Source organism: Thunnus albacares, chromosome 9 (assembly GCF_914725855.1).
Source record: "Thunnus albacares chromosome 9, fThuAlb1.1, whole genome shotgun sequence".
NCBI lineage: Eukaryota > Metazoa > Chordata > Actinopteri > Scombriformes > Scombridae > Thunnus > Thunnus albacares.
The window spans coordinates 32,600,982-32,673,070 of NC_058114.1; the positions used below are offsets into that span (position 1 = coordinate 32,600,982).

The 72,089-nt window shown below is 38.2% G+C and overlaps 1 protein-coding gene and 2 long non-coding RNA genes across 11 annotated transcripts in view; 1 reads left to right on the forward strand and 2 right to left on the reverse strand.

The window, feature by feature from the left end:
- Positions 1–788: 788 nt before the first annotated feature.
- On the reverse strand, positions 789–16,827 carry LOC122989435 (desmoglein-2-like). Its single transcript, XM_044362316.1, has 14 exons — positions 16,543–16,827; positions 10,893–11,015; positions 10,330–10,485; positions 9,960–10,101; positions 9,231–9,391; positions 8,080–8,214; positions 7,683–7,868; positions 6,544–6,869; positions 6,292–6,434; positions 5,620–5,841; positions 4,969–5,211; positions 3,959–4,089; positions 3,363–3,629; positions 789–2,978 (listed from the first exon to the last, which is right to left on the reverse strand). Exons 1-14 carry the CDS (start codon positions 16,588–16,590, stop codon positions 1,887–1,889), a joined length of 3,375 nt encoding a protein of 1,124 aa, XP_044218251.1. The 5' UTR covers positions 16,591–16,827; the 3' UTR covers positions 789–1,886.
- A 17,375-nt stretch (positions 16,828–34,202) lies between these two features.
- On the forward strand, positions 34,203–39,395 carry LOC122989100. Its single transcript, XR_006404940.1, has 5 exons — positions 34,203–34,344; positions 36,283–36,408; positions 36,660–36,771; positions 38,032–38,246; positions 38,805–39,395. It is a non-coding gene; the product is annotated as an uncharacterized LOC122989100 (long non-coding RNA).
- Positions 39,396–62,500: 23,105 nt separating this feature from the next.
- LOC122989425 overlaps positions 62,501–72,089 on the reverse strand; it is a 15,467-nt gene continuing 5,878 nt past the window's right edge. For 2 of the 9 annotated variants that reach the window (XR_006405062.1, XR_006405064.1), the window contains exons 2-5: positions 69,197–70,368; positions 68,593–69,093; positions 68,201–68,445; positions 62,501–62,764 (exon numbers count right to left, since the gene is read on the reverse strand). This is a non-coding gene — a long non-coding RNA (uncharacterized LOC122989425). Of the gene's footprint in view, positions 62,765–66,676; positions 67,587–68,200; positions 68,446–68,592; positions 69,094–69,196; positions 70,748–70,991; positions 71,024–72,089 lie in introns of those variants that run through there. The other 7 variants (XR_006405063.1, XR_006405067.1, XR_006405060.1 and 4 more) reach the window with 7 other exon arrangements.

Genomic DNA, 72,089 nt, shown 5'->3' on the forward strand with positions numbered 1-72,089 from the left:
TTGAACCCACCTGTCAGGTTAATCACAACTGTCTTACTGTACATAGAGTAGGAGGGTAAATTCTAATTTCTAGAAATTCTTAAAACATTTTACTGTAACACTCCTTTACAGATCATAGCATCATATCATACATACTGTATACGCAGTCCTGTTCAATTCTGTCTTCTGTGGAAGTTGAAATTGCCAGTTGGGTTTTGGTTGCGCTTACATTTATTTGGTGTAATTTCCCCACACAATCATTCAGTTTTCATCATATCTCACCAAATTAGGAATAAAAACACATCATCTGGGTCACCATAATTAACTTGTATAGTTTCTTGGGTCACTAAACCCCACTGTCAGATTAATCATCTTATTGTATATAGGGTATTTTTGTTTAACCTTTATTTAACCAGGTACGTTAGCTGAGCAAGCTTTTTTTGTTTTGCTTCAGAGATCCAACCAGTAACCCCTGCAGTCACAGATGTAGTTCACTCAGCATCTCACCCACTATCAGTGGTAGCTTTAGTATTAGAAACAGTTGTGGGTGTTGCAGTGGTACTGCTACTCTGTTGGGAAATCCTGTCTCAAGCACTAAAAAATACGTTATTGTGAGAATTCTTTAAAATATAATTCAACTTTTTACAACTTGAATATTACTTTCATAGGTTTGTGTCAGTATCTATAACAGCAATTTTCCTTTAGAGCTGTTTTTCAACATTTTCAACTTGCTCAGAGTGCATCCAGATAGGGTTCAGGTTGGGATGTATGATAGAATTGTCATTTAAGTTTTATAAAAACCTAAAGAGTCAAGATTTATATTTTTTCTTTTTTATTGGTGCAAAACAACAGACAACAGACAGCATATAACCATGTAAGACAGGAGACAACATAACAAGTTAGAGATAACATAAAACATAACATGAAGATATAACTTTGCTGAAGTCAGCAGAGGAGTTGCATAGTAACTATGTATAAAACATGATTCTGTGTGTACATTCTGTGCTGTGTCAGTGTAAAGAGAAGAAAGAGAGGGCAAAAGTAAAAAAAAAGAAAATTAAAAAAGTGCAAGGGAAAAAAGTAAGAGATTAAAAAAAAATGGGAAAGGGGGGGGGTCTCTCTGGAGATGGCTGCAGTGCTTGATGCTAAAGCCAAGATTGCAGCAGTAGAGACAGCAGGCAGGGTCACTAGATAGGTTAGCTGAGATAGGTTAAGAAGGTCTCACCATTGCTATTATTTTTATTTCATTTGATTGTTTATATCAATTGTCACCCTGTTTGAAATAGTGAACAGGTAGTTTGAAGGGAACCTGTTCATTTGTAATTGACAAACTTTATTTCAGAATTGCATTGTCACATTTAAAGTAGGGCTGGGTGATTAATCGAATTTTAATTTCAATTACGATTCTTTTGTCTTGTGTTATAAATCCATTGCAGCGTGTGTCGGAGCAGCCGCAAAGCGCAGTGACAGACAGACACTCTTCCTCACAGAGCAGATGTGTCTGAATTTAACAAACAGTCAAATGTTCAGCGGTAGAAACTGACTTATTTAGATATTTTCAGGCAACTTTGTTTAGATATAAGGATGCTTGGTTCCATGTAATGATCTCTCCTTTTTTTTCTTTTTTAAAAAAAAATTCAATAAATGCATGATGTTTCCAAAGTCAGTGAGTAATTATGTTAAATAACTGTGATCTCAATATTGACCAAAATAATTGTGATTATGATTTTTGTCATAATTGAACAGTCCTAATTTAAAGGGGAGAGTGCAGGAATCCTGCCTCTCTCTATTAGCTGTCTTGCATTAACTGAGTCCCCCAAGCATCCCACCACCACTTGAACAAGGCCAGAGGAACAGTCTTATTGGCTTTACTGAAAAGGCCCACTTTTATTCTGACAATCAATCATTCAGTGAATTTCTCTTGTCTCTTGTACCACCACCTTGCGGTATGTGGGGGCTGTGCTCACTGTGGTGGCAGAAGAAGCCACCACACCACTCTGAGAACCAGTGGACATGTTGTCCTGGCTATGGAGGACTCTTTTAGAGCCAAGGACATTGCTCTTCTGGGACAGACCTCCTGCCTCGTGGACCAGCTGCCCTCCACTGCTTGTTTGCCCTCCGACCACCAGCACTCTCTGAGATCCTGAAAGCCCTCCTGACTGTAGAGTGCCCCCTTGCACAAGGCGGGTTTGGCTACCCGAAAGCACTTGCATTGATCCTGCTGGGACCTTGCCCTCCATGACCATCATGGTCTGTGAGCCAGAAAGGTTGCCAGCGTGGATCAGGTTGGCACCACCACCTTGGACCCCACTCCTCTCAACCAGCACCATGCCAGGGCCCTGGCCTTGTCCACTGGACATCGCTGTCTGCCCCTGAACTACCATGCCTTGGGCGGGTCCAGTCTGGGTGCCATTAACCAGAACCATGCCCTGCAGGTTGGTAGCTGGTGCCTCAGCCAGCACCATGGTGTTTTGAACTTGTGGCTGGACTACGTAGTGCATCGGCTGTAGCATAGGGGTGGTGGTGTAGTAGACAGGCTGCTGTTGCTGTAGAAGGAGCATCTGGCCCTGATTTGCCATCCCTTGCTTCACTGTGGTCATTCCTTCTCTCGATGTGGCCGTGCTTTTCTTCACCATCTTAGCACACTCAGATGTCTCCGTGACCACAGTCTGCTCTGTTCTGGGGACAGTCGGCTGCAGCTTGGATGGGGGGGTCAGCTGTTGGGCAGTCGTCAAACTTGATACTGAGGTTTGAGTTTTGATGGAGGCACTGGGCAGAGGAGTGAGCATTTGTTTGACTTCAGTTGGGATCTTTTTGCCCCCACACACCTCTGCCAGGGTCTTGAACTTTGGCCCGAGGTCATCAAGGAACTGCAGGTCGTTGTCAGACTCCAGGAGGCTGCAGCAGCCCACTGAACCAACAGAGGATCCCTGGCCCTCAAATTCATACACCAACAGACCATCCTTCACTCCAAGGTTCTCGTTTCCATTGGATGCCTTCTGTTGAAAAAAAAAAAAACCCGAAATCATCACAAAGTTTACCTGTTTTTGATAGTGAGCATTTTAGGGCATTCATGATGCAAATCATATTTTAATTTGATGAATGTAGTAGTATTGTAGTGTAAAACAATAGTGGTACCCAAGTACATGTTCTTCAAAGCTTCCAAGTTTGTGTTCATAAGCTGTTTTTGTGTCCATTAACAAACAGCGAGTTAGTTAACTTAAAGGGCACTTTAAAATAGGTTCTAAGGAGGTAGGGGTAAACTTAACTTGTGCTTTTTCTGACATCAGATCAGATTATGATTCCTTTTTTTTTTTTTGGTGAACTGTTGCTGCATGGAAATTTCCTGTTAAGCCTTTCCAGCTGGTCATCTCATTCCTTACCTGAGTGTAGTACTGTCCCAGGAAGTGGTCTGGCAGAGACATGCCATCATAGATTCCCCCACCTCCTCCTCCTGCGTCTCTGCTCATCAACCCAGAGTAGTCACTTGTGAACCGATAGTCGCGTATTTGCTCAAAACGGTCAAAGTCAGCTCTATCGATCACGTCAATGGAAGTGTGGTGGTGTGGTGGAACTTTTATAGGTATGCCCCCCACGGGTTTCAAGGGAACCTCATCCAGCTTTATTGGCAAGTTCATTAGTGGCACTGCCTATGATAGGCCAAGAATCCAAATGTTAGAACAAAGCAATTAGTGGGCAAACACAGACATGGCAATTTTTGTGGTATTTTTGCTAGTCATCACTTCTCATTTTGCTGGACCTGTTTCCAGTCTTTATGCTAAATATATATATATATGTATATATATATATATACACACACACACACACACACACACACACACACACACACACACACACATATATATATATATATGTATGTGCATACACAGCAGCAAGCGACCGGTATATTTGCCATGATTCCAATATTTTTGTCCTTGACACTGAAGCTCATGTAAAAGGTAAATGATGTTGGTCTTACCGTGTTCTCTCCCTGGCCCTCAGTGTGGTAGTTAATGAGGTGTGATTTGGCGTCAAAAGGCATCTGAGTAAAGCCCCCTGGCAGACCCGCAGACGCCCCACATTGGCAAAAAAGCAGCAACAGAGGAATGACTGTAAAAAGAACAACAAAGTTTTAGTCCAACTTTTTGGCACAGCAGTGGTCCCCTGTGGTCCTCCAAAAAGTGCAGGTTTTTACAACACTATTTGTGGCTAGAACCACTCATAAAGCCAACAATAAAGGTAAAGCTTCTCAAAATCTTTCTGTAACAAAAAGTTTACTGTTTAGAGACTGTTATCTGAAGTTCCTAACTTAACTAGTGGTAGCGGGTTGATTATGGTGTAAGATTAGTAACTGCCATGTTAGTTGGGTCTCGTCTTAGTGATTTACTGTAGGGTAGCAGTTATTGTAGCTTTTGCATTGGTACACAGAAACTGATATGTGTAAGTTGAGTGCTAGAAATCTAGATGGTCTACCTATTAGGTGAGAGATGGTGAAGTTTAGGGATGGGTCTAGTTATGTTAAAGTCTGGGTAAGAATCTGGAAGGACAGTTAGGATCTTCAGTTATTACTAAAAATTCTGAATGGTGGTGGTGTTAAAGACATTAAAGAATGTAGAGGGAGTATTGTTTTATTCTGTGAAATTTGATGATTTGGTCACACATTTGCCTTTTACTATTTTACTACTATTCCTTTAGCTTTTAGTGTTAGCGTTGAGTCCTTAATATAATAACACATATATAATGTATTTCCATTTTCCAAGCATATCTACAATTTTTCATATATCAGTCCACCTAATACCCACTTGTTTACTCTCCACACGACACTACAAACTATTTATGGAACTGTGTTTGGTATGTAATAGTCTCCAAATGTCTTTACATTCATTAGGTAACATCCTATGTTTTTAGGATATTTATACAGTTTATATTTAAGAAACAGTCAAAACTGACAAACTGTCTTGATCATTTGACGCTTCACATCATACTTACGTAGTAACAACAGGAGGCCCAGTAGTAGGAGTCCGATGCCTGCAGGTCCTAACTCTGCTTCTTTGCTGATTTTACCATTGGCGCCTCGTTTTCCACACACCACTCCATCCTCACAGGTACAGACCTGGACCTTCACTTTTTGTGGTTCTGGACAGGCCTTTCCCTGCCCGTCCTTCACCAGAAATTCCACCTCATAGAAACCAGGCCACACGGACCCCTGGGACCTCAAGACAGCTGCAGTGTCTGCAGCAACAAGAGAAACATGAAAAGTGTAGTAGATCAATATTCTTTAATCTAAACTTAAAAATAAAGACTCATGGTTAAATCTAGCTTTTCACATTCTAGTGTGAAAAAAAGAGGTTCTGGACATTCTGGTTGTGCACTAGTCTGAAATGCATACCAGGCGTCCCAGTGAAAACAAGTTCAGTGCTAGTTTAAGGTCATAACATTTTATTTTCTTTGTATCAACTGTATCAATGTAAAAAAAAATTTTTTTACATTGACAACCACTAGCTGTTACATAAAATCAATCAAATCTGTATCAGACACCCAATTCATGTCACTATAGAGCCATTTCTAACTTGAGATCTATTTTTATATCTTTATAGGTATCTTCCATATCTTTTAAATAATTTACAGTATTTTCCTCACCATTAAGATGCTCCACATGCCATTTGCCCTCAGTGCCCTCTGGTATGATGTCAAAGTGGAAAGGAGGTCCATTAGGGAATGCATCCTCATCCTTAGCGTTGACAATAACAGCATCAACTGTTGTGCACACGGTCTGGATGTTACTGGTCAGGGTGGGGCAGTGATCATTAAAATCTTGCACTTGGATGGCTACAGTGCCGGTGGCTGTTTTAGCAGGCATGTCTGGGATGGAAAAAATAGAAATATGGACGGATCATTCAGCATTTCTCTCATTTTTACTTCCACTTTTCAGAGACAAGTTCAGGCACAAACACTTCACTCCCCCTGCTGCTACAATTATACACAACAGTTTGCCTCTGCTTGTGGTGGGGCCTAATGGTGTGTACAGATTGAACAAAGGGGGGATATTCTCCTTTCTTTATTCTTTATTGTCCTTATTTTAATTGTGTGATCGATTTGACTGTTGGACTGCAGTCTGTCTGTGCAGTCTGAGTTTATTCACAAGCAATAGCCAGTGTTCTGACTGTAGGCCTACAGATGTTAGTTCTAGCCAGCTGGAAATGTGCAACAACTCAGCATAATATTTACCTCATTTTGTGCTGCTTTTCACTAAGAAGACCACTCTGAAATGTATATCTGGAGCTGAAACAGATTTTTAGAGCAACAGTGTACCTTCTGTAATGCAGAGTATTTCAGCAAAGTATGTCCCATTGACCAGGAGTGGAGATTCTCTGTCAGGCATCTTGTTCAGTTTGATCTCAGCTGTCTCTGGGTCGATGATTAGCCAGTTGCCAGGGTCTGAACCTTTGGCATACCTACAGTGGAAATAAGCTCTATTGGTTACTATTGAGTGTAGAAAATATGGTGACATTATATTTTTAACTGTAGAGGGATTCATGTCCATGTATTTGTGTATGCACTGACCTGACATCCTCAGCTGGTTCTCCAGTATCTCCGTCTATAGCAGGGTAGTGGGCAATAACATCTTTAATGTTAATGGAGTCGCCTCCCTCTGAGATGTGAATAGCTTTGACTTTGGGGTCAAATTGCGGCCCTTCTGGCTGGTTCTTCACATTGATTTTGATTGGATAGGTTTTAAATTTGGTCCCACTTGCACCGCTGGCACCACTTGGTCCCCCTACCAAACCTATAACAGTTCCAGCATTTACTCCAGATCCATCATATGGTGGAGCCGTGTTCCTCACAACTAGTCCTAGTTCAAGGTCCTTCACATTCTCATAATCCACAGGCTGTGAAATGACACACACACAAAACATAAATTATTACTGTAGGTTTTGCTGTTTGTATGTATTTGTAATCAAAGGCTCACAATATTTAATAAATTGAGGACTGAAATGTGGATTGTGTTTTGTGTACATCCATAATGTTAAAGTAATGTGCTTGTTGAAAAATATGAAAAAAAGTTATTTGGGTTACAGTTTGTGTTGCTGGTATACTGATAAAACTTCTTGAAAGAGTACTCCACCATTTAGTATTGCACTCCAATACCACATTCACAATGGAAAGTAAGAAAAGGGATCAAAATCGATGCAGCAGAATTTGAGATATCCTCTTATTTATTCCATGTATTCCTCTTCCTGGTCAAAACATGGAGCATACATTACCCACAGTGCACCTCAACTCAATTCACTCAACTGTACAAATTCTGGTGTGTTATACTTGTGACAGGTAATGTAGCCTTATGCTAAAATGCAGTAAATTGAACCTGGGTTGTCTGAGTGAACGGTTGATTTGTATACCCATTCCCTTTAAATATACTCCTTATATTGTTGTTGGTCCAAAACATAGGGTCATGTCCTGGAAGTCCATAGTTCCTAGAAAAACGCATGCATCGCTCACAATATATCAGGGTGTGAATGTGGAAATGTACACTAAGAGCAGGATTTGGTAATTCCCTATGGTATGCTTGTACATCCTTTGATTGTAAACTTGTACTGTAGTTCTTTGTGTATGAAGCATGCTGACTGTATTCAAATGATGGGGAGGCCAACATGCACACATTTCTTCTAAACCTAAATGCAGAAACACTGCTGTGGTTGTACCTTGTCAAGCATAAGGATGCCCTCATTGGTCTTGGGGTCTGTTGTGATGCTGAAGTACCCAGCCTCGTTGCCTTTGACGATATCAAACACAGCATCCCAGTTGTCTGTATCCTTCAGGTCCAAGTCCTCTGCTTTGATTCTCATCACCTCCACACCCTCTGTGTTCTCCTCAATGCTGCCCTCATACTGTAAGGGAGTAAAATACATTATGAGATGACAGTAACAAGGTTCACTTGAGCAGAATTTGTTTTCAATTCACATTTGTTGATTAGCATTTCTTTGACTTTGATGTGTGATCTGTGACATGAGCATGTCAAAAACTCACGTAAACCCTTTCTACTTGCACCAATATGCAGTATAAAATATTGATATACATATATGTGAGAAAGAAAACTACCATCTCTTTTTCCAGAGTGGGAAGGTTGTCATTCACATCTCGGACATTAATGGTAACAGTGCCAGTTCCCGTGTTTCCCTCTGGAATGCCATTTCGGTCTTGACCTCTCACCGTCAGAATGTACTGATCTGCTTTCTGAAATTAGAAAACATTAAAAAATCAGAAAAGAAGTGTTAACTTTGAAAAGTGAACTGTTATGAGCGTTTTGTGTAGGGGTGCATCTTGGATAAGACAGCGTAACAATTGTCCTTGCCAGCAATTATAGGATTCATAGCCTCTGAACCTGTTAATGTCTGGGGGGTCCAAAGTCCCTTAGAGGTAGAGCAGGGACTCTGAACGTTATGTTACAAATTATAAGATGGCAAATGATCAAGTCACAGAATGTACAGTACCCTTATGTACTATGTAAACTAAGTGAGGAATGCATGTTTGCAGTGCTCTGCCTGACATAATACAATATTACAGGTGACAAGACATCCTATGGTATGGAGGGTATTGAACTCTCCATTTCTCATGAATGCTACATAGCCTGTAACTTTATGAGCCTGTTAACCATTAAATATTAATATCTACAATTTTTAAACCTATTTGAGTCAACAAGCCAGTGTGCAAGTAAGCATGAGCAACTGTTGTTTTAAAGTTGTGGCACATAAGGTGCATTATCTTTGCAAGCCTTTATGAATCCTTTGGAGCAAACATTGTTGTCAAAGGTACAGTGACAACTAGAGTAAATGATATGCTATGGACAAACAGCAATAGTGCTGTGTAGCAGGTTTCAGAAGTAAACATTTGATAAGGAATCCAATAGGTTCCCCCTAATAATCACTTAATTAAATTATATCCTGTTGACCCTTTTAAATGTTATTGTCAGTAGCTTGTCGACACCTTCTTCAACAATGATTTGATTGGTGACTGGATTAGCTGATATTGATGATGGAGTGCAGAATTTTACTTCTCTGGACATATACTGCATTAAATTTCATGAATATTTCAAACACTCATCACATTTCAATACACACATCCATCATCATTTTATCTGATGAAAGTTATTTTATACAAAGTCACACAGTTGCCCACAGTCTCATCTAACAATGTTAAAGGATGACATAAAGAAAACACTGGCCCTGTGTACGTGTTGGTGTAGTCCATACCTCTCTGTCCAGGTCAGGACGTTTGACATAGATGGTTCCATCCTTGGTCATGGAGAACATGTCATTAGGTGGATTCTGATCAACGATGGTATAGGCGATCTGAGAGTTTTCATTCCCTGGTTCATCAGCATCAGTTGCAATGACTTTCATAACTGAAGTCCCTGTAAAAACAGTATTAAATGAAACCGTCATCAAATGTAATACTTCATGTAGGTCCTTCTCCCTATTGTTGCTCTGAAACAATCCAGCTCCACATGAATGCAGAGAACATGGTGTAAGTTATATGCACTTTATTTTCATCTTGGAGCCTCTCAGTAAATACAGTAAACATGTATATTAACTATATACTGACGTTGTGGTTAATTTTGTCATTCTTACTGCAAGGGGAATCAATAGACAACAATAGACAAATCAGTAGTCTTCTGGACCATGGTTTAAATGTGGATAGGATGTGGAGTGGAACCACAAAACAAAACCTCACCAAGGTTGACTAAAGCCAACCCTGTAATCTAACTTGATCAAACTCTTATAAACAAGTAAGAACAAGCTTCCTATGTGATTGTAACCCATAAACTGCTTAGTAGAAAGACATAACAAAAGAATATAATCTTGCAGATACAGAACCACAGTGTTTTGTTTTATTTATAATGAAGCCACTTAGGGTTACTTTGCTGTCACATATCAGGATAGACCTTTGTTAGAATTGTACAAAAATGCAGAAACACTAACCTACAGGGCTGAGCTCATCCACCTCCCCAGGGTTGATGACACCAAACACTGGAGAGTTGTCATTCTCATCCACAACCTTGATCCGTATGTCAATTCTTTTCTCTGCCTCCCTGCCATCGCTGAACTTAGCAACACCTGACAGCTGGAACAACAGAAGATAAAAATCCAAATATTATCTTTATCATCTGTCTTAGCAGGGTTCATTCCCTTTCAGAGTGACTTTTAAAATATATCATATACATTTACAGACATAAACAGTCTGTGACATTATGATGCCAAATATCTCTCTAATAAAAATACCAAAAAGGCAGCTTTTACTGAATCTTCTTAAAACAACAAAATAGAATAGAATGTGTTATGCATCACTCACATTGTACGTATCGATGAGCTCCCTGTCAAGCACTTTGGTCACACGAATCAATCCGGTTTTAGGATCGACTACAAACACATGGAAGGGATTCTCTGATGCACCAATGCCTTCCAGGGAGTAGATAATATTTCTGTTACTTTCAAAATCTGATCGAATCTGAAACACAGAGCAGAAGAAAATGTTGCAGTGGCCCCCTCTTGTGACTGATGGTGGTTATTTTTTTACTTATGGCAGATTTGGTCCTCCAAATGTTAGTAACACACAGTACTGAAGCCTAGTGGAACTGATGTTTGTGGTTTCTTCTATTGTGGACATGTGACTTGATGTGTATGTGGGGTGGAGTGTTGTTTGCTCTCTTGTTCTGCAATCTGCATTAGTATCTATTGGAGTAGCTGCGTCTTTGACCAAATTCTTTTCATGTTTTTTGTTTGTTTCTTGTCTAATAAAGTTTGTTGTTTTTAATAAGTGTGTGTTTGGGCTGTTGCTCAGCAGAGCTTTTGCCCACAGTTTATGCTCCAGAGTTAGTGGGTAGAATTAAAGTGAATTAGAGCTCATTGACTCACCTTGGCAATATAATCCTCTTTAGTGTAGTCTTCATTTTCATTCAGACGCTTTGGTGGGATAATCCACTCTCTTATTTTTCTTACCAGATTGTCCCCAGAGTTGGCCTTCACCACAGCTACAGCCTGGAGTTACAGTACAATAGATGTGATTACTTCACAGTAAATCATTACTTGTCAGGTTAATCTAAGCTCCAACCATGTAAAGTCAACTGCATATCACTTTAGGTTGGCATTTCTATAAATTCTAACATAGTATACAATTGTACTTGAAAGTACAAAAAATGTCATTTCAATTTCTGTGGTATGATTTACATTTTGTCTTTTCTTTTGAAAAGTTTTTTCTCATTTAACATTATGGTTTTCACTGTCATAAACTAAATATCCACATGAGTGAGAGGAAGCATTAACACATTTGTAATAACAAGCAAGGTTGAGCTTCAGTCTATGTAGCACATGTTGTGCCACAAGAATCAATTTGAGGACATTTATTATTCCTTATTTATATTTGTGATTTTTAATCAAATCATAAATCTTAATTTTGTAAATCTTTTGTGATTTTCTTGGCTGCAGACTTCCACACTCTAATACAAATATTAGTAAAGAAATGGTGAGAGTTGCAAGATGGTTTCAACTTATTAAATCTTTGAATATTGAATCTTAAGCTTTCATTAAATATGAAAATTTCATAATATTTATAGCAGAGAGCAGTAATATGTCAAGGGTTATGCTTGTGCAAGTGTCAGTAAGCGGAGAGGAACTATCACAAGTTTCTCACATGTTTTTTAGTCGTACTTGTTGATGAGAGATTGAACTTGAAAAAAACGCATTCCTTTTTTTTCAATAGATCTAACATAAGAGTGAAGTACATGGGAATCACTTGCAATCTACAAAGTTTGATCAACATGTCTTGTTTATTGTTATAAAAATTATGATTGCACTGTGTATGTATGTTACTATTTTACATAGATCATGATGAATTGCTCCTGTTTTGTACTGCAACTCTGCAACATCAGCAGACTCATCAGCTAAGTTTAAAGGAAGTTCAGCATTATAATTGTAAAGAGGAAGATGTAGAAATTAAAATTCGTTGGAGACAGGGTGGGACATGTCATCTGGGGGTCAGTTGGGCAAGATGGCTCCAGACTGGGCCGTAAAGTATAACCCTGCCCCCGCCTGTAAAACAACTATCTTTTTTTTTTTTTTTTTTTTTTACTGCAATGTAGGGTTCAGGTCATGATATCGTCTGTATTTTAAACATAAAAATAAAACAAATATTTAAAATAAAATAAAAACTTTACTGGTCCATAGTTCTCTTTGTTTGACACGTCAGGGATATTTGGTACAATTAATATATTAGGCGGGAAATTCAAATCAATACAGCTCAGTGACAGCATCGGCACCGCTGTCAGAGACACTTAGAAAATGAAACGAAAATATCAAAGCGGTGCCCAAATACGGCATAACAAAGAAAAATCTGCGGAATTTTCTGCCAAACTTAGGAAAATCACTACTATATTTGGAACGGTAAATCCTGTTAGACGTGAAGAAGGATGCAGTATGTTAACAGGTGGGTTCCTGCATAGTTGACAGTGTTTAGCTACTATAGAGTTATCGACCATTTTGGCAAGATGAACAGTTATTAAACAGCCTTATTGTGTGAAGTTAGTTAGCCTGTATGTTATGCTGAGTTTTTTTTCAGAATAATATAATGTTATAAGGCTTTCATATAGCCTAACCTATGGGGAATTTGTCTTTAGGCACAAAAAAGGCTATAGCCCACATACAGAGAAAAATATAGCTACTGCCACACTAGTGTCATAAATACAGGATAGGCTATTTCATAAATAAAAACACAAGTTATAATAAAAATGTTATCGGAATGTTAAAAATTCAGCTTCAGCACCAGGACAGGGAGAGCACAGGAGGGCGTCCATCAAATGTGCAGGACCATGGACCAGGTCCTGTATCTTTACAGATGCAGGGTCAGCACCTTTACTCGCTCAGCTATGTTAATTTGTGCCTCAACCCCCCCCTCATGTACCACAGAAAGCTTTTTCAGACATAAATTATGACCTTAATATTCATGTTCCTGTCTCTTTCCATCCCATTGTCTTTAAGTAACTTCTTCAAATTAAAATTCATTCTTATAACACTTGGTTACCCATCTTTACCTTCCTTTTGGTAAAAGCGAACATGGCCAGTATTCCCTGAAATATCTAAGTGCACAGGTATGGAATGCCAGCCTACTTATTATTAAGACCTACCTATGATATGATTTTCTTAAAAGAAACTGTCATTACATTTGATCCTTGATGCATAATTAATCTTGATAATAGTTTTTGAATTGCTTTTTTATTTGACTATTGTCAGCTAAGTAGTCCTGTATTACTGTTTATTTTATGTGTCCCTCCTTGATCTTTGCTTTATGTTGTTATGGTATTTTGTCGAAATCAATGTAAAAAATTACAGGTAGCATTTAAAATGACATATACACATTTAACAACTTTGATACCTCACAATGTGCACAATGTCTGGATTCAACTGTATACTATGTACAAATTATATGGATATGGATAAGGATGGAAAAGCCATGTGAAAAGGGCTCTTTGGACTGGTTGTAAGACCCTCCTTAGTTTAAATGAAAGATTCAAGATTCTCAACTCATAAAGCTGTTTTCAGTTATTTTGAATAGAGCTATACCTAGTTTGAAGTTGGTGGAACTGTGGTCATGAAATGTCATATATTCAAAAGCCCTAACAAGAATAAAACAAACAGGATAATCAAGGAGGTGCCAGTGGAGCACAGTCTGTATATGCCCAGACAGTCCTGAGAAGAGGTCTGACATTTTTGCACCCCATTCATGAACTGTACATTAAGAGATGACAGAGATGTCATTCTCCTCCTGCTGTAAATAGATCTGGCCTCCTGCAGCTCATGGAGAGTTCAGTCTGGCTGAAATTTGACCTGCCAGTTTGAAAGAGGGTGAGGCTAACCTCTTGATCACTAGGTACTGGTTGTTGCTTTTTCTTGTGTGCATTGCTACATAGTGAACGAACACATGTGTACCCACACTATGATGAAATAGTTTAAGTAGTGCTGTAAGCATGAGCTATTAGAGCTAGCTTGGCTAGCCAAAGATTGTGTTCTACAGTTGAAAATGACACTTTTATCAAACACTTGGCTGTCTTTGATCCATGCACCAGCCCTCTCAATCTGCTGTTAGTATTCTTTATAAGCAATGACTTTTACTATCAAAACCTTCTGCAGCAGAGGTCAATCCCAAGAATGGCTACATATCAAATATTTACAAGTTGCTCACGCATTACTGCATTATTACCTGTAAATTAAACCACATACCAAAACCTTGTGTATGCTTTACAGCTCCTTTTTATTGAGCTGTATTAATTTGTCTAGTGTTCATATTGAATTTTAATTGACCTACCAAAGATGGTGGCCTTGAAACCATTTTGGCTTCAGTTTGTTGACACTCTTGCCATTCCTGTGCTAAGGGGAAGCATACTTGTGGCTGATATAAGTGTTGCACCTTAACGTAGACATATAAAAATATAGTGAAGGTTGTGTGGAAAGACATGTTATAATTTCAGTCAAGTTGAACTTTATAAGTCTCCATGACCTTGAGACTTAAAGTACTGTGAATGACTCTGTTAAAGCATCTATCTGCCAGGTACTGTGTACTTTAGCTGCCTGTGTTCAGAGCAGAGGCTGACTCATCCCACCTGTCCAATGAGTTTTAACGAGCCTGATCTATTCATTCTTGGCATATGCATGACAGGATGATAGAAGAGATTTTGAGCTTCCTAAGAAAGGAGTGGCCTCACATTTGTGAGAAGTAAGGATAAAGTCTTACTCACCAAGGACAGTATGTATGGACTGTCTGAGCACAAAGACTGATCTATTTGTATTGAATATTTTTTATTTATTTATTTATCTATGTATTAGTTTATTTGTCAGAGATGATGAAAAAACATTGTTACAGGTTACAATAATGTGATATAGATGTGTTGCATATAGGATTTCTAGACAAGGCTTTTCTACTTAAAAATGGTCATAACATATCATCATTACCAAAAGTACATTAGTTAAATTAAGCACATAATAAATAGTGACATTCTCATACATGTGATATGATCATACAAAAATGACAATATTTACATCACGTAACAATCAATTTACATGTGTTGTGTAAGTATATGTGGGCATGTGCCTGTGTTCCCAAATTCATGGAAATATGTGCATATTCATATATATATTTTCAAGTCATTATCTGTAAGATCATTTCTATCCTTTCCCTCACTCGGATAATTATTTAGTAATAAATTATTTCATGTTGTTCTAAATGTGAAAATCCAAAACTAAATCAAAGGACATGAAACTACTGTGATTTGTTTGTTCTGGTTTAAAAGCATCCACAGAATTCTCAATGAAATTAATTATGAATTGTACAAGATATTTCTTTTCAAAATCTAGATGAAACATTCTTGCAAAAGAACAAATAATAACAGAGATGGATGTATGATGAATTTAGGATCTATTTATGATCTATAGAGTCAGCATTTTGTGCTTGAAGCTTGTTCCTAATACAAGTAAAGTTTCCTTTAAAGTTTTTAATTATTTCTGCCAAGTAATATATTACTGGTGCTCCTCGCATAACCTTTTTTTCAAGGTATTAAGTTACTGATTTCTTTTTTTTAATGATTTTAAGAGGTTTTAGACATTGTAAGAGATCACAACATATAATCAACTTTTATAATGCACTTTTATGATCCATTATAAATACACAGGCCGTTTAATAATTCGAATAACAACGCTGTTTAATACAAAGCAAATGTAAACAAGCATAAAGAAAAGCATAAAGAAGCTGTGTAGCCTACAGTATATTAGAAGAGGAATTAAATTATGTGAAATTATATTCCATCTGTCACGTAAAAATGGTCACATAAAACAAAACTTTAATAATCATAATAAGGATTTTTACGAAGTACACTAACTCATATAAACAACAAAAAAAATAAGATAAAAATTTGTTGGATGAGAAATGAAATGTCATGTCTCTCTAACTAAAGACAGCTCATCACACATCAGTGTTGCCATGACAGTCAGATATTTGTTAGAGTCAACATGAATGAGATCGTTATAACTTGCGGCGGTAAACAATGTCATGTATGAAGAATATGTTTTGGACAGTAGCTGGTCTATTGAATCTTTTACTTCTGATTCTGAAATGTTTGGCTGTAGAAACATACCGCAGCCTCTGCTAGCAGGTGGATGAGCGGGCCGCCCTCTGTGCTCTAAGCAAGTGTCTATGTTTTATATGCCTATTTCGAACCATAAACACTATTTAAAAACAGTATAACAGTCATTCATAGCAGTTTGGTAGCCTATCAATACTGGGTGGCTGACTAAATATTATTACTTTAATATTCAGATTCCGTCAGTGGAAAAAGTCAAGTCAATTTTATATAGCCTAGCGATAACAGAAGTTATCTCAGGGCACTTTTCACATAGAGCAAGTCTACACTGTACTCTTTAATTTACAGAGACCCAACATTCCTCCATCAGCAAGCACTTGGCAAGGAAAAACAAGGAAAAACAACTGTTACAAGAAACAGGAACCTGTTTCCGTACTCACCGCACACAGCAGCAACGACACAAACACGGGTGAAGAAACCCGAATCATGACTGAAAAAAAGTCCCGGTATCCGTATCAAGTAAACCAATAGAGTCCCAATGAAGCCAAGAAGAGTTCCTGACTGATTCTGAGCTGATGGAGCTCAGGAAGAGACTTTAAAAAGAGGAGTGCCTCCTCACACACACTCACACAACCTCCGGGCAGAGACCAGAGAGGGGGGAGTAATTACTGCGAGCTTTCATCTACCACTATGACCTATGTATGAGAGTATATCCCTGAGAAACAAGAACCGACGTCACGATTGATTAGTTTAGTCTAGTTAGCTACATAGGTATAACATGTTTTAGATATATCATAAAGGACTTGTGCCAGGACATTTTTGTCGTCTTACTATGAATTATATGAGATATAATGAGGTCTCACAGCGGACATTTTGACTGAAAGAAGCCTGTAACACATAACACTAACAACAATTATAATGGCTTCTTCACTTAATCCCGGTGGCTACATGCCAGTTAGTCAGACCGCAGCCTACAAATACGTTACCTGAGGCCCGCTCCCTGAATGAATCCATATACTGGTAATTAGTTGTACCTGATTAATAGGCCTACATAAACTTCCACTAAGTCAGAGGTGGCTCTGTCTACTGAGCTATTTAATGGGTGTATCTTTTAACATCTTCTTCATCTCTTATTCTCCTTTCATCCAGTCTCTGTTTTATTGCGGTGTACTGATACACCCTTTACACATCATAGCAATTTCTGCTCTCTCGTGTTATGCTACTGTATGTCTGTTAAGTGCACATTATTGAGTGCGAACCCTTTTAACCCTCCTTTTGTTTTCAAGTTCCTGGTGCAAAGCATTGGGTATGTGCAAAATCTCCTGTCATTATACAGGACCAGATGTAGAGATGAGTTTCTACCAAACAGTATCAAGCCAGTAGCCTATGTGCCAGACATTGCTCAAGTTGTTTAAAAGCAGAAAACAATGGATTAATCACTGGACTGGTCAAGGCCACCATCTGTTTCTCTTGTTGTGGAGTGAGTCATCAACCAGACATAATAAAGGTGGAAGTTCTTGTTGGTGTGGTTGTTGCTGTTTTTGTGGTACAGTATTTACTTAACAGTGAAGTAGGAAACATTCTGGTGTTCAGCGGTTAAACATTTTAAGCAAAAAATATCTGGAGAAGGAAGAGGTGTTATTTCAAGAGTATTTTAACAAGGTACTTGTTCTGTGGGCAAAATCCAGCCCTCCAGCAAAAGATTTGGGCACCTGATGAAAGCTGATATTTCCTCACATGAGGAGAGGCATTAAAACCACGGTTGCACCTTGCTAACAGAATAGTGCATGCTGCAGAAATTAAGTCTAATAAACCTACCAGAAATGACATTTCAATTTGTGAATACTGCTTTAATTCCACAATTTTAGCCTGTTGGACCATGACAGATTTGTTCTTCAAAACACAGTCTAGCAGAAATGGTGTGTTGATGCAATTTTTCTCTAAGGCAACAATCCTTGTGGCTTGAGAATGTTCCAACAGGCCAACCACATTAGAGAGTCCTGCTGGGATGGTCTTCAGGGTCCCCACTGAGTTAGCAGTGTCTGCTCTGGTCTTATATCAGAGTGGGATTTTCATCATCCACTACTTGTCCACCACTGATCTTGTATGTTGTAAGTGGTGTAGAGAGTTAAAACTGAGGTACTGTGTGTGTGAGTGGGTTTCCTGTGGTTTCTATGCTCAATCTTTACATGAATGCAGGTAATGCAGAAACACTAGCCTATCCTCCTTTTCCTGCTCACAGATGAATCTGATGTGTGGGTTTATATTGTTGATTTGTTGGGTGAAGCTGCTGATGTCAGAGATGTGCAGTATTGTGTCCATGAACCTTTACCAGGTTGGAAACATGAGAGGCTAAAAAGGCAGAGAGACAGAAATGTCTTATAATGTCATCACAAGCAGAAGCTTCTTAGCCTCGTCTTTGAGTAAGTTGTATGTGGTGCCCAGTAAAGTATTAGCCTGCTTTGTTACACTTTGCAGTAATGTGATTACTTTTTTCAGTAGTTTGAGGGATTACAATTTGAAATTCAGTAATTACATTACAGTTACTAATCCTAGTAAAGCTCTGTTACTTTGACAGTTTGCAGGTGGACCTGTTTGCTGTCTTACCAGTAGTTTACAGGAGGGTTGATATCAGTTTGGTTTCTGTGTTCAGTGGACAGACTGGTCCACTACATGCTAGCTTGGTGCAGGGGCTGGATGTGTGGGGACGCAGTTAGACGCTACCAAAAGAGGAGAATTGTGACTCCAGGTAACTCCAAAGTTGTCTTATTTACATGTTGTGTCTACTTTGCTGGGTTGCTAACGTTAGCCATAAATAAGGCTACATTCAGGAGTCATGGGTTTAATCAGACTTGGAGGGTGTGTGAACAATGCAGCATCACTGAGGGGATGGGACTTCATGCAGTAACTTGCACAGCACTGGTGGTACCATGCCAAAATCTGTCCTAGATCTCCAGATAGTCCAGATAGTCTCTTTTTTTCCTCCTTTGTCAAAATATCTGCCATGAAAAATGGTCTGTAGGAACACTGACAACAATCTTTTGCTAGATGTATTTTTCTCCTCCTTGTCCTCGGTATATTGAGGGTTCTGTCATTCTCAAAGATATGACAAGTTGATACTATCTAACTGTTATCATCAGCACAAAAACACACCCCTCTTGTTTGTTTGGTTGCTATATCAACCATTCAGGTGTTAGATGTTAAATAGCTCATATGAAATATATATATATATATCGGAAAAAAGTTAGTTTCCATGACCATATGTAACGTTTTGGTTTCGAATCAGATTGATTACCATTATATGTAGATTGAAGGTGATATAATATGGTGCCAATGGGAATCGAAAAGGAAAGAAATTCTGTGTATTATTAAGAAATGGTTTTTGCTTGGCAACAAATTAAACTAGTCTAAGGGATGTATATGTGTGCAAGCAAGTTGTGTGGCAGTGATTGATATCCAAAGGCAGGTATTAACAGGGCATGATGTTTTTCCAGTTACAGGTGTGTCTTTGTGAGTCATGGAGCTTGTAAATTAAAATGTTTGTAATGCCAGAGACTGTCTAAGGACTGTTGGTGCCATTCCCCTTTGCTCCATCAGATTCCTGGCAGTGTGTGATGCACACAGAGCAAAAACACCTCCAAAGAATTTTTATCTCGGTTGTGCAATTTATCAAATGTTGGAAACTGACAGACTTTTTGAGGTTCTCCATGATTTGTCTTTTTGACAACAGCTTCTTATCTGTAGTTCAACAATAATGTGAGGTACATAAAAGTATCCAAAAACAAGCCAACTAATGCAAAAACTACTGTTCTTAGTTTACATACAAGTTGGGAAAAAGAGGAAAAGTGCACAGAAATGAAAGGGAAGAGAAAGAGAGATATTATCAGTGCTCTAAGCACAACAATAATATCAGACAATGTTTGAACTGATGTCAACTGAAACCAGGTAACTCAAACATTAGTACATTTATCCAACAGGGACAAAAAAACCACAACATTTCCATTCTCTGTGAACATGTATAAATCTGCTAACAGCAGCTGAGACAAAGATGAGACATTATAATGAAAACCAATGGAGAAAGCAAGCATGCACTTTTTTATCAGTGTCCTTGTTGATCTGTGTCACAATACATACATTATGAGTTGACCTGTGATTCTTGGGCAATCAATCTGAACCCATACTGTACTTTTATTCAGTACATATTAATGGAATGCTTGAACTAAATCCAATGATTGATGATGATCAAGGCTTATTACAACTTTGGTCTTTTTTGTGGCTGATAACATTGTATTCTATTTTTGTAGTTTTGGCCATAGTTTATGAAAACCAGTTATAAACTGTAACAGTTGGTTGATAACATTTTACTGGCCAAGATAATCACTGAGACTTAAGAACACAGCAACATAACTACAACAACTAACATCTAACAGCACAAAGACAGACTGTAAAAAAGCCAATAGTTTATTTAGATTATCCAAACCACTCTATTTGGAGATAGTGTGAACCACAGTGCCATTGTGTGCACATACAGTATGTACAGTAGGTCAAAGCTGAAGTAGGAAGTGTCTGTAGACTGTGATGGCTGTTTACAACGGGTGATAATTTTACCGTTCACCTTTCTTTTCTCTACCAAGTAAGTTTGTCCCATCTGATGTTGCTCAGTAATTAAAGACCTAATGAAGTTCTTTATGGGGGCAGTCATATTGGATGTGTTTTTGGAAGTTGTGCTCTGATGCCTCAAGTTGAAAAATGTACAACTCTCTAAAGAAAAAAGTGCTCTTAAGGATCCTGATAGAATCAGTGGCCAAACCTACAAAACTAAGATTCAAGTTTCATTAAACTGGAATTATCCTTTAAAAGAGACATTAAGATCTCATCTCAAGGTCTAATTTCAATCTTGAAGAAGCCTTATTTATTTATTTAGTACCACATACAGAGCAGAGGGTTGGAGAACAAGTATATAAGGAATGTTACATTATTTACACTTATTTTCTCACCTGGCACGTCTTGCATTTTGGGAGAAGTGCACCGCGGTGTGGCTTTTTGGAAAAATGGAGGAAACATTATGAGCAACCACTTTATAATAAGGGATCTTTATAGAGGATTTATAAGTTGTAACTAATGGGTTCAGAAATGGTTAATAAATCATTTACTAATGCTTTATAATTCAGCGATGATACATTAATAAGAACAATACCATGCAGACCCCTCCAATGCATGTTTGACCTTTGACCTTCTAGAAAAGGGCTACAGAGCATCTGGACTAAAGTAATTTATTAATAACCTAACATTTACTACTGCGGACTTGATGGATTATACCTTTTATTGATAACTTAGCATTTATAATTGCAGATGACCTACTAACTGTCCCTGTATAGTTGACCTTATTAACATTTGTAAGTCCAGAAATAATGGCTAATTAACAAGATATATTCATTATCTTTTATTAAATTTTTATATATATATAAAGCCATTAGGTAAAAGTTATGAACTCTTGATAAACAGTTATCAGTTACCGGTTAGTAATCTGTGTTGCTGACAACCTGTTGCTGTTCTGTGATCTAAAAGACAAAAATGATCACAACATTAACAACAAAAATGAAGAGCTGCTAACCTCCTGCATCTGATTTTGAAAATGAAGAGTTCTCACAACATGAAACAATAATAATAAATAATCAGTAACTTATAATATTCTTTATGCTGTCACATACTTTCCTTGAAGATAGATAGAATAATGGAGTATGATGAGTGAATAACACTGCAGCTTGCAGCTCGCTCTAACCATTAACCAGCTGAACATAATGGTGGGTAAAAAGTTGAAACATTGTCTCTCTCAACCCTGCTGATAACAGGGTTGATTCTATTCAGTGTGCTCAGGGTGAAAACCGGTTTTACAAGAAACTGTCTACTGCCTACCTAACCACAAGCGGCACACACATGCACACTCACACACACACAAACACATACACACACACACACACACACACACACACACACACACACACAGAAAGAAAGAATAAGCAGCTTAAATACGTCATGTTATGTTTATTAAGCAACTCACCTACCTTGAGAAACAACAATCTCAGCAGATACACACCCCGGATATCACACTAATGTATCAGCCATATGGTTTCTTCTCAAGAATCTTTTAGACATGGTAACACTTTACTTTAAGCAGCCTATTAAGCAGTATATCAACCCTTAATGAATGGTTAACAACATACTAAAATAGGAAGAATCTATAAATAGTATTATTTTTAAATAAATAAATAATAAATAAATACAACTTAACTTTATTAAATGGCCAATCATGAACTTGATACACCAAGTATGGTTGCTTTGTAGACGGGATTATAGTTGTTATGTTAATAAACCCTGAACTCTGACAAAATGTATATATCAATGATTTCAACAATATTATAGTGTGTCATTATAATGTGTTATAAACCATTTACGAAACCTTTATGTACTGTTTATAAAGGCTACATAGGAGCAGTTAAATTAATTGCTATGTACGTTTGTGCCATTCTTTGTATACTTAAAAAATAATCATTTACAGTTTCTGACAGTCCCACATACAATAAAAATGTATGCCACTTTCTTCATAACATTTAATACAGTAACTTTTAGGAAATAAATGACATTATTTACAGTTATACTATACAGTTACTATTTATATAACCAATGGACTCAGGACTCGCTTAGGGGGCAGTAAATCAAGCTGTAAATACAAAATTGATGTGTTATCACTTTGGAATATTCACTCTCCTTTTAGCTCTGATCTCATCTACTCCTGAGGGAAATATCTGGCTCTTTAGCTACTAAATCCTCCACTATGTTCACCAGCTAGTCTCTAACTGTGTCTGTCTGCTGTTTGGTGCTGGGCAGGTAGTGTACAGTGGGTTTATCAGAGCTTTTACCTAAGCTAAAAGGTGTGGGCCAACCAAACCAAAACAATGAGCTGAAAGATGCTAAAAACTCTGTAGAACTGAGGGGAACTGCAGAGCTGGTGATAATTCTCCATGATTCATCACTATCAGTGACTTGAAGTTCCTGTCTACACAGGAAGTGGGAATGGGTCATATTGTTTATGGGGACATTGGCTGTGCTTGTGATGAGCTTGTGCCTGCATTTTAGCAATAGAATACACAACGTGAAGAACTGCCATAGCTGGAGGAAACAAGAGACTTTTAAACTGACCAACATCGACTGCTATTTACACAGCTGCGCTAAGTAGATCATTTCCCCCACACAGCACTGAGATCAGCTGCTCATGTTACTGTGTCTGTGTGATGACTGGTCAGACAGTGTTTACATTTGTGTATATAACAATATGATATCATAACAAAAATGGTCTGAGATTACCTGTTTGGGTGAAGAGTTTGAATTCATGTTGATAAATCAGCTTCCAGCTGAAAATCAGCTGGTTTAGTGATTGATTTTCTGAAGAATATAAAAAATATTAATAACTTAATAACTTGCATCATCAGACTGATAAGTTAAACATCAGAGCTCTTCTAGTTTTTCACCATAGAAACATGGAGCTGCTGCTGCAACACAAAGTAAGACGCTGCTAACTGTAAGCTAGATGTGGTGGTGTCAGGTCACATCACCTCCTAAAAAATGTGGATGTGTGTTCCCAGCTTTGAGAAATGTGTAGTAAGCTTATGAACTGATGACTTTGATGTGTTTTTACTGTAGCCAGCAACAACAACCAAAAGATAGGAGACAAAACAGGAAATGGAACAAATGAGATAATGAGTTGACTGCTTACGGTTATATGGAATATTGTTTTGTTTTTTGGTATTATTTTAAAAAAATGCAAAATTTATTTTCATGTATGTTTGTAATTACACAGTATCTTTTAACATTAAATAAACAGAGTTTAAAAAGTGTGTAGACAGGTGGAGGAATGATTCATATTGATAAGTCAGCAACTACCACCATCCACTGTTTCCTGACATGTCTGGAGGACTTTCCAAGAAGTCCTCCAGACATGTCAGGACACAGTAAGTAAAACTAACTGTGTGTGTGGAGATAACGAGATAATTCAAGAGAGTGTGAGGGAGTTCCTCTGCTTCTTATCTGTCTGATTTTCCAGGTCATTATGGCCTTCGTCTGTTACCAGGCAGTTTCCTCCTCATTCCTCCTTTCTCTCTGTTCAGCCTGCGTCCCTACCTCTTCTTCTCCCTGGCTTTCACCTGACTGAAACATGATCCTTTTGTAATGGTGAACCTGTGGCACTGTAACGTGAGAGCTCAGGTCAGTTGCTGAAACAAAGAGCACAATGTGCAGAGAATACAGGAGAGCTTTTAAACACGCTTTTTGAATCATTTTCACCAGCATTACGGATGGAAGAAAATGTGAATTAGAGTATAAAGTAGTGATTATTTAAGGGCCTTATACGGGTACCTATCTGTAAACAGATCAGTCTGAATAGGAAACATTCTGACTGTTTGGAGAAAGAAGCAGCCTTCAGTAGCTGGTGGTGTAATTAGTTAGACAAATTCCATACAGCAAATTATTTTTTTTTATCCTAAAAAATTGTCCTACTTGTCTTATTATGCGAGCAACGTACAAGGCTGTCAGAACTGAAGTTAGAGGGAACTCAGAGTTGAACATGCTGTTCTACAAGTGTTGCAGCATCTCTTTACGTCACATGTGGGAAAGTTTCGACAGTAGCTTCACTGGGTGTTGCCTCTTATTTGTGACTGACGATTCAATGAGAAAGCTACACAGACTTCAGGAATGTTTCGTTCCACTCAGATAGGCATGTGAGGGCTGGATTGCTCACTATAAAAAATGATGTCAAGGCTCAATGCAAAACAAATGCACCATGGGTGCGGAAGTTGGCGATGGGCCATAAATTTAGCAGTTTAGACCACTCCTCCTCCACTTTCCTTTTTTCAAGGGAGACAGAGAGCAGCAAAGTGTCACTAACTCAAATGATCTGTTCACCTACTACTGTCTCCCTACCAGAACCCACCTGCTTGATCTCACCTACATATTCCACTGAAGAAAATCATTCAACATAAGAATTAGGGTCATGGTTGAGGTTACAGACAACTCAAGTGAAAGAGGCAGGAACTCCTCATGGAAGTGATCCTGAGAGTGTAACGCTCAAGTATGGGCAAGTTGTGTCTCACACGATTATTAGTGCGATCCCTGCAATAGTCATGAAGGTATATGCTCCATACATCAATATACCTGTATGGAGTCCCGAAACTGACAAAATGTAGTAAAAAGTTATCAAGTAAAAGTATAACTCAGTAAACAAAACTACTTAAAACGGAGTGTAAAAAGAAATGAATTCATACTTTTCCTTCAACCTCCGATCAGTTGGTAAAAATAAATAAATAAATAACAATAATGAATAAATCATTTAAAAAATTATTTTACCACCATCATCATTCCATCACACTTTCATCACAAAATAAATTAAATCCTATTTTTAATCTTACATTGAGCTCATTTTTATTTTTCAACTTCTTTGGTTTCCTTTTATTGCTTTGGCACCGTTTCATTTCATTTATCTATTTTTCTCCATGCAACATTTCCTTTTCCTTCATAATTTCCAGTTTTCCTCATGCTTATATGTATTATCACATTGGTGTGTCCGTGTATGTCCACAGCAATTATTATAGATTGTACTCCAACATTTAAAAGGAGTAGTTCAATATTTTGGGGGAAATGGCTCAGACAGCTCAAAATGAATTGACAATGAAATAAATTAAGATGTAACAATTACAATAAAAATGTAACTACTAAGAATAAGAAATAAAGAAAATTTTAAAAAATACGGAGATAGAAAAAACAAATTGGGAGATAAAAACTGCAGTTTAACACTGTGGCATAAAACACATATCAATTTATATTAACATTTTATCATTCCATGACCATGATATGAAAAAGTGTGTCTATGTATGCATTTGCTTCTGAGTTTATGTGTGTGTAGTTGTATGCTTGTAAGTATGTGTGTATAAGTGAATATGCGTATGCATGTGTGGATTGTGGTTATGGAAAAAAAAAATGTTTAAGGTCAGGCAGCTGAAACTTTTCTCTCTTCTGTTCAGGACATTTTAGTGTTTTACATTTGATATTATTTTGTGTGCTACACTGCCCCCTCCTGGGTGTCACTTGTGTAAGTTGCATGCTGGACCAACTCTGCACAAACATTATTCTGAACAGTGAAGCTCAAAGATTGTAGGAATTGTAGGAACAAGAAGAATAGAGTGGAGGGAGACTTTAATCTTACAGTTAACAGGTTTATGCAGTCAGCTGGCCAAACTGCTCCAAAAATGACTTAACTCTTTTGGTCTAAAACTCAAACTCGTGACCAGTACACTAAAAAGTGCACTAAAAAGACTTAGTGTAATTATATGTTGCTGACTTGGCTGCCCTATTAGATTAGGAGTGTATTTGTAACCAAGGCTGCTATGGTTGATTGTGCAGGACAACAGAGAGCAGAGAGTGCTGTTGTTCATGCTCATTCTGTTTTCGGTGACAATCTTTTCCACCATGCTACATGCATGCTGCATAGCCTTGTCAGAACAAATTTCCAACACATTTAGAGTTAGGTTACTTAGAAGCATTGAGTGGGTGCTTTACAATAATATGATAATTTGATGGGTAGGTAAATCACAAAACAACAAGGTCAACCTGTTTCAGGAAAGAGATCAAGGTCCAACACCTTCAGGTCCTGAAGTAGGCCTTCAGCATTTTCCCAATGACTTCCTCATAGAAAGCTCTCACTGTCCTTAGAGCATGATTACAATTATGACAGAATGACATAATGTGTTAGTCAGGAATCATGGAAGATATGATAGAAAAGGTATTATTAAAACTGAAACTAAAACTGATAGATTCTTGTCAATGTCAAGGAGGAAAATTCTTCATTTTGAAGGAATGCTGTGGCCTCAGCCCTGATGAAGAGATCTTCATTACCTCTCTGAGAGGAAGATCCACAATGAATCTGGCTAGAACAATGTATTCCAAGTACCACTTGACAAGTCTTGTCATCTCACTGTGAAGCTTGTGGGTCATCACTCCCTCAGCCTATTGGTCAATCATGGTAAAATAAGTGTGGAAAAAGTAGACATTTACACTATTTATGTATATATAATACTTAGTCTCCCCAACATTTATCCTATCTACCTGGAAGGCAGTATTGAAAGCAAACAAGGACTTAAGTGCGACATTCAGAAAAACCAGTAGAATATCATCTCAGGATCGTTTAGGTAGCCTGCCAGGTCCCTTATTTTAGCACTCCTCTCTGCATCTTCATTGCTATTGAGGTAGGCCTGCAGAGCGGACCATTGATTCAGCATTCTCTGAATGCATGTGTGGAGGCTGAACCATCATGTACTGCAGTACCTGAGTAGCTTAAGTTTGTCTGTCGATGAACTCCACGCACTCCTTATATAGCTCACTTCTCTTTGCACTGTCAGGGAATAACAACAAAAAGAATAAAATAAGGACAAGAAGAAGTAAAAGAAAAGGTAAACGAGTTTGTTGAAAGCAGTATAATCAAAATGTAAACTGGGCCATCATACTTTATGTAAAATTAGCGAGGCACAGTTCTACTTTTCTCCTTTTACACTCAACTTTTGTGGTAAAAGTAATAAAACACACCAACCAGTGAGTCCTCCACTGGGGACTTGATGACCTTGATGCCACAGCCAGTGGCAAGTTGGGCAAGCTGGCATATGCCACCCACATCCTGGACATGAGGCTGACTAGCTCTGAGTTTGCTGATGACCGAATGGTGCTTTCCTTTCATCACATTATAGTTGTCAGAGTTGAAGGCCACCAGGTTATTCCATGAATTCCTCTTTTTCTGTCATAATCAGACAAATGCCTATGTTGTAAATAGACAGTACTAACAAATTCAACTGAGCCTTAATATATCATGTACATACACTCACATTAAAGATGTTGCCAGCTTCTCATAAAGATTTTCTGCGGTACCCACATTGCAGACTGGCATGTGAAGTGAACTTGATGACAACCTCAAGACTGTTCTCATTGTACACTCTTGCCAGTATTACAAGTTCTTTGTCTTTCTGGATGTCATAGGACTCATCACACAGTGATCCAAATGGCTTGGTCCGGCAGATGTTTTTGATCTCATCATCAAGCTCCAGGGCAATGGCACCCACAGCATTTTTTTTTAAAAGTTATGTTTTCTGTTATGATGCAAATAATGTAAATAGTTTGTTTCAATAACTATAGCTGTGGTTTCATTAGACAAAAACTGCCCTGAACAAATTAAGCATATTTACATTAATGATTAATGATGTTCAGTCTAAAAGAGTATTGTCTATACCTGCCCTATATGACAGTGTCATGAGATAACTTCTGCCGTGATTTAGCGCTATATAAATAAAATTTCTTTGACAACATTAGTACACTGACAATCTAGGCAACTACACAAAAGGTGTGAAATGGGTCTAGTTGTAACATTAGCCAGAAAAATTACCTTTGAGAAGTTGAGTTGTTTTTGTCCTGCCTGAAGAGTATTTTCCAGCTATCGTGAATTCAGGGAACATGCCTGCCTCACATACACTGACATTGTCGCAAAATGAAAATGGGATGTTGTTCGTCGTGGTCTGCATAGCCATCTTGAGTTCCACCGTTAAGACGTTTTCTGCCTTTGTCTGTCCCTTGGTGATATTGGTCGATATTGCCAGTGTACCCTTCTGGGCCTCCATGACACGCTTGTGCTGTTGGGAGCTAATATGTTGGCTCATGTCATTTTTCCTGCTGTGCCCTATATTAAAATCAACCCTACAGGCTTTGCAAACGGCATGGCCACTATCCTGGTGACTAGCAGATATTAAAGGAAACTGTTCAGTCCAACTCTGCTTAAATTTGCAGATGTATTTGGATTTTTTTTGCCAGAACACCATCCTGCCCTGACATTTTGACATCAGCAAGTTAGCTGGCCCACCTGCCTGCGCAGAGAGCAGCTGCACACATGTCCTGCAGTTTCCAGATTATGGTGACAGATCATGCATGTATAGAGAGAACAGAATGACAGATGTCTTGAAATTGTATGTAGTGTGTGAATTGTGTGTGTAGATTGTGTTTCATAGACAATCTGACAACTTGGGTAATGTCAGAAAGACATACAAAACTCATGGACCCATGTATGACGATTGTTACACACTCCCCCTACCTTCTTGTGTTTTCTCCCTCTGTTTGAGCCAAATGTTTTTCCTTATCTGTGGCCGTGACAACGATTATTCATAATAAAGTTTGAGGGCCATGCAAATTACAGTAGAAACCTAGGTAAAACTGGAGTGTTGGCATATATGGAAGCTGTCCTTTAACCATCAGCTGCCTCCAGCTCCATATTTACCATATAGTGGCACTGATGTTTTCATCTAGCGCCCAGCAAGAAATCAAATATGTGTATCTTTCAAAATGTCAGACTATTCCTTTAATGCCTCTGTACTGCATGTGGTTTCTTGGATTCTTTGAGAGCTCTCCCAAACAGCAGAGACTTTTTCTTCCATAATCTAACTGTATAACCATTTGTAATAAATGCTCAGTGCTCTTACTGAAATATGTAATAGTTGCCAGGAACACCTCCAGAAAACAAACAATACACATGAAATCTGAACAAAAACATTTTGCTTTCTCTTGGTGAAGTTGAGTTGAGACATTGGCATTCCAGATGTTAGAGTGGGACAGACAAATTCAAATAAATCAATAAGTGGCACTAGAACATAATGTACAGTGATGCAGTTAGATGAAGGATCGCACAGGCACAGCCTGTATGACAGTCTAGTGCTTATAAATCCATGCCTGTGCTGTGATTTGGAACCATATGTTACCGTAATTACATATTTCGTCTGCCCATAAAAACCTGCCTGTATCTGCATATTACTAGTTTGTATATTTACAGTGATTTCACAAATTGGCACGGCTTTGAGAAGGCATGCTGTGAGTTGAACGCAGCTGTAAAATGTGCAAATCCAGCACAGTGTGATCAGTCATGAGTGTTATCACTTTGTTATAGGGTGTGACTGTAAGAAAGGTTCCAGGCCATGGTAGCATTTGTTGCCGTACATTTTAGCTTTGTGAAGAAAAGCCTGACAATAAACCAATATCTTTTCTACATCCCACTTCACTCCAGTTGAATTCCCATAATCTGGAAATTTTCCAGTGTGTGTTCAGTTCCAAAGATAAATAATCCTTAACAATTAAACAAGCCAGTTTCCCTTAAATCACTTGATTTTTTTCATCATGACACATTTTGAGAAGATCATCAAAACTTAAAACTCAGTGCCACTGAGGGAAAATGTATGGAAGGTAAAGGTGTACAAACATCTGGAGAAAACAGATTACTTATGGAAATGGTGAAGAACATGATGACTTCACCATCCACTGTTTCATTGGCTTGTATTTGCAATTTCATTTATGTAATACAGACAATTATAGATAGATAGATACAGGAGGGTGGACTGGGAACTTCTTGAGCACTTACCCAATCACCATTTAGTTTTCAGAATGAAGCTGATTCTGTCCCATACCAAAATGATCAGGCAGACATATTTTTGGCATTTTTTATACTCAAAGTATACTCAAATATTTTTTGTCTACTCAGCAGTTTTTTCAGTATAAAACAGGACTATTTGTTAAACCAGTGCGGGAAAATAACTAAGTAAATTTACTCAAGAACTGCACTTAGTTTTACTTAAGGCCAGTTCAGATCAATGATTCCGAATGAGAAGAAACAGTTTTAGAATGTGGCTGGGTTCTCGAAAGACCTGACTTGTCAAATCGCCAAGTGCAGTTTTAGAACGTAAGGAAGTAGTTATTTCTCTTCAGCAGATCAGAAAACAGCACAGGCCAGTACAAAAGCCAGCTCATCCAAATATTTGAAGAACAGCGTTCACTTTACGATTGTAGCTCAAAAATGTGCTCCAATAAAATAAACAAAAAGAAAGTCCTTTGCTTGATTGCAAGGGTCCTGGGTGTGTCCAGTGGTGTCTTGTTCTTTTTCATTTATGTTAAACTAATGTTGTGAGTTAAGTTAGCAAACGTTAATGAACAAAACACTGTCACTGTCATCCATTTCCTTCTTTTTTCTTGCCTGGTAAACACAAACAGATATACAGCTAATTTACTTGAAGGGGACCTATCATGCTTTTCCTTATTTTCAGTCATAATATAATGTTACAATTCAGTTCAGTTCAATTCAATTTATTTATATAGTGCTAAATCATAACAGAAGTTATCTCATAGTTGTCTCACTTTTCACATAGAGCAAGTCTTAACAGTAGTCTTTATTTGACAGAGACCCAGCATTTCCCCATGAGCCGCACTTGGTGACAGCAGCAAGGAAAAACTCCTCTTTAATGGGAAGAAACCTAAAGCAGAACCAGGCTCTAGGTGGGCGGCCATCTGTCTTGACTGGTTGGGTTGAGAGAGAAAGAAGGAGGGAAGGGGAGAGGGGAGAGAGACACACAGAGAAGCACAATGACAACTTTAATATCAATAACAACGATAATTAAAGCTGCAAGCATCGTTGGTAGGGACCTTGCATTCTGGCCTGTCAAGATCAGATCATTTTGCTTTTTAAAAATGAGGGATATGAAATATATAGAAAATATATTAATAATATATATATAATTAATATAATAATATATATATGTGTGTGTGTGTGTGTGTGTGTATATACATACATATATATATATATACACATACAATAGTGTTATATGGTAGTGAAGTGTGGGGTCCACTTACCAGCCAAGACCTCCCAAAATGGGAAAAACATCCGTTAGAAGACCTGCATGCAGAACTGAGAGTCCACAGACACACAGCCAATAATGCATGCAGGGCAGAACTTGGTCAATACCTATGGAGCTATTTCCCTATCTTTATTCAAGAGCGTGGTATATCAACTTGAGAAAAAGGAAGTAAAACTACAACTGTGGGTCCTTGTAACACTTATCACTTCAGTTTTTCAGATAAAAAATGAAGTGCAAGCGACCATCTCGCCTTCTCAAACGGGCATAACGTAACCATAGCAACGTTTATGATGAAGGTGACATCGTTTTCTCCTCCAGCACACCAACAGGCGGGCACTGTGCCATGCGGCTACTATAATACTGAATGCAGCTACTATAGTAAAAATCACGGGTGCTGGTGTATAAATGAACCGTCCTTTTATTCCAAAAGTCATAAATAAAGCAAGGGAAGTACATTTTATAAAGCCCTGGAGGGCTGGAGTGGGTGAACCCAGTTAAAGAGTACCCGCCCGTACGGGGCGCTCTAAGAAGTAAAGCGAACAAGCTCGCAAGGAGGCAGGGATCATTTCATTGGTCAACACTAGCCTTCTATTGGCTGGGGGATTTTGACAGGGTTGTTGCACAAAAAATCCAAGAGCAGAGGAGAAATCTGAAAGCAGAAGTTTCACGAGAGCGCAGAAGCAGCCTGAGTGCGAGGAGAAGAGCTGAGGCTTGAGCGCAGGAAATCTGTGCAAGCAACATTATATTTGAGTGCAAGCACACAATTTGAGCAGAAACAGAGCAAATCTAAGTGCAAGCAGAGGTTATTTGAGTGCGAGGACAGGGTTTTGAGGGACAAATTACAAAATTTGAACGTGAAATCAATAAATTATGCTCTCAAATTGATATACCACGCTCTTGAATAAAGACAGGGAAATAGCTCCATAAATACCCTTTAATAATTAAAATTCAGAAGCGAGCCATCAAATTTTATAAACACCTCCAATCTAGCAACCCCCAGTCCTACCAGTACAAAGCCCTTCAATGCCACGAGTTGAACAAAGATCAGAGTCCCCTCTGCCAGCTGCTGCTGAAGCTCTGTCCACACACACCAAAAACAACCTGGCCTTACCAAATCATCTCAAAACAAAAAGAAAATTATATCAAATATTGGAACGAAACCACAAAATCACAAAGTAAATTATAATTGTATTTGACCCTTAATAGAGAGTACACAGTGGCTGAGTGGCTGAGTACCTGACCACCGTGACTGATAGAAAACTGAGATAAACGGTGACAATGTACAGACTGAGTGGACACAGCCTGGCTATAGAAACAGGCCGTCACAGGCAGAACAGGCTCCTCAGGGAGGCCAGGCTGGCTTCACTTTGTCATAAAGGAAAAGTTGAGACAGAATCTCACTTCCTATTATACTGTGACAAATATAGAGATCTGAGAGAAGTTTTCTTTGAAAAAATGAATCATATTTACTGAATTTATCCACCTCCCTGACCTTCAGAAACTGTCATATCTATGTGGGGAGAAAAGTCAATGTGCAGTAATAGCTGCAAATATATTAAGTCTTGTCATAAGAGAGAAATAAGCTCTGTAGTACATGTTTCTGTGTGATTACATCTGTAAAAAATGCCTTTTATTATATTGTATTTGATATTATTGTTTATATTTACATGTTATTGTAAAATTATTAATAATCTGTCAATGTTTATAATTTTCTGTACTGCTTTGGCAATGTAGATTTCTGATCTGCCATGCCAATAAAGCTTATTTGAATTTGAATTTGAATTATTTCTTACAAGTGTGGTGTGCTTTTATTTTGAACGTTTGATTGACATGTGTACTGTCAGCTGTGTGAGGATGAGAATTTTCTTTTTCTTTCTTTTTCAGGGTGAGAAATGTCTGTCTTACTCACACCTGTGTCATCAAAATCATGCAAGTTTTGGGTCCATTCACTTTAATTTTAATTGGTAAAATTAATTGTGTAATAATTTCCTAATTTTCATCAAGTCTGTTTTTAGAAAAGGAAAGACTTTTAACTTACATGACCTGGTCAAAGTTTGACTGAAATGTGTACTGTCAGGTGTGTAGAGACAATAAGTAACTGTCGCTGGACACAGAAAAATACTCATATATTTGAATGGAGAGTGTGAGCGAACCAATCAAATTTAGGGTTTAAGTGGTGTAATAATAAAGAAAAAAGAAAAAAACAAACAAACACACGAAATACAACAGGGCCCTAAAAAAGTCGGTTACTCTCAGAGAAGCACCAGATTGTCAGCGGGTGGATTTTATTCTCAATAACTCAAACCACCATATCTGCAGCGCTGCGTCACCTCGAAGGACCGGCTATTTAAAGGGTGTCCCTTCCCTTGCTGCCTGAAGCACAAAGCTCGCTGCTGCTGCTGCTGCGCACCGGGACGCTCGCTGACCTTGTCACCAAACAACAGGAGTTCGCCTTCACAACTTTTCAAGACTTTACCACAGAGAGTAAGTGACGGATGCATTATTTCACACATGCACATCAGCTTTGTACGTTGTGTGGTGCCCTCCTACCTGGTGAGGCAGCATGGTGATAAAAAATGAGGTTAAGTTAGTGCAGGACTTCTTAATATGCTGCATGCATCTCTAATTATATTCTGCTGTGTAAATATAAGTGTGTAATAAAACTATTTTGCAGTAGGCAGCTTCACAATAGCTTCTAAAATAGAAAACCAGCTGAGGAGAACTGAAAAATGCGCTTGTTTAAACAATGTTCCCCTGCATCTCAGTGTTCTTCAACCCCCAATGTATTTTGTATTTTTCCCGTGCATGCATTAAAAGATCGCTTGCCAGGAACATTAACTGCAGAAAGTGTTTATGAGAACGCAACCGTGTTAATGCAATGTTATTTGATTGTTAACACTAATTTATTCATGTGTAAGTGTCACCCGGTGGTTGTAGTAACAACTTAAAACACTGTTGGTTATCTTATCTGTAACATTGCATCATATTTTACAAGGTCATCCTGTAATTTGTTACTTCTATAACTGTCTAATATTTGTAATAGTGTAAAAAAAAAGTTCAATATTTGCTTCTAAAATGTAGTGGTGCAGAAGTATAAAGGAGTATGAAATATAATTATTAAAATAAAGTACTAATAACTTCAGAATTGTACTTAAAATAAACAGTCTGGTCTCTACAAGAGTAAATGTAGGACATTTATTGTAGCTGCTCAGTAGACTCTAGAGTTTATTTATATATTTATTTGGTTACAGTATAGATAAAGATGGACTAATATAAAATATAGTGACTTTAAAGTAGAGACAATAAAAGGAACACCTGCACAGTGTGACGTGATCCAGGTAGGAAAAAGACTATTTCTAATACCTTGCCTAATACTGAAAAGTGTTAAACACTCCAGCTCTCCACATAGGGCTGCAACTATCAATTATTTTTTATCGATTAATCTGTTCATTATTTCATTGATTATTCGATAAGTGGTTTGGTCTATAAAATGTCAGAAAATGGTGAAAACTGTCGATCACTGTTTCCCAATGTCCCAGCTGTAACCTACAATGTCTTGCTGTCCCAACCAGCAGTCCACAACCCAAAGATACTCAGTTTACTATCATAGAGGACTGAGGAAAGTAGAAAATATTCACATCTAAGAAGCTGGAATGAGAGAATTTTGGATTTTTTTCTAATAAATGCACTTGAAATGATTAATAGTTGCTAATTAATTTTCTGCTGATGAACTAATTGATTGATTGACTCATCATTGTAGCTCTGAATCCACGGGAGTTGATGTCCCTCCCAGGAGACACTGAGATTCCATCAAATTCCTGTTAACATTATTTTAGATGACAATGATATCTGTGTGTAAACTTGAAATCTGTTTTTTCATTATCTGTTTTCTATTATTAATAAATAGGGACACAAAAATAAGAGCTCACGGTGACGTCTTGTTGGCTTGGTTTGTTTTATCAGCGATCCAAAATCCAACAATACCCAATTTACTATCACGTATGACACATAAAAGCTTCAAATATTTACATTTGAAAAGCTACATGCTGCAAATCTTTAGCATTTCTGCTTTAAAAAAATGACGTTTATCAAAATAGTTGCCAATTAATTGACTAAATGTTGCAGCTCTTGGCTGATTCTTCATTATATTTGGCTCTCAGTAAAATCAATTTCTTGAGTCCTTGAGTATTGTTCACTGGTTGCTCACATTCCAACGTTCTTTTCATCTTTGACATTTTCTTTCTGAATTGATTGGATTTAAAATCTCACCACAACCCCAAATTTTCCATAGTGAAAATGTAATGTAATACATATAAGGCAAAGTGTTAAGACAAATATGTTTTGTTGTATAGACTCTTCTTAAGTCTTGCCGACTGTGTTTCTGACGTAACTGATGTTTTTCTATCCTTCCCCTCATGTCAGAACACCACCGAGGAGACAGCATGGACAACTATAATTACTGAATGAAGACTGACAACGGAAAAATTGTGACAGTCAACGAACAAATTGCCCTGTGTGCTGTTGACATACAAAATGCAAAAAAGAATGGTACAACTGACACAAGCAGAAACAATACTGTTAACAATGACATCTTTATAGATATATCTCCCAACACAATTAATTTATTTTATAAATACAAAAAGTCATCCGTTCATCCTGATTGTGCCATAATAAGTATTTAAAGGAATCTATGCAGTAAGACGGTTGATTTTAGTCTGTTTTTGAATGATTATGGATGATTGTAGTAAATTTGTTGATTCAGACACAAAGTAAATATGTTGTATTGCTTCTGTTTTTAGGGCAGCGTGTGCGCGTCAAAGAAAACCCCAAAACCCAAAAAAACAGATGGCTTTCATTTTCCCATATGAAAATGAGAACTATTTAGCAGTGGTGGAAGGTGGTACGCTGAAGGTAAATATTAATCTCTAACAATTGCAATATATGTTTTTCTTATTCGGTATAAACAATATATAGATCTGTAAAAAGCATAAAAAACAAACTTTTTTTCATGCTTGATTTCTGGAAATGTATGTTACGTACAGGTTCCCTCATGTTACATTTTTAAGTCACTGGAGGTGTTGAAGGCATCTTTTACTAATATTATTTAATTTTGAGAACATCTATCCAACCTATTTGTATCAAACTCTCATGCATTGTACAGTAGACAAGAAAGGTGGCTGTAAAAAGGTGGTTTCCTTAATACTTGACCCTCAGACAGCACTATGCTTGGGCTGGGATAAATAATGGATTCAGTAGTTAAGTGTTTAGTAAGTATTTTTAAATAAATTTATTCTTACATTTTCATCAAGGTATGTTGAACTACACAAATCCTCTTATCAAAGAAGAAGACAGGAAGAGGGTACTTCTTTAACCAACAGACACACCTGCTCACAAGCCCAACAGGATCATGTGTGAGGACTGAGATGGCAGCAGCTTATTAAAGGACCAGTTTGTAAGATTTAGTGGCATCTAGGGGTGAGGTTGCAGATTGCAACCAACTGAATACCCCTCCCATCAAATACCCCTCCCCTTCAAAGTGTGTAGGAGAACCTACGGTGGACACATAACTTGCAAGAAATGCGGTGCAACATGGCGGGCTCTGTGTAAGAAGACCTGCTCCCTATGTAGATATAAAGGGCTCATTCTAACGTAACGAAAACACATCTATTTTCCTGGGATTTTACACTAATTAAAACATACTTATGTGTATTACATTTCATTTATGCCAAGTCTGTTCCACTAGATGTCACTAAATCTTACACATTGGTCCTTTAAGTCACAATTTGGTGTAAAAATGAGTCTTTGGAAAATTTTAAGCACATTTGTGGACGGGGTAAAAGTTCAATATACTGTTTGAGTATTTAGAAAAAAATTCTTTGGATTTTTTTTTCTGACCACAAAACTATTTGCAGGGGTTGGCAGTTGGGGTGGGCTTCCATCTCTGACCACAGCTTATTTCTCAGAGTAAGCAAACCAAAGCCACTTTTCAATACTGCAGGCAGTGTTTGCTACTCAAAAGATTATAGAGCATCACTTGAAATTAAGTGAAAGGGCTCATTAGAAAAATGAAAAACTACCTTAAGAAGTGATATTATTGTCTGTGCACATTCCTTCATTCTGTCCAACATGGGACCAAAGCAATGCTAACCATTGTGTTTTGTCTGTTCCCAGTTGGAGAAAGACAGCAGCATCCAAGAATCCCTGACATTACCTAAACGTTATTGGTTTGAGAAGGTAAACCTTAACGGCAGTGACCTCTTCAGCCTGCAAAGTGTGGTCAAACCCAGCCTATACGTCTGTGGTCCACTTGAGGGTGATGCCCCCTTCTTCCTCAGTCTAGACAATGGCAAATTTGTTCTTGTCAAAGATGAAGAGATGTAGTAGAGGTATGTTCTCATAATCCGAACCAAAGTTATTTTGTACTGTACTTATTTTCATGCTCTATATTGCATGTACTTTGACTTGGAAAGTAATTTTTCTCTAAACAAACTAAGGGTATGTAGAGACTTGATCATATTTTTCTTGATCTTATTTTTAAATTTTGAAGCAGGATTTTAATTTCATTGCATGTTTCATTCAGGAAACCTGGGGCTTTATTTATCAAGGCATGTATAGAGCAAGTTCTAAAAGTGTTCTTTCAATCTGTAAGAACTTTTGCCTGAACTCTTTCTGAATCTTGTGTTTGTGCAGTCGATTGTACAACAGCTCTTTACCACTTTAGCAGCATTTGAGCATGGTGACGGTGTACAGTGGCATCACATGCACACCCTCTATATTCATGAGAAATGAAGACTCTTGAATTTACAATGACACTGAGCCAAATTTACATTGAAGCCATTCATTATGGTCCAGTCTCCTCTTGCTGAACACTTTATCTCATCACTGTTGGAGTTTCTGGTTCACTATTCATTCAGAAACCAGCCCTTATGCTGTTTACCTCTCAGGCATCCAACACCGCCATCTCAGCTTCATCTTGCACTGTGTAACTCAAGATTTCCCTGATGGGGGAGGTGCCTTCCTCTGCACTCTGCCGGATCAGATTCAGCTTTGGACCAATCAGATAGTGGAAAAGAGATCATTTGCTATTCTTGGGTGGCAAGGTTTCTTCTAGTAAACTGAATTAAAGGGGTACTCCAGCAATTTAGTATTGCACTTCCATAAAAATCTGGAACAGGTCAAAAAAGAATGGTTAAAATTGATGCAGCACAGGCTGAGATATTCACATTTTTTAGTCCTAGTATGGGTCAAGCTCCAAAAATACTGAATCCTAAACTTCCCATACTGTAATATGATTGTGTGGTTTGGACCATCCCAACTGAGAAATTCCTTTAAACCTGTCTTTCAAGTTCAGTACCCCCAGTTTGTAACGCAGTCTTTCTTGTGAAAATTTGAAGTCCTCCTCCTGAGCACTAGAAGTGTTTAAGGCTGAGGAGTGCTCCACATGCCTTGTAAACTGACCGTGATGTGTAAAATTGTAACCCATTAATGTGAAAATGTTCTTCAAAAGTGTCAGAAGCCTCTGTTTGACACAAATTTCATGCCCATAGATTGCCTCCCCATTGTTTTACATTGTAAGGTGTGATGTGGCACTGCAAATTTGAGGGCTTATAAAATCCAAACCGTTCGGGTTATTACAAAGTTTTTAACAACTTTTTTTCAGCATAGTGTCATAGTGTCATAAGTCACCTGTTAAAGTTTGAAGCCGATCTCATTAACACCCTCTAAAATTCGACGGAAGAAGCCAAGTTAGTCACGTGCATTTATGTTACATGAATGCGTACAGATGGAGAGGGGGATGGTGAGAGAAGAGCATCATGAGAAGTCCCCCAGTCTTTTCTAGGCCTATAGCAGCCCAACATGTCAGATAATGAGGTAAACGTATGTGGAAGTAATCCCTGTGTGCAAAAAGCATCGGCTTCAGACTGCTCTGAATGCTCAGTTCCCAGCGTTTTTCTCTACTTTCAGCCCGAGTTGATGTCGACTCGAGACGGAATTCTTTATATTTTATATTTTATATATATTATATATCAGCCATGAACAGATTCTCACCTTAACCAAAGAGAACAAACAGTAAAAAAAAGTCCGTCCAAACTCTCACTGATGAAATAGCAGCTGTCACCAGAGACAACGAACAAATGAAAGAAACTGTACTAGATCTGCCAGTGTGCTCAGTGTGAGACAACCTCATTTTTTCCAGTATCCCAGAGCCTGCAGACCACTCTTCCTCCATTCCCGAAAAGACTCTGAAGATCCCATCAGACAAAACCAACCAAATCTCATTCCACGGCATCCACCGTCTTGGCGCTATATACACATACTGTAGGACTTGGTCTCCAGTGTCAACATCCTGCGTTCTGTTTGTGTTCCATGCGGTACAGAACACTTCCTTCACTTGAGAAAACATTGCCTTTTAACATAACACAACAACATGAATAGGAAGACAAACAGTAGTATAAATATTATTAATTATATAAGATTAATTATATAATTAAAGCAAATATTCTTTCGTGTATTTTTCAAAACTGTCCAATTCATGTATTTTTAATGTTATGCTCAATTGCAGACAAATTTGAGTTGTTAATCTTCACCCTTCACACCATCTTGTCTACAGCCAGGTACTGTTGGTAGGTTTTTTCAATGTCAAAAGACAAAGGCCCATTAGCACTCCACTTACATTCATGGCCAATCAGCACATCAGTGGGAGTTTACTTCTGAATTGCATCACTGACCAATCTTGATTGCACTCTGAATTGACTCAGGTTCTGTCCAGTCACAAACAAGAACTGTTGTCCCTATCTTTTCCGTTTTGTGAAATGTTGTTGTGTTTTGTGAAATGTTGTGTTTTTGATTTTGTTGTAGTTTGTTGCACCTCAAGATGAACAAACAAAGCAAAGTATGTGGAGCACATATTATACTGTATTATCAAACAAGATTGCATTGAGTATTTTAAGCTCAAATTGTTAAATTAAGTAAAATAAAATAGTCACATTTGATAGGTTTTCATTTGTTTAAATCATTCTCATCCTTATCATACATGTATATGGTTTGATTTGACAAAGCAGAGCTGAAACGAAATAAAGATATAAATAAATGAATTTATTATATTGAATTTAGTGGGAATCCGAGGTCTGAAGTTCCCTAGAAAAGGAAAGGCTCTGAAACAGTGCGCTTGATGGAAATGCACATTAAGGGAGGTGTGGAGGATGATTGCCTAATCACTATAAAAGGAGGCTGATGCCACTCCTGCGGCGCTCTAATGAGGGCTTGGTTTCCAAAATCTGTTAACACAAGATAGAAACACGAGCTGAGGCCAGAGATTTATTTTCTTGCTTTAGGAGCGCTGCCCTCTTACTAACTGTATTTCATGATTGCTTTGGCTTCATTTGCACAACTGAGTTTAAATAGATAATTTTATTAATCCCCAGAGGAGAAAGTAGTGTGGTCACCCATGCACAGTGACAAACGAAAGCTACACAAATAACACTGCTCACAGCAGATGGCACAACACATGAAAGACGTACTGCCATGACAATATTAACATGAACACACAACAATATTCCAAGAGGACACTAGTGTAGCTCAGTAGCTCGCTTAGCCACTAAATGAAAAAATCAATATCAATGAAGTCAGTCAATTAATTTAATTTCAAATAAAAATCCGACCATAAGTGATGCACTTGAAAACAAGACCAGTAACATGGGCAATAAATGTGAAAAAATAACCTTAATTAACAAATTAAAAAACAAAGGTGAATAGAAAACATACAAAACAACACCTTACAAATGATGTTGAAAACAGCTCAACTCTCAACTCAGGAAATAGGCAAGTATGACATTTCAAAAGCTTCACATCTGTGTTCTGTGGAACATCTCAGATCAATGACTGATGAGACTGGATGCAACTTGCAAAAGAATCCCAAGGTGTATGATCATTAACGTTCTAAAAGTGGGCTGTTCACATCAAAGCAATGTGCACAGACACAAATGACCATTTCCATAGCAACGCCGCACTGGCATACCCTACTACTTCTGTGTGGATACATTGTATTAAGTGGTTAAGCTGGATTTCTGTTTGTGTTTCCCTGGCAAAAATAAAGAAAGAAATGGATGACAGTGTTAGTGTTTTGTTTCTTAACGTCAGCTAACTTAACTCACAACATTAGTTTAACGTACATGAAAAAGGGTGAAAATATGTAATCCATTATCTATCAAGTTCTTCAGAGAATCATAACATTTTATAAGTTCATTGAATTTTAACCATTGCATTTTAAAATAAAACATTTTAAAATTATGCTGTCAAACTGTAAAAAAAAAAAAAAAAGATTATGCAGTGTCTCAAAGATCATACAAACATCAACAAGGGAAAGTGTGCAATTCAACTCAAAAAATGAGAGAAAACTTAGTTTTATTGAATATGCTCTGTTACTGTAAATATAAATTATTAACAAGTACAGCAATTTTGACATTCATACAAGGCAAAATGGTCATTGCAATTTTGCTTCATTGCATACATTTTTGTTCTGTATCTACCACAAGGTTTGTGTTTTTCCTCATGATATCAAACATTACTTTTCAATTCAATAACCTTTTCAGTCCCAAAGTAAACCAATACTATAATGCTGGAAAGCATAAAACATTAAACCACAACGTATAGAACAGAATCAGACTCTACACATCAAAACGTTTTTGACAATAAACAAAAAGAAAGCCATGTATGGCAGTGGTGGTGAAGTGATTAGTAGTTATGTTGTAATGCATTGATTTAGACTGAGTATGATTTAGTGATTGAACTTGTATCTAAAAAAAAATGTTGTGTTTAATGGAAGAAATTTAGTGAGTCTCTTCACATGAAATGTTTTGCATATTGAAACTGCCACAGTAATCAAGAAGATACCTTATGTTGTTGTTCCTTTACTGGAGGAATGAACACCATTCCTCAAAAAGATATTCCCTCATTTGGTGTTTTGATGATGGTGGTGGAGAGCGCTGTCTAACACCTCAGTCCAAAATCTCCCATAGGTTTCAATTGGGTTGTAATCTGGTGACTGTGAAGGTCATAGCATATGATTCACATCATTTTCATACTCATCAAACCATTCAGTGACCCCTCATGTCCTGTGCATTGGGGCATTGTCATCCTGGAAGAGACCACTCCCATCAGGATAGAAATGTTTCATCACTCAGAACAAATTGATATTGATTTGCAGTGATCCTTTCCTCTAAGGGGACAATTGGACCCAAACCATGCCGAAAAATGCCCCCCACAGCATAACAGAGCCCCCAGACCCCCTCACTGTAGGGGTCAAGCATTCAGACCTGGACCAGTTTTTTCTTTAATTTGTCACCTGTCTGTATACACAAAAACACGTTTACACACACATTCTTTCTGTAGCTAAAACACAAAGATCACCAGTTTAATCTTCACTGAAAGTGTTTAGGTAACATGTTGAACAACAGGACACAAACATATGATTTTACTTAAAAGTACAAGTTTTTGCCTTTGTTAAATTGATGGCATTAATAAAGTTCAAAATTATTTTTAATTTTATAATTAATTTGTTGATTTTGTGTAATTTTTATATCAGTATTTAATGGTAGCACTATTTTCCCATAGAGTGAATTAAATACACTTTCATTTTGCAGTAAAATCATCAAATGTAAAAAGTGGCTTTTTGCACTGTGGTGACAATGCTCGCCACCAAAGGAAAACGTTTTTTTCTACATTTAGTAGGCAAAGACGCAAACTGGCATCTGTGGAATTGAATTGTTTGGGAATCAGTATCTTTTACACATTTATTTAAGGATAGGGTACACCTTTCCTGACCCTACCTTTTCATTACAGTGCCTTTTCTTTTCGTGTCTTTACAGATCTCTGTGAGCTGGTCTGCAGTACACTGCTAGGGGATGTGAGGAACTTCAGGTGAAATGAAATGGAAATGGAAATCCAATTGCACTCCCTTGTGATATTTGAGAAGGCACTAAAGCTTTAAATTAATGATCTTGTGATTTCAGCGCCTCTCCATCATCAAGACTGCCGTGCTTCCAAGTGGTCAGGTCATGGGCACTGGGTGTTAAGAATTCAGGCCAAATCAGCAGGGGATCTCAGAGTGTCAGAAGTCCCCATGGGCAGAGTACTTGAACCAAGCACATAATGATTTCTTTTTCTTTTCCATTTTTCCATTTCTTGCCTCACCAGTGCCTCCAATGCAGCTGTCCTCTGCTCAGCATGGGCCTCACAGGTGGCTTAAAATGATGGTCGGCTTGTGGACTTTTTTCTGCCAGTCACTGAAGCTTGTCTGCTGTGAGTGGCAGTGGAGGGACCAGACTCCTCCTCTGGGATGTCACTGGCTTGCTCCATGAGTAAAGACTTTTTGGTTGCTGAAATTGTTGTTGATGTATGGGGTTTGACTGGGGAAGAGTGGTGTCGAAAGGATTGGTGCCAGGTGGTCAAATATATCACCTACAGTATTTGCTGTGAAAAGATACAACAGAACTTCATTCAAACCAGACAGGTACATAGTGGCATTTTACACTTCTATTTACTGAGGTTATTTTCCCCTCTCCAGTGTTTCAACTGGGAAGCACTGATGAAGCCTCATAGTTGAATTGTTGGTGGCAAAATATTCACCAGGGCAAATACAAAGTGACAGCAGGATTTCCATCCACTAGAAGATTTTGATACTCTTCAGACAGTCCAACTTCTTCTTAAGATGAAAATATAGTCCAAGCACTTACAGAGTAGTACTCTCAAGCAATTTTGCCCTTTCCTGTTGCCCAACATCTGTCTTTAGTTTTTTATTTGTGAATTTATATCCTTTGGTTGCAAATATTTGCTCAAATTTTTTGTAGAACGATATCTTATTTCGGTTGTAGAGGTGTTTGTATGTCTTGGTCAGCTCAAGCTGAAGTAATGTGGTCCTGTGCGAATTCTGTAATTCAGATTGTTAAAGAAATCTTATTTTATTTTACTCCTTAAAATGGTCACTATACCTTTGAGTCTGGGACTCATGGCTTTCTGGCTGGTGGGATGGAAATGAAGAAACCAGTCCTTCTGGAGAGGATGACTGCTGTGATGACATGTCTTTTGTTTTTAACAAGTGAGTGTGGTTATTGACGGGGTCTGAACAGGAGCTGGGAAGCGCGACATGGCCACTGGGTAGATGTTGGAGGTTGAGGAGTGGGGAAGACAGGAGGCTGGGTGACAACACTGCTACTTGTGAATTCACTTCAGCAGATATCAAGAAGGCCACGGTAAATAGAAAATGTTCCATATGCATTTCAATATTTTTATTTGGCATAATGAAAAGAGGATCTACTTGGATTCTGTCCTGCAGCTCTTACTTGCTCCACTATAATTGCCATACAAGTTTATAATGGTATTAATGTATCAAACTTTACTTATTCGCCAGTTTTCAATAGCTGGCATAAAGTTTAAAGGACAATTATGGTTTATTTCAACATAACATATTTCCCATAAATGTGGCCACTGTGGTTTTGCAGGTCATGCTAATGTACTCCCTGAGCTGATGAAGTTGAGGCTCATCTTCAGTCACATGGATCTAAACAAATGTGAAGAATGCAATATGACTGTTGTACTGATATTTTCTCTGTCTTTCATGTGCAGACACTTGAGCTTCCTGCACTTAGATTTCAGGATGCCAAAAATATGTTTGGTGGCCCCATGAGCTGCACTCAGTTTCCTAATGAAGCTCCTTTGCCTGGTGGTTAGGTGTTGCCACTGAGGGTGAGTGAATCAAGAATGAATCACAGATGATGTGCATTCCCATTGGACCAGTGTGTGGGAATCTTCTTCCAGCATTTGTCAACGTATATTGTGAAAGGCTCTAGAGTCATGCCAGCAACTAGGGAGACCAGTAGTAGCATGATAGAAGTCTGTGTGAAGTGCTTCTCCTGGGCACCAGGAAATGTGATGGGAAAAAAATTGATGGAGATGTGCAGAAACTATATGACTCCTTGTTAGACAGTCTGTAGACAGGCGAGAACACTGTTAGACAGTGATAACTTGCTGTCTGTTTATGTGGAATGGTCCCAATGTAAGGTCCTGTCTTGGGAATTTTCTGTCTTAAAGGCGAATTTGCAAACAGCTTGTTGTCTTCAAGAGACTTTATTGCAATATTAACACCAGCATTTGCAAATGGATCAGACAGCTTGTGAGGATGACAGATGCCGTGGTGAAGTTCAGCTATCATATTTGTACATACACCTGCGTGCATCATGATGGTGTACATCTCACATTCGTCACCCTAAAGGACAAAGGTGTCTTTTTATTAATACACAGTTGTCCTTTGTTCATTCATTCATAGCTTCATATGTCTTTCTTCTTTATAGTGAGTTTCATTCTCTGCCTCTGATAAGTAAGAGTTAAAGGCTGTTTTCAAACCTACAGTGCGTTTTGCTCTGATCTAAATCAGTGGATGAGTTGGTAAACTTTGTTTAGCTTCTTTTCACACAAAAATATTCAAGCAAACCAAAATGCATCACTAAAAGCCAGGTGAGAACGTTCTCTCTGCTCATTGGTCAGATGTGTCTAGAGCAGGAGCGAGAATGCAAACAGGAAGAAGGTCCACCTCCTCCTAAGTGTCTCTCGGTGCAGTTGTGTTGGTCTGCACTGGAGTACAATTGCTATGTTCAGATCTGCACAAATGAATCCAAGGGGGAAAACAAATCAGAGTCAGATTCAACCTGACTGAAGAACACAGGTTTGAACATTGGTGATCCTGGATAACCAGTATTCTGTTCCAAACAGTAAACAACAATGGTCAATGTGCTTCATTTAAATTCACTCATTACAGAACAAGTTGACAACATGTGATGTTGAACTTGAATTATATTATAGGAGGACTTTTTATGACATTTAACTGTAGGGAAGAACGGGGTAAATAGAGCCAGTGGGTAAAATGAGCCACCCCCTTTATCTGTGTAACCATAAGAAAAAAGTTATCATGTGATCACAAATTGAGAAAGTATAGTTCACATTACTCAATCCATCTTGGATTCAAGCACATGGAGAGAGTGGTCAGCAAAACAGAGCAAAAAAAAAGATTTTTGTCATGCCAAGTGAATTCATCATGTTACTAAAGTTATCAGTCTTGTATCTTAATTAACAAAGATACATTTTGGACATTATTACATGTTAATTTAAGTCAGTGTAAGCTACAAAACAAGGTCATAAACTAAGCATAACTGTGGATCTGAGCCACTTTGTGAAACAGTTTTGTCAAAATGGAGGTTGTGGGGTAAAACGTGCCAAAGATGTTGGGGCAAGTTGAGTCAGTGGCTCAATTTACCCCCAAAAATTATTTTCTGATATTCTAGAGACTAGAGTCAATATTCATGTTAATGTTTGATCACTGTTACAAGTGTTACAATGTTGATGAATAAATACCTAATTGTTGACTGATGTTAAGTTTAAGCCACACACAAACATGCTGTACATACAGACGGGTGACAAATTAAAGGAAAAGCCGACATAAAGTGTCTTAGTATGGTGTTGGGCGACCAGAACAGCATCAATACACCTTGGCATTGATTCTACAAGTCTCTGAAGTCTTCTAGAGGGATGAACACCATTCATCCAAAAGATATTCCCTCATTTGGTGTTTTGATGATGGTGGTGGAGAGCGCTGTCTAACACATAGATTCAAAATCTCCCATAAGTGTTCAAATAGGTTGAGATATGGTTACTGTGAAGGCCATAGAATATGATTCACATCATTTTCATACTCATCAAACCATTCAGTGACCACTTGTGCCCTGTGAATGGGGGCATTGTCATTGAAATAGAAACATATACACTTATGTTATTGTTTTAAGATAATGTTACACTGCCTTATAGTCAAATGCTCATTGTAAGACTTTATGATCTCTGCTTCCTGTGTGAAAATGTTCCTAACAAGTACTATCAAAGCTGAGGTATGGGACTCAGTCACTGTAACTTTAGAGGGAATTTCCAGGGAGGAAAGGCAGATAAGGATTTGGCCTTCAACTCTTCATTCTCAGCAGAGACAGAAAGAAACTCCCTACAGATACGGTGAATTAATTAAAAATAGCTGTTAGGGTGATGAATATGGGATGATTGTGATGCATGTGGCTGTACATGCAAGTACCAACACTGAACTTCATTCAGTATCTCTTCAGCCTAGCAAACTGGGAGGTCTGGACTTGCAAATATGTATTCTGGATATTGCAATAAAACTCTGAAAGACAACTTGCTCTCTGTGAATACATCTTAAATTTCCACTACAGTCATCCTGGAAGAAACAACTCCCATTAAGGTAGAAATGTTTGATCATAGGATAAAGGTGATGACTCACAACAACTTTGTATTAATCAGCAGTGATCCTTCCCTCTAAGGGGACAAGTGGACCCAAACCATGCCAGCAAAATGCCCCCCACAGCACAACAGAGCCCCCAGATCCCCTCACTGTAGGGGTCAAGCATTCAGACCTGGACCAGTTTTTCCTTTAATTTGTCTGTATACACAAAAGCACATTTACACACATATTCTTTCTGTGGCTAACACACAAAGATCACAGTTTAATCTTTACTGAAAGTGTTTAGGTAACATGTTGAACAACAGGACACAAACATATAATTTTACTGACAAGTAGTTTTTGCCTTTGTTAAATTGATGGCATTAATAAAGTTCAAAATTATCTCAAATTTGTTTGATTTTGTGTAATTTTTATATCAGTATTTGACGGTAACACTATTTACACATAGAGTGCTCAATTTACCCCATCCCCATGCTCATTTTACCCCTACCTTGGGGTAAGTTGTTCCATAGGACAAACTTTTTTTGATAGGTCATTGTTCTAAAACCATAATAATTAGATAACTTGTTTTAATTTCCATGGGTACACAACAACCTGAGGTATATATATTAACTATTATTTGAAACAAATACACCTTCATTTTGCAGTAAAAAGTGGCTCATGTTACCCCGTTCTCCTCTATTGTAGTTTTGTTTTCTGTTGTGATGCAGAAAAAGGTGAAGGTGAGAGCCACTGTAGGTGAGTGAAAAAAGATGTGCTCTGTTGAGAAATAATGTCATTCACTAAGTACCGTCCACCTAAAACATTGGTCCTACTATCTAATTTTGATGAGGGAAATAAATCAGTGATACAGAGACTGGATTATTTTCCTGGGGTCAGAAAAAAGTTAAAAGACCCTCCCCCCGCTCTTCCAAAAAGTACATAACCATCTTCCTTTTTCGACAGACAGAAATGAAAAGAACGATAAACTTCCTAATTAAAATGCAGCTATAATAGCTATTCATTTGGTATTTAATGTGGTAAACTTTACTTCCATTTTTTAGGTGCTCTGTTTTAAAACCAGCATGTCTCAGACATTTCACCCACGCTCAGCAGGGGCCCGGCTGGGGACGTAGCGCGCGACCCCGTGGGTGCAGCAGGAATAAGAGAACTTAACTCTCTCAGCTTCTTCTACTCATTCTCTATGGTAGTTCTCTATGGTAGTTCTTAACACCATGGGTGTAATCCCCCCTCCTGCAATGGCAGAAGCAGCAATTCAAAGTTTATGACTAACTTCACTGAAAACTTTATCAAAAATATGTGATATTCGAGTCTTTTTATGTTTGTGGTGAATGAAACTCACAAGATGAAGTTTCAGCTGTCTGAGGCTCATTAAGAGCTATTTACGTTCATGCATAGATGAGACCAGACTATCAAACCTCACTTTGCTGTGTGTTGAGTATCACATAAACAGTGACAAAGACAATGTGGTTGGCAGGTTTGCCATCATGAAGGAGAGGAGGATGTGGTTTTTAAAAGGGGCTGTGAAATGTACAAAGTTTGTTAAACTGTTCGGATTATTTTGTTCTATGGTGGATGGAGAAATACACAAATTGACTAACGTTACACTAACCTACAGCAGTCTAAGCAGGAACAATAACTGGTAAGTGAAACATTCATAATTTGTCTTCATTAACTTAAATTTTGGTTATGAAGAAATCAGTCAGAATATTAGATTAATCTGTTGTTTAACTCCATGCTTACCGCATCTCAGCACCTGTCTCTATCACTGCCTGTGATGTTGTAGACTGTCCCCTCTGTATTTGAACAGGTCTTCTTCTGCACAATACAACAGCAAGCCTTGGACATTTGTGTGGCGAGGAAGAGCACTGTTTGAAGTGTTGAAGCCTGAGGAGAGGCAAGCTTCAGACATCTTTACTCATTCTACATCTCAGCTGACACTCTTTGGAGAGTGGACGTCAAAATGGCGCAACAGCCGAGGTCTGCATATCAGACAGATTTAAGCCAAAGCCACCCTCCTCGGATCAAATGTCACCACAAATGTCACAGACAACAGAGGAAATGTCAGTCTCCAAAGTTTAGTGGAGCTTTTAATCCATCTGTGGAATTAGTCTCCCTGACCACAGGAAGTGGTACGGCTGTCACTCACTGCAGTAAAACAGAAACACTGCACACACATTTATTGTATGTGACTGCTAGTGTTGTCACTGGTGAAGAGTTACCACAAATATTAGGGGGGACCCAAAAATTCACGAAAGCCATCAAGAGCAAAGGAGTAGGGTGTAATGAATTTTCTGCTAAGTAGTGCATACCTAGAGCTTGGTGAAACTAAGATTGGGATTGAAAGGGAGAGGATGCACCACCGTGGAAGAAATCAATCAATTTCCAAAAAAACAACAGCAGCAAAACATTTGGTGCATTCTACGTGAGTGAACTTACCATTGTTGTGCAATAAAAGAATCCTCACCCGAGATTTATGGCTTCAATCATAGCTAATCTTTATCAAAAGGGAAACAGGTGTGAATCAGTTAGATATTCCTCCAGCACTAGGACGTTAGCTAAATGACTGGCTCCATGTCAGCAGGATAAGTCAGGCTTTGGTCTGGACTTAGGGACTATCCTAAAACCTATCCTGATTATTTTCCAGATCGTGTGGAACTTCATGCTGTCACAAGCTTTTCATTGGTGCCCTCAGAGTTTGGGAGAGTTCTGGCCTCCTAGCTTGTAGTTGGATGTTTAAGGTAGTTCTATATAGTAGTTCGAGCCCATTAGCCCTGGAGCCAACAGTGGCTGACAGCCCAGCATTGTCTCTTGTAGACAAAATAATAATGTAGAAAAAAATCTGACAGGAGAGCACAACTAAATCTGTTTGGCTTCTCTGCCCTTGCACTTCTATATTTCACATTTTTGGTTGTTGTCCCCCACCCCCATGCACCCCCTACCTTTACAGCCTTGCGCCTTGTGGGTGGGTCGGGATCCATGTTACAGTCTTTTTATACGAAATTCCATCTCTGTGTTTTCACAGTGTTTCTTTGCCATGGGAAAAGTACCTGGCAGGACAGGAGTGCACAGGAGGGTGGTGCAGTCAGCAGCGTGCACTGTTGGGGGTGCTTTATCACAAACATTACAGGATAAACGCAACACAGATTGTTGGAGACATCAGCTACACCAACAATGTCCTCTGCTGCCCTCAGGGAGGCAATAACACAGTTTCTTTCCTCAAGCTGTCAAACTCCTTAACATGGACCTTACTTAGAGATGATATATTATAGATTGTACTGTATGCTTAACCACAGTATCGCAACTGGATTATTTGACTTTGATGTTCACCATCACCTCACTCATGCTCATCTCAGTTCAGTCTTTAATTCATGTTATCATGTTTCATGTATGTTTCATGTTCACTATGCCACTATATTAGTGCTACTATAATGATATAACATTTTATTTATAGAGCACTTGTCAAAAACAAAGATTACAAGCTTTACAAGGACAAACATGCAACATACATGTTACATATGAATTGCACACAGAAACCGACCCACATACACAATACATGCATGCAGACACATTCACCCAAATACTGCTATATCTTGTACATACTCGGTCCAAACAGTGCCATCAGTCACCTTCTTATTAATCCTCACAGCAGCACAGTTGCACCTCATGGTCCACATGGTGTGTAACCTTACACAGAAGAAGCCACCAGCTCTTGAAACCCCTGAGAAATGAGCCAATTCTGCTGCCTCTGGGTAACATTCATTATCAGCCATCAACACCATGCAAATGGATGGAACATGTTTCATTAAAAACCTCTGATTTGGAGCAGTGCTGCAGTGTTTGCTTTTTGCATTATGGTGTCATTCTAATCTCTAATGTCACCATTTTGAGAAATTAAGTTCTAATATAGTAAAAGTGATGAGGTATTATACACGCTGTTTTGGCCATCATTGACACCTCATTTATCTCACACCTCTGCCATGTGCTACATTTCCATGATGTGCAGTTCACATGTCAGACACTAGATGTCATCACAAGCTTTCACATTGCTTTTCTGTAGGTATGCAGTTTATAATTTGCACATCCTTCTTTGTCATAAACCCAGACCAATATGTTTTGTTTGCACTAGTCTCATCTTTCCTTTTTCTGCCAAAACCAGTGCACAGGGGGTTCTTAAATTCAACACGGCTACTTCATTAGATGTCTGAATTAATTCCAGGCCTTAAAGCGTTGTTGGGTGTAATTTGGTTGCATTTTGTGCTGATGATGATAAAGTTACCATCAAAGATAAATGTGGGATAAATGAGGCCAGCAGATACTGAATTCTCTTGTTAGTAGTGATTACATGAATCTTTTTAAATGAATAGAATTTATCAGTGTTAAAATGACACATTTTAACAATACCCTTAATATCTAGGAAATCTCAATGAGAAATCTCATCCTCTGTTTAAGTGCCCTGTCAGATCCTGTGTGGTCTGTAATTCCCCCTAATACAACCTATCCCACCTCATCCACTTTATCCAGCTCCACCCAACCACCAAGTAGTTTTAACTGTGGCAAGAAGGCAGGGAAATAATCAGCTGTCTGACAATAATCAGCTGAAGGATGGCAATATGAGTGAGGGTGTGCAGTTTCTGCTTCTAAGCAATATTATGTTGATGTGCTGTCACTATGAAGGCCAGTGGGGAAGGAGGTGGGTTGACAAATATGTGAGCTTCAGCCATTAGATGAGGTGAAAGGTTGACAGGTCACATGACACACATGACAGACTTGGTTTATTAGAGACGTGAGAGGTGTGGTGTTATTGTGATTAAATGGAAATGTAGATGGATATAAAGATGTTTGTAATGCATGTTGTATCTGCCTGTTCTAATGAAGCTTTAAGTGCAGGTTCAAATAGACAATTAGCATTATAATTACATCATCACACCAGAGCTCCAACCATCAGTTATTATACAGGAAATTCACAAGTATCTGTCTGTGGGCTTCTCTGCTTTTCTTTTCTATACCGCTCATCCTTTAGAGTGGTTATGGGGAGGCTACAGCCGATCCCAGTTGACAGTGGGCAGGAGGCGGGTATACACCCTGGACAGATTGCCAGTCAATCACAGGGCTGACTGACCTAACCTGCATGTTTTTGGTCTGTGGAAGTTAGCCACACAGACATGGGGAGGACATGAAAACTCCACACTAAAAGGCTCTAACCAGCCAGTGGGTTTGAACCCAGAACCTTCTTGCTGTGAAGCGACACAGGCTGTGCCTTTCAGCTTTTCTATCCCTATAAAGATAGTCAAACTGAGGAGGTCAATGCCAAATTACCAACAAGTTCACTGGTGGTGTCTTTCCTGCCACTTCTTCAAAAATTATTTTGAACGAATGAGAACTAACATGTATATCACTTAAGTTAATTCTAACTCAACCCATGTACCCTGTTACTGAATTACATTGTAGAGTTGATGTTTTTCAGTTTATTTGCAGTGTTGATCTAAAAGGTGACTGCAGATCTCTTGTTGTGGTATTGTTACTGTAACCCACAATGCTTCCACTACTCAGATGATTGGGTGTAATATCTACTAAGCTTCAGCTAATTTCTCCATCTTAACAAAGAGGACAATAGCCTATTTTACGGAGAGGACAACAATGTACAGCTTGTTGACCTTAAATATAGTGAGTTTTGAATTCAGAAAGATCATTACAGATCAAATATTTAATTTTATATAAAATCTTTGAATTTTGAAAAACTGCCTTGGTGTGTTATCTGACCATTATATGTGAATGTTATGAATAATTAGTCCAGACCAAAGAAAAACTATAGTTTAATACAATTTTGGTTTTATTTTATTTTACTTTTATAGGTCTGGCCATTCATCAAAGTAGAATGATAAATGGATTGCTCCTTTGTACCTTCCTGGACAAAGCACTTTACAATTTTTGCTCGTCATTCACCCATTCACACACACACACACACACACACACACACACACACACTCACACACTGATGGTGGCGGAGCTGCCATGCAATGGTTCAGTGTCTTGCTTAAGGACACTTTGACACACAAATGCCAACCCTGCAGTTAGTGGACAAATGCCAACCCTGCAGTTAGTGGACAACTCGCACTTATAATACTTAAAGCAGTTGTAATTGATACATTAACGATGTATGAACATGTGTAATGTGTTGGGCATGGGCTCGTAGTATATGTATATAGTACAGGTTTAAAGGACCATTGTCCTTGTGTTATTCTTTTACTACTTGGGTCTTTTTTGCTCTTGTCTCTTTATTTTTATAGTCGTGATTATTATTTCTATCAGTTATGATAACATTGTACTCACCAAAGTAATTACTGAGATCTGGGAATACATTAAACATGTCAAGAAACACAAACAGCCAGATGATGAAACAGGTTGAAAACAAACCAACAGTTTATACAGACTATCTAAACCACTTTATTTGAAGTAAAATAGAGAGTGAGCTCATCTGATAAGTCACTAATAATAACTAACTGCACATAAAATTGTGTGCACACAACTATGGTAAATACAGTATAATACAGAAATAATCTCACCGTTCACCCTCATTTGACTATTCTGGGGGTTTGTTTCACTTGGGGAGCACAATGTTATCATAGTAATAGTAGTAATAAACCATTGTTTTTATTTAAGGCCCTATAACAGACTGCAGTCAGCCAAACCCATGTCTGTTATGTCGGACCTGACCAGGTTCCATTTCTGTCAAAGGACAATATCAACTTGATGTATCTGACTAATCCTAGTGTATTCCTTTGTGTGTGTGTGTGTGTGTGTGTGTGTGTGTAACTGCTGGCCTCAGCAGTATGCTACCATAACTGTATGTCATGCAGTGTGATTTGTTCATAAATTTAACTGAAGCCTGCTCTCCACACTCCCCCACCTCCGGCAGCTCCAAGCTTATCAGACAGAGTCAGACAGTGTGCACTTTAATAATTTGATTACAACCACAGTAAAGCAATACTGTGATTATTGCAACTCATGTAAACACCTGGTTATCTTACTCGCATTAGGGCTGTAATCGGAGTAAGCATAACTCGATTCACAGAGCTGGATTACTTACCACTCTTTCAAATGATTGTTGGCATGTGTGCCGTTCAGTCTGTTTGCTCTCAGAGTTTAGATTCTGAGCACGCAACACAAAGGTCAGAGAGTTAACCACATGCAAAGCAATGAGTTTAAACAAAGAGCAGCGGGGCTAGCAGTTGTGACAAAAATAAAAAAGGTTTGGGCGGAACAGAAGAGCAGATTTAATGCTGCATCTGAGACGGTCAGTAACAGAGCTTGTGTAAAGATGCTATATAAATCCCTCAAAGAAATCCCTCTGTTTTCCTTTTCTTATATTGTGGGGCTAAAAGATGTGTTAGCAGCAGGCTAACTAACTAAATATTAAAGTTGGGGGACAAATTAAACAAAAAATAGTAAAAATTGAAGCAGCAGAGGATATTCTGGCTTTTAGTCCAAAGAATGGGTCAAGAGACAAAAAACCTGGATCCCACATTTTCCATAATGCAACTCAATAGCATCTTTTTTATTAGACCCTCCATGTCTGTTAAAAGGGCACGTTTTTTAAACTGCACACCCCTAGTTTGTAATGCAGACATTTTATGAATCACTAGTTTTCAAGCTCACTTATTATTTGGATGAGGTTGGCTGGACCAAACTTCTCCAGAGCCACAGAAGACATCACGATTCATCATTTATCATTCCATGTTTGCACGTGTGTGAACATTTATTCTTTAAATGTGCATTGACTAATGTATCAGTCACACCTCCGACCCCTCAGTGATTTCTTCTTGCATCAACTTTGATTGTTCTCTCCCACACCAACTCTATCGCTGTGATCCTATGCCTTTTCTACTTATGTATGACACCAGTCTGCTAGGATGTAATAGTGTGATAATGAAGCACATCTTAGCAGCCAAGCAACAAAAGTCCCTGCAAGAGAAATGTTTTGGTTGGTTGAATTTAATCATTTCTTCTCTTTTAACTCTTGCTGCCACCATGTGACTACTGACAATTAACAACTATTGCTTCCATTTAATCAACTCCTTCAAGACTGTTTATTATTCAAGTTTCATCTTGCTTCAGAAGTAAACTCTGTTTCATATACGTTATAAAACAATATCTCAGACAAACATTTGTAATTTTACTGCTTGCTTTCACATTTGTGCTTCTGGCTAAGTCACAATGTATTGACTCTAAACAACTGAAAGAGAAACGTCATTTGAACAATTTAAAATATTATAGACACCATAAAAATTAAATTAAAGATTGTAAAGTAAACTACCTCTCACCAAATCTACCAGCTAAGTCCACTATACAGGCCCTGAATTAAACAAAGTATGTGATAATGCTCCAGATTTTTTTTTTCAATGAGTCACCACCTGTGGATAGTGTTTCCCACTTTAATATTTTTTCATATTTATTCAGTCCTATTCAATAACACATTCACATGCACCTGCCAGATGACAGACACTGTTAGCCACATGCCATCAGGACTTCAAGTAAATATGATTTGTTTGTCTGGAGGCTGATTAACCTCAGTAAAGTTCTGTTAAACTTTGATGAGGTTCGTGATATCAGTAGTAATAGTAGAGGGACAGACCACACTGCTCATTATTTTTAATCAGCTCCACCTTTGCAGTCACGTTACTGCTGGCTTTGCACAAGCCACCGCTGCTCTTTCTGACAGAACCCATCCCCATAAAAACTACAGGCCTAAGTGTCTGACATACACAGGTATACACACACATTCACATGTTAAAATTAAAGATTAAATACATCAGTTGCACTTCGTCATTTCTACACATTGTTCAACTAGAAAATGTAGTTTAAAGGTGTGGTCACATTTCCTTCAAAAAAGGATTTGTGAAATTATTACAAACTGTAAAAATAGTATAAAAGTGAAGCTACAGTTTGTAGTCTGGCAGTGTGATAATGTACTAAAAATGGTGATTAAACTCACTGATCACTTTTCCATTTCCAAACACAGTGCAGCAGCATTTCTATTGGCCAACATATTCAGTCATACTTGAATGAAGATGGACACCCTCAAATTCTGCTGGAACCCTCCCTCCCAGCATATTTAATCCAAGCAGACACATACATCTTGAGCAGGTGATTTTACACACAATACAATGTGTGTATTTTGACAAAATAAACATACCTGTATTAATATAAAATACCAACAAGAATCTATGTGATGTGTACAAAACACACAAAAAAAGTGTAGTGTGGAGTTCCTATTTAAGCTCAGTGGGTTTGAAAGTCTGAGACCACTAGTCAAGATACTTTTACTTTGCATTTGTTTGTATGAATGTAAATTTATTTCATACAAATGATGATATCAGCTTAACAATTTGAGTGAAAAGTTGAATCTTTGAAAAATGTACATGCATTTTTAGAATATTTTAGTACTGTGTTAGGTATGCCCCCCTTTTGCTTTAAAGCTGGGGTAGGTAATGTTGGAGAAACTAGCAAGAGGAAGCTAGATTTTGAAAATATCCAAATGAAAAATTCCAACCCACTCCTTTCAGGCCTCCATCCACAGCACTGCCTGACTAATGTTAGAGGACACATCCACAAGTGAGAGTGTAGAGTAGCAGTGCACTGTTTCCAACAACCTCATGTCTCATTCACATGTAAGAAAACCCCTACATTATTACAATGAACGTAAACAACAAACATGGCAATTGTTAGTACTCAGCTGTCATGCTAGCATCTTAGTATTGTGAGATTTTATTGAAAATTGAGTTTGTACAGTAACTTATTGCTGGCTAGCTAACTGTTAGCAACAGCTGGCTGTTGTAACGTTAGATATCAGGCAAAGCTAAAAACACTAAGAAGTGATACTAACGTTACACAGTCAAAGTTTGTTTTGAATGTTTACTTTGAATTTTCAGTGCATTTCATCCATAATGTTTGATTATGAAACAGCTGCAGTACCTACCTAGCTACCTGGCAATTTTTTCTGTGGCCATCAGTGACACACTGACGCACGTCAAGTTGAGGATTTGCAAGCTCAGAGGATTGTTAATGAGCACGTATGTATAGCAGGACATTACTTTTGATATTTTTATGACATCAACACCACCAATAACTACAACTCGTTATCTTAGTCTGTGGATATGATGGTCAGTGGCCTCTCTGTGTATATATGTTGACCTGGCATATACAATGGACACACAAGTCCTCTTAGAGGAAAATAAAGCTCTGTTCAATAAAAATATCTTATAATGTTGATGATCTATTGTTTTACAGGACTGAGCTTGGAACCATCACATCAAGTGCTGGAGCTTTGTCTGGCATGTGACCCAAGCCTGATGTTTGATATTCTCTACTTGACATCAGCAGATGCTCCTCCACTGGGCCCTCCCGTTACACGTCAACCCACTTGGTGTGTCTGCCAGAAGTGCAGAGAAATGCCCACAGATGTGGAAAAAAGTGCTGTGGGCAACATCATGCTGCCACGTTTGGAAGCCTATATTTTGCAGGAGGAGGTCCTGCACCTTGCCAGACGGATCTGGAATCATACCCAGGCAGTGGCGGCTGGTGACTCAAAAAATTGGGGAGGACAGGAGGAAAACCAACATGGAATCTTACAACAAGCTGCATCAAACTATATCATTGTCTCCCACCTGATGAAATTGGAGTGGTGGGGAGCAATTTTATATGCCAATAAAACAATTTGCTTTCAAAAACGAAAACCCCAGAGTGGTGAAAAGGCTGCTTCTTTAAAGACATATTGTTTCTAAACGAAGAAGTGCTCATTTTAGCTGTGGAGTGGTTCAGATGTGTCATTTTACTAAAAAAGTTAACTTCATATTTATAGTATTGTCCTATTGTGACAACAGATTTATGTTCTCATCAAAAACAAACAACATATCACATGATTTACACGTGTCTATGTATTTTTTTAGTATACAGAATCATATGAAGTACCACAAAGCTTATAATGTGATACAGGTTCAGATCAGTGCTGAATACTAGAAAGACTGAACACTAAAAACATTTACAGATCTAAAAGTGTAGGTTCACATCAAAAAGTATTAATGCATGTATCAAATACATGACTTACACAATCTTATCTATGTGCACGACATACAAAATATAGTCTACAAAGCTGACATGTTAACACTTGTTATTCTAGTTACTTTAAGCTTATTACTCAATATACGACTCAGCTTAAAACGAACTGAAGAAAAAGTCACAACAAGCAGCCAGACCTCCTGCACACTCATTCACTAATCACACAACATCAACAGGTGACTGAACAACCACTCAATTAAAAACGGGATTAATTCCAAATCCCAAAAGGGAACATTAGCTATAGAGACTGAAACCGTTTTTTGTACCAGGCTGTAAACGTGTTTATTTCTGCTGTAAAGTTGGGCATTTTAACATGGGGGTCTATGTGGATTGACTCGCCTTTGGAGCCAGCTTCAAGTGGCCATTCAAGGAACTGCAGTTTTTGGCACTTCCGTATTGGCTTCATTTTTCAGCCCCGGAGGTTGCTGCTTGATTAAATCGATGTAAGAGATCCTGCCCTAAGGAGGACAGCAGGCAACCGTCCTCCTCTGCCCCCCACTCTCCCCCACTGCTCTCCACCACCACTTCACACACACTGCTCTTTCTCCTCCTGCCCTGCAGGTGTCGCTGTTGAAGCATTTTAACCAGAATTTCAATGATGGATTTTTTCCAAAGAAGAGAGAAAAAACATTTTATAAATAATACTGAGATTTGGTAATGGTTTATTTCAATGGTTTATTAATATTTTATTTTGATCTCCCTCTTGCCTCTCAAAAAATAGAGGAGCAGCAACCTCCTCTACCTCTATGGACCAGCCTCCACTGACTCAGGCAGTGGCTCAGCTTCCAGATCCTGGCAAGAGTAACCAGGGGTGGATCTAGAGAAACATTCATGGGGTGCCAAGAGGGTGGCATGGAGACTTAAGGGCAGAAATACTGTATATATGCTGATTAGACAGTTTATTAACTCCTAATAATATACTTTGGAGCAGTCACTTACTAGATACTTGTTTAAAGCAAACATATTTTTTAAATTGAATAATATATTCATTAGACTGAGGCTAAGCCATGTCTCTTGAATGCATCATTTTGGGAAATATCTATTTGTGTGATTTGTGTTTCTTATTCAGATGTAAAATATTGAAGTAACATGTAGTAACAATGTTCATACCATGTGGACCATCTGAACTGGAGATAACTTGTGATAACTCAGGCATTCTCATTTCTCTTTCGCTGTCTGAGCTCTGCATGTCTTGATTTCTCTCACTCTCTCTTAACTCTTCCTCTTCCACCTCATCATCTCTGCGATGCTCATTATCTCTGCGATGCTTGGTGACTTAAATACTATGTTTTTCCTTTAATAGTCATCATTATTAACAATGGTGTACAACTTAACACTGAATGATGTGGAAAGTTTGAGTGAATGTGTGTTGTTTTTCCACTTACTGTCTGTTTCAGCCTCCTGCATGTCCCTCAGTGTTTCCCAACAGATTTCTGAGATAAGGGCCAATGTAATAGTTATGTCAATGCAAGCTTTCTTTAAGGGTTTAAATTGGCTCCTTGGCAGAGACCTAAATATAAAGATGATATTCACCTCTTGTGTAACTTATACTCTGTTTAGTGTTGCCAACGAGCCAAGATATCAAGTAATGCTGATTAAATGACATTCAGCATTACTTGACTCTGAGATTCAATTGAAAAATGTGGTCAAAGTGCAAACTCTCAGGTACTAAGCTTTGAATGAACTGTCACTTCATTGCTGACTGATGTGGCTTTTTGTTTGGGGCTTGGAATGAGTGTTTTTAGTGCTTTTTGAACTTGGTGCTTCTGTATGTTGCATTTGCAACTTGCAGCTTGTAGCTACTGGGAGACACTCACAATCACCAGTGAATATTTGTGTTTAGTCAGGTTTAATCCATCCCTCACACAATAAAAACACGTGTTACTATTATTAAACTAAACACGCTTCAACAGAACAACCCCGCCACTATCCATCTATCCACTAGCCGTTCTGTATTTCTACATGTGCAGTTATTCTCAATCTTTTTTGGGCCAGTGCTCTCCTATCCCTCACCCATGTCCCTTAACGCCCCCATCAATTAAACTGTGGGCTAATTGTCTACCCTGAATATTAATGTTGATGATTTTTCTGTGTAAAAAAGCATGTCATTGAATGCCAGATAACAGATTTGATTTAACTGGACAGTAGGAATATCACAAGTTTCCCAGGGAGCAAAAAAGTCATGTGAATAGCTATCATATTAATGAGTAATGAACAAATGCAACAGTTAGAAATTTGACATTCAAACTTTAATTAGGTCTGGTTATTGATCACAAACAGCAGCCAATCAGAAAGCCATAATTTAGTGCCAGTGCCAAACAAGACACATTCCCATTAACTATTCAAATGGAAAACAAGAGCAGCCTACCAAGGAAAAGTATGGAAGCACTGGAAAAAAGCAGAAGGATACAATAGGTAGGCTATAGATCTATTTATCTTAACTTTCAAAGGAAATAATAATATAATAACTTTATTTACGTAGCACTTTTCAAAAGAACCATTACAAAGTGCTTCACAAACAAGCTAGATTGCTTTGAAAGTCAGAGTGAGCCCTGTGCTTGGTAGTTCCATTTTCTTGACTGCAGGTTGTAGAGAAGTTAGTTTCAGCCATAGTGTGCCTAAGGACATGAACTCCAAGTGATTGCGGTACTTGAACTGCATGTGGAGGACCTGGCTGAATCCCTGCTCAATGAGATACATTGTTGGTAAAGCAAAAAGAAGCAGCGTGGTCTTCTCCCAGAGAGGCAGGTAATGCTGGGCATATTTGACCCATGTACTTCCCCAGCCAGAGGTGCGGAAAGTAGCCTGGGCCTTGTTGTCGCTCTGGATGTCGACAAGATGCTCCTGGATAGTGGGCTCGCATTCGGTCACGTTCACCTGAAAGGGCTACACCACCAGACAGGAACATCAAGGTTCAGGAGTTCCTTGAAGCAGATCTCCATGTCAGCCTTGACCATCCTCAGGTGGTCGGTGTAAATGAGGAGGTGGTCATCGTTAAGAGCCTCAGACACCTGCAATGAACATAACCAGCAAAGTGTTCTTGGTGAAGACTTATAGACTATCTGATTTTGAAGTGGTTATTTTATTGCAAATTAGTCAACTAATAAATGTTTGTTTATATTTATAATGCATATTTGAGCCTATATTTTGAGACAAGTCAATATAATAATCATTACATCACAATGTATTCATAGAACTAAAATATATCAGTTATAATAATAGCAGGCCTATTATGATATATTTATTTAAAGTTGTTTCTGAAAAACAGTAGATCGCCTTGGTCTGTGGGAAATGAGCAAACTGCCTCCTGCTTCTGGAGGTGAGGCTGTGGATGACTGCCTTGCACTGGACCAGAGTGAATCCATTTCCTTGAAGCTTCAGTGTGTCTTTGTTCATCTTTTCAAAAAGTCTGCGAGGCACATGATGTCGCAGCAGCTGGATGACACCTTTTCCCTGAGAGCTGTATCAACCTCCTCCAGGACCTCCATGATGCTGCCAAACAAAAACAAAACAAAATTGGAAAACAAAAATTAATCAGCCATCTCCTGACTGTTGGAGGCCTTATAACGGACATAGGCCATCAGCAGAGGATTGTTGTCAGAGATGGTTTTCTCATCCAGCTGATGGCTGAGTGGAGAGGATGGCACACAGCTGCTCATCTGTATCAGTGCCCATTTCATTTATCCTGTGTGCCACGGTGTCATTGCTGAGTGGGATGGATTTCAGCACCTGTGTGGGATTGTGCTCCATCATGGTAGAGATGACACAGATGGCAGAGAGCACCAACTTCTCTGCGATTGTGAATGGCTGTCCAAATTTGGCTATCAGCAGGGAGATATAACACGCTACTAGTCCACTATCAGTCTAGCTGGTCTTCCTAGTGAAGGGAGTGCTGATGGTGTATGGAATCAAATAATGGTCATAAATATACTGAGCTTGTGAAATGGTTTGTGAATGTGTAATAGTTAAAAAGTTTTGCAGCTGTAGAAATATTTCATGCATGTGTGAAAAAGTTTTGTGCACACATAGGGGAGAACGGGGTAACATGAGCCACGTTTTACTGCAAAATGAAAGTGTGTTTGTTTCAAATAATAGTTAATATATATACCTCAGGTTGTTGTGTACCCATGGAAATTAAAACAAGTTATCTAATTATTATGGTTTGTGACCCATCAAAAAAAGTTTGTCCCCAAGGTAGGGGTAAAATGAGCATGGGGATGGGGTAAATTGAGCACTCTATGTGTAAATAGTGTTACCATTAAATACTGATATAAAAATTACACAAAATCAAACAAATTTGAGATAATTTTGAACTTTATTAATGCCATCAATTTAACAAAGGCAAAAACTACTTGTCAGTAAAATTATATGTTTGTGTCTTGTTGTTCAACATGTTACCTAAACACTTCCAGTAAAGATTAAACTGTGATCTTTGTGTGTTAGCCACAGAAAGAATATGTGTGTAAATGTGCTTTTGTGTATACAGACAAATTAAAGGAAAAACTGGTCCAGGTCTGAATGCTTGACCCCTACAGTGAGGGGATCTGGGGGCTCTGTTGTGCTGTGGGGGGCATTTTGCTGGCATGGTTTGGGTCCACTTGTCCCCTTAGAGGGAAGGATCACTGCTAATCAATACAAAGTTGTTGTGAGTCATCACCTTTATCCTATGATCAAACATTTCTACCTTAATGGGAGTTGTTTCTTCCAGGATGACTGTAGTGGAAATTTAAGATGTATTCACAGAGAGCAAGTTGTCTTTCAGAGTTTTATTGCAATATTCAGAATACATATTTGCAAGTCCAAATCTCCCAGTTTGCTAGGCTGAAGAGATATTGAATGAAGTTCAGTGTTGGTACTTGCATGTACAGCCACATGCATCACAATCATCCCATATTCATCACCCTACAGCTATTTTTAATTAATTCACCATATCTGTAGGGAGTTTCTTTCTGTCTCTGCTGACAATGAAGAGTTGAAGGCCAAATCCTTATCTGCCTTTCCTCCCTGGAAATTCCCTCTAAAGTTACAGTGACTGAGTCCCATACCTCAGCTTTGATAGTACTTGTTAGGAACATTTTCACACAGGAAGCAGAGAGGGGTCACTGAATGGTTTGATGAGTATGAAAATGATGTGAATCATATTCTATGGCCTTCACAGTCACCATATCTCAACCTATTTGAACACCTATGGGAGATTTTGAATCTATGTGTTAGACAGCGCTCTCCACCACCATCATCAAAACACCAAATGAGGGAATATCTTCTGGATGAATGGTGTTCATCCCTCTAGAAGAGTTCAGAGACTTGTAATGCCAAGGTGTATTGATGCTGTTCTGGTGGTCCAACACCTTGCTACGACACTTTATGTCGGCTTTTCCTTTAATTTGTCACCCGTCTGTATGTACAGCATGTTTGTGTGTGGCTTAAATTTAACATTAGTCAACAATTAGGTATTTATTCATCAACATTGTAACACTTGTAACAGTGATCAAACATTAACATAAACTCTAGTCTCTAGAATATCAGAAAATAATTTTTGGGGGTAAATTGAGCCATTGACTCAACTTGCCCCAACATCACTGGCACGTTTTACCCCACAACCTCTATTTTGACAAAACTGTTTCACACAGTGGTTCAGATCCACGGTTATGCTAAGTTTATGACCTTGTTTTATAGCTTACACTGACTTAAATTAACATGTAATAATGTCCAAAATGTATATTTTTTAATTAAGATACAAGACTAATAACTTTAGTAACATGATGAATTCACTTGGCATAACAAAAATCTTTTTTTTTGTTCTGTTTTGCTGACCACTCTCTCCATGTGCTTGAGTCCAAGATGAATTGAGTAATGTGAACTATACTTTCTTAATCTGTGATCACATAATTACTTTTGCTTATGGTTACACAGATAAAGGGGATGGCTCATTTTACCCACTGGCTCTATTTACCCCGTTCTTCCCTATATTTTGCACCTATAAAAAATTTTTGTAGCTGTAGAAATATTTTGTGTATGTGTAATTCATTTGTGCAGGATTTTTTTCAACAGTGAGGTTTCATAAAGTCTGAGAGACAGACACACACATTTCCTACCTGTGTGTGCGACCCTGAAGTTACAACTACAAACTGCAAGTTATGAGTATGAATTATGACCCTGTTTTTACGTGTGAATCTGATTGGTCAAACGCAGAGTCAACCTGTCCAATCAGAGGACAGATGGTTCCATTGCATTCATCCCCCTGCAGGTCTTGAAAGATAGACAACGGTGTGACCTCTCCTGCAACCCAGGTGGGTTTAATTGTGCTTGAGGATGCTGTAGATATTCATGATAAACATTTAATGTGTTGGGTATTTGGCTTGCAGTTAGTTTACTGTTTTTGTAAGGCAACACAGTTGTCCAAATGGGCTGTTGTATGTACCCAAAATAGAACAGTAATGTAGCTTTCTGTCAGCAAATGTCCGCTAGCGTTACTGAAGCTGCAGATCATGGAGCCATGTTATGCCTTACTGTTGACGTTGCTGCAGAGATTTTGTCTCGGTAGGTCCGGCATTGTTTTGAGCTGTAGTGAACTAGTTATACTTTGTAGTTGCAAAACCCAGATCGAGCCATGGGCTGTGAGCAAGTCTGTATGCAGTCAGCGGTGTTGAACCACCGGTGAAGAGGAGTCAAGCTGTGTTTCAGGCTGCTGTGAAAGACTCTCTGTCAGCTTAACTCACAGTGGGCTGTACTGCTCTCATCAAGCAGGCCAAGATACAGTTTAAGCGCTGCTATCTTCTTCAAAGTAATGTTTCAGTTGAGTTGAGGATTCAGGCTTTCGCTTCTTGTAATCTTAGTTTAATAGCGAATAAAGTTTAATCTGAGTACACTCAACTCTTTATTCAGTAGCAGCGTAAACTTCAATGAGATACTATACGTGGGAACACGAGATTTAATGTTACAAATAAAATAAAAAGAAACTCAACTTCAATAAAATATTGAAATACACATAAACTTGAAGAGAATTATTTTTCTCACACCGGGGAATTAAGTTTTGAGTTTTAAATGCAAATTCACACTTCAGAGTCACTATTGTCCGGATACTTAATGTCACATTGTAAATCGTCTATTGTAAAACCAGTTCAGGAAAACATTTCAACATCATACATTCATTTGACAATAATTCAATCCTTCCTACCAACATACCAAACATCAACATGCATATTAACACTTCTTGTGATGTTTAGACATTCAGCCTTCACTGATTCAACCTTCTCAAACCATCTACACTGAAATAAAAGTTAACACTATAGTTAATGAAATAAAGTTAAAGCAACAATTATGTGACTAAACTTTCAGAAACATAATTTCAAATATAAATTCAACATAACTCATAAAACATTCAATATGACTTATTACCTGATAAAAGAAAATATTCAACCTCAATTCTTCACACACACACACACACACACACATTTTATATTCCTATAACTTCAGTAACTTCATTCTTGTAATACAAGTACCTATCTAATTTAACAATTAAAATATGATTGTCTATAAAGGTTAATAGATCAAAAGTTAAACACTTGGGTGTTTTTAAAAAATACCATTGCATATTTACCATATAAACATTCATTAACTCTTAACATAAGAAAATTCAATTTGAAATTCTAATCTTATTACTAGAGGCCAGTATTGTCACATGTAGTAAAAATTGAATAAAATCGAATATTAATATCTCCTCAATAGGTTAACACACAACTATCAAAATTATACCATTCTTTATGTATTTCCATGACAAGATTACACAATTTACATAATGATTAGACATTTAATTCACATGAAATTCAGCTTTAGCTCAGATTTGCAGAGAAGCTCAATGAATGTCCTTCAAGAATGTGAGTTAGAGTTGATGACTCTAGTATGTGTGGGCAAGGAGGCCAAAAAGAGTTTTCTGTGCATGTGTGTTGAGTTATCAGTCCTTTCTCCTGGTTCAAATGACCCCAAAGGTCATTTATGCTTTTAGTTTAGGACATAATTTAGTTATTGGTCAGAAACGGTCTGTTCAATCTTCATTTTGTCACAGTGTTTAACTTTGGTCAGTATCATGTTGTCAGATCCCCACTCGGCAAAGAGATCAGTTTGGGGGTCCAGAGGTGAGGCAACTCTCCATGTCTCTTTGGAATTCACTCACCTCCTCAATTTGAAATTAAAGACAAGTTCCCAATGTGTCCTACATTATAAACACAAGTCAGTGTTGGCTGACAGGTCAGCCTGTGCATGCGGCATCATATGGGCGCTGTGGTAATCTTCTACTGTTTTGGCAGTGATTGTCCTTTAGACAGAATATCACAATTACATATCTGACAGTAATTATTGCATTTCAAAGACCGCCACGTTACTGTCAAAGAATGATAACACTACAACTTTGGCTGCATTTTATGCACCGTCATAACAGTTTTCAACCTACTGTCGGAAGTGAGTATTATTTGACTATATTTTAGATTGGCCAGAAATAGACATAGGCCTCTGTTATATCAAACTTGGACATTCATTTTTCCATTTACTTTCATTTGATGGTTAGCAATTCTAGTTATTTTAGAGTTAGCAAAATTTCACTTTCAGAGTCATTTGCATAGTTTCACAATTGTATCAGTGATTTGTTACAATGTCTGTGTTTGGCGATAAAAGCCACATGTTTAATTTTGTTGTGCTGCCATGGCACAACAAAATTACTTTGTTTAGATAACTATTGTAGATCATCATAAGTAGTGTTGAGGTTCAGAATCTTTCAAAACAGACCTGATGATGGTATGTGGAACCTGGCATTAATATCTACAATCTACATTGGAATTACTTATAATGGAGCCATATGGATTTTAAAGTTGCTTTTTCATATAAATATGTTACCACTTCATGTTCAAGCTACAATATCGTAAGCTAACTCACCTAGCCCTCTACTGACTTGCATCTGCAACAGCTCCTGGGTATTTGGGGCAGGAACACCAGAGAGAACCCCATGTTGACAGGGATTGTCAGGCCTCCTGGTTCTGATCCGTAGCATTCTCTCAGTTGCAAACAACCATCACCACAGAATAGCACTCTGGATGTCTGCAATGTAGCTGTATTCCTTCTCCACCGTCAGTGTGTACAAGTTCCACTTCCTGGACTTCTTATTGTACACTTTGCCTTACCTGTCATAAGAGAAAGGAGTTTAAGCTTAGTGAAACATTCATATTACCTTACATTGCACAGTAGTTTGCATTTCCACATAAAATGCCATCATCACACTAAATCAGCACCATGCATTTTGTACTTGTTACAAAAACAAAACATTGTACCTATATTTGGCATATTAGTGGCTCTGTCTTGACTCAGCACCTATAAGTTCATCCATCCATAGCTTTTCTCTTGGCTGGTCTGTGGATGTGATCATTGTAGTCCAGGCCAGCCAGCGCTTGCTTGCTGAGTATGTGATTGTGAACTTATGTGATTGTGCAACAACTACAGATCCACAGTGAAAATAATATACAATTGCTTTATGTTCTGGTAATACAATTCAAGACATAGCAGCATCAATTCTGAATTACAGTGTAATATTTGTATAGGAGAAAACAGTTAGTTGAATATAGCAACCTATGCTGATATACTTGAAACATAGATACTTGTGCATGGTCTTTAGCCAGCGTGCGTCAAGAATAAGTTGTCAGTCTCTGCTGTGCCCTGGAACCCTTGTGGATCCACTCCTTCTCTCTGCTCTCCACCAAGGGGCCATGGTGACAGTCAACAAGGGCCTACACATGTTCTCCTGTGATACGGGATATGAATCCAAGCCACATGTCCTGAGGAAAAAGTTAGAAATGTAACTGTGTATGTACACTGATGTAGATGATTTTAAAAAAATCCAGCTCCATCCCTCTCTCCATCAAGAGATGATGAACTTACTGCATGATTTTTTTCTGCCCAAGCCTTTGGACCCATGCCAGATGTCCAGGATGTGGGGGACTCAACAGTCTTTGTATGTCCCTTTGTCGGGAGGACAAAAACAAGTCATGGAACACTTATGTATGCTATGTAATAATCCAAAACAGTGTCTAGTCATAATAATGTAAGTGATGAATGTGGTCTGGGACTTTATGTAGAAGGTTACATTGCTGCACCAACCCTTAAAGAAAACTACAATAAATACTCTAACTGAACAGGACTGATATTTGGGTATGAGCATCTGTGCAAATTTCTGTTACATTCATCTCTTGACAGAGTGTCTCAAAGGTATCCATGAAGCACTCCTTCTCCATGACAACTGAGATCCTCAGTGTCTCCCACTTGTCAATGTTGACCATGCAGATGATCTGTTTGGATTCATTGTCCATGGCAGCGTATGTGCACTATTGTGCACAGTATCCAGGACTGTCCATCCATCCATCTGTCCATCCATTCAATCCTTTGAATAGAAATGAGAACAAAAAGAGATCAAAAATGGTAACTACACTGTTCAATAATGAGCAAAACCTGTCATTTTAAGCTGCTCCAACTGCATGAAACAACACTGAGCAGCCATAGGTCAGGCTAGCGCTTCTTATGTCACAAATAAAAACTTAATTGAAAATATTGTCAGCATCTATTCAAAAATCATCCACAAAAGCCAAAGTAGTTTTTGTAAAAAATTTTTTGTGTTAGGTCTTCGTATCACCTTGAATCTGCCCTGCTAATACTGTCTCTTGGGAACAAATACAGTTCTATTATATAGTGTATAGTTTGCGTGTGTGTGTGTGTGTGTGTGTGTGTGTGTGTGTGTGTGTGTGTGTGTGTGTGTGTGTGAGAAACTAATCCAGGGCCACAACAGGCCCTTTAGACTGAAGCTGGGTGATGATTTTGGCTTTCTTCTCATTCCAGAGGTCCTTTATAGTGTTCACACAGTAGGAGTCCTGGATCCTGAAGAACGAGGACCTCCCCACCTTCCCCATTTTCATAAATTTGAATAGGAGTGATATCTTTGCACAGTTGTTGCCAGAGAGCAGTATGTTACTGGCCAACAAGAAGTCCCCCACCAGCATCCCATACTTTAAAGTGGGCTAGGAAGTCCAATTCCACACAGTGTGACCATGAGGACACATCTGAAAAAGACAGGTGAAGAAAGACAGCACAGTACAGAAACAATTACTACTTCATGTATGACACATATACAAAAATCAATCCAAATCATGTAATGAAGATTGATGTCAAATAAAGACACCAATCCAACAAAGCAGCTGTGAAACTGGACTTGATATTGATCTCGAATGGCCTAGGTGCCTGTCACTCTGCCTTGGTGTTTAGGTCCTTAGCAGGACATATGCTGACAGAATAAGATATTAAGCAAGCTGCCTCAGACAGTCATTGCATGTGTTGGATGCAGGATGGCCAATTATATCATCAAACAATCCTGCATTTAAAATCCTACTTAAGTAAAAGTATAAAAGTATTACCAGCTAAATTTACTTACTATAAGTAGGGTTTTAAATGCAGGATTTTTACTTGTAATGGAGTATTTTTACATTGTGGTATTGATACTTATACATAAGATGTGAGTACTTCTTTCAACACTGCAGGTCACAGAATCTGATGGGTTGATGACAAAAAATTATGTATTTTTTGACCCATTACACCCTCACAGATCATTAAACAAAAGCAATCTACATGCACCAGTTCAAAGCAACATTCTTGCTATTACTAAGATGGAAGTTATGTGTAAACATACCTGCACATTGATTTTCTGTCTTCTCTGACTTCTTTGATTTCTTTTTAGGGTTTTTTTGTGTTGCTCTTGTTCTTTTTTTTCTTCTTTTTTTCTAACTTCTTTTTGCTCTAATATTTAGCCTGTAACTTGAAAGAGTGTTACATTATAGGTTGTTTTTAGCCTTTAGCAAGTTTCTTCAAGTCCATTTATAGTGCAATTTTTAAGTTAACCAAACCTAAAAATGTTTAGAAAGGCCAGTTTAACTGACAGGAGTTTATGATTGCCTGTGTAACACATTTTGCTGTCACAGACAAAATAAATGCTCCAAATTTGTGACCTTGGCACTAAGTTACCTACGTTACTCTGTCACATTGAGCTCCCTATGCAGACACTAGGGGGTGAAATGTTAACGTCATTTATTCACCTGTTATCCAGCAGCAGATTGCATTCTAAGAAGGTATTTTTGTGATGTCACTGATGTTTTCTTCCTGCCTACAATGATATGATATCAAGGTTCAAATAATAATAATAATTCCACCAACAGTGCAGCTTGATGCCCCCGGTCTTTATATCAGAAGAGCAGATCACAGCAGCACAGTCTCTGGAAATATTGGGTTTATCACTCCGGGGAGGTAAAAATATCTGCGAGATCACAAATATTTCTCTGAAGATACAATCAACTGCTAGATAACAGTGGGAAAAAAATATTTTATTTATTTATTTAATTATTTTTTGGTTATTGTTTAAATGACAAACATAAAAATCGGCCATTTTATACACATTAAGTCACATCACGTAACACATGCTAACATTACACATACATAACGTTACTGATGTCTCTGGAACACAGTGGATGTGGGCTTTGTTAGTTACCTACAGGAACGTGATATCAGTGATCTTCTGAAAATATTATTTCAAAACATGCAAAAAAGCCTACAATAACGTTGCTACAACATTATGTACATCAATGTTTTACATCACTTTTCAGGTCACCTCTAATGTGTGTGCAATTTCCAGCCTTGCTTAACTACCAGACATGCTAACAGTTAACTTAAATTACACAGAGTGAAATGACCGCCAAAGTACATGCCGATATCATCTTAACATTTAATGGCATTT

Excerpts from the sequence above, each read along its gene's own strand:
- LOC122989435 (XM_044362316.1), bottom strand. The coding sequence starts at position 16,590 with ATGATTCGGGTTTCTTCACCCGTGTTTGTGTCGTTGCTGCTGTGTGCG. Across the intron at positions 11,016-16,542 it reads TGTCGTTGCTGCTGTGTGCG|GCTGTAGCTGTGGTGAAGGC; the intron begins GTGAGTACGGAA and ends CTGTAACTCCAG. Across the intron at positions 10,102-10,329 it reads AGCTCATCGATACGTACAAT|CTGTCAGGTGTTGCTAAGTT; the intron begins GTGAGTGATGCA and ends CTGTTGTTCCAG.